Source organism: Ailuropoda melanoleuca, chromosome 5, assembly GCF_002007445.2.
Source record: "Ailuropoda melanoleuca isolate Jingjing chromosome 5, ASM200744v2, whole genome shotgun sequence".
Classification (NCBI taxonomy): Eukaryota; Metazoa; Chordata; class Mammalia; order Carnivora; family Ursidae; genus Ailuropoda; species Ailuropoda melanoleuca.
This window is the reverse complement of record NC_048222.1, coordinates 2,291,509-2,362,621: the sequence shown is the minus strand read 5'-3', so window position 1 is coordinate 2,362,621 and position 71,113 is coordinate 2,291,509. Positions and strand designations below refer to the sequence as shown.

General features: G+C 43.1%; 2 protein-coding genes and 1 long non-coding RNA gene across 13 annotated transcripts in view; 2 read left to right on the top strand and 1 right to left on the bottom strand.

The window, feature by feature from the left end:
- Positions 1–12,799: 12,799 nt before the first annotated feature.
- Positions 12,800–40,044, bottom strand: SLC17A2 (solute carrier family 17 member 2). Of its 6 annotated transcripts, none has more exons than XR_004625341.1 (13): positions 38,841–38,969; positions 34,489–34,596; positions 32,754–32,965; positions 30,615–30,848; positions 30,442–30,529; positions 27,423–27,509; positions 25,811–25,929; positions 25,528–25,689; positions 24,924–25,056; positions 24,688–24,835; positions 23,792–23,877; positions 19,887–22,366; positions 12,800–15,837 (listed from the first exon to the last, which is right to left on the bottom strand). XR_004625341.1 is itself a non-coding variant. In XM_034660234.1 (13 exons), the coding sequence occupies exons 3-13, from the start codon at positions 34,514–34,516 to the stop codon at positions 22,146–22,148; spliced, it is 1,518 nt and encodes a 505-aa protein (XP_034516125.1). In that variant the 5' UTR covers positions 34,517–34,596; positions 35,987–36,136; positions 38,841–38,949; the 3' UTR covers positions 19,039–22,145. The 6 variants fall into 6 exon arrangements, 5 of the variants coding, with proteins under 5 accessions (XP_034516125.1, XP_034516124.1, XP_011234692.1 ...); XM_034660234.1 differs by lacking the exon at positions 12,800–15,837 and adding an exon at positions 35,987–36,136 and having other exon boundaries at positions 19,039–22,366; positions 38,841–38,949; XM_034660233.1 differs by lacking the exons at positions 12,800–15,837; positions 38,841–38,969 and adding an exon at positions 39,927–40,044 and having other exon boundaries at positions 19,039–22,366.
- Positions 40,045–51,937: 11,893 nt separating this feature from the next.
- On the top strand, positions 51,938–67,979 carry TRIM38 (tripartite motif containing 38). The gene is made up of 7 exons (XM_034660231.1): positions 51,938–52,076; positions 53,323–53,862; positions 55,769–55,864; positions 57,806–58,036; positions 59,043–59,065; positions 59,162–59,274; positions 66,278–67,979. The coding sequence occupies exons 2-7, from the start codon at positions 53,458–53,460 to the stop codon at positions 66,799–66,801; spliced, it is 1,392 nt and encodes a 463-aa protein (XP_034516122.1). The 5' UTR covers positions 51,938–52,076; positions 53,323–53,457; the 3' UTR covers positions 66,802–67,979.
- A 2,632-nt stretch (positions 67,980–70,611) lies between these two features.
- The window catches only part of LOC105241717, a 28,149-nt gene continuing 27,647 nt past the window's right edge, over positions 70,612–71,113 (top strand). For 3 of the 6 annotated variants that reach the window (XR_004625338.1, XR_004625339.1, XR_004625336.1), the window contains exons 1-2: positions 70,612–70,891; positions 71,088–71,113. The exon at positions 71,088–71,113 is cut by the window's right edge and continues 99 nt beyond it. This is a non-coding gene — a long non-coding RNA (uncharacterized LOC105241717). The remainder of the gene's footprint in view (positions 70,892–71,087) is intronic. The other 3 variants (XR_004625340.1, XR_002144472.2, XR_004625337.1) reach the window with 1 other exon arrangement.

The window sequence follows — 71,113 nt, the reverse complement described above, 5'->3', positions numbered from 1 at the left end:
AATATCAGCGTGGCAGGCCCCTCCCCCAGAAGACAGGCTGAAAAATCAAGAAACCCACATCCCTAAGGTCCCTATAAAACAAGTGCACACTGCCTGGGTCCTGGTCAATAAAGTGGGCTTTGGGCAACCCCACAACCCCTCCTCGTCAAAATGACGAGGAGGAGAAATCCCCCCCAGCAAAGAAAAGATAATGAGTCTGTGGCCTCTGCCACAGAACTGGTGGATATGGATATAACCAAATTATCAGAAATGGAGTTCAGAGTAACAATGGTCAAGATGATGTACAGACTTGAAAAAATATTAACGAAAATATTAAAGAGAATATAGAATCTTTAAGGGCGGAAATGAGAGTGAATCTGGCAGAAATTAAAAATGCTATGAATCAAATGCACTCCAAACTAGATGCCCTGAAGGCCAGGGTAACTGAGGCAGAAGAACGAATTAGTGAATTGGAGGACGGGATGGTAGAAGAGAAAGTTAAAACAGAAACTTGGCTCAAAAAAATCCAACCTCAAGAATGTAGGTTACGTACGGGAGATTACTGACTCAGTGAAACGTTCCAGTGTCAGAATCATCGGCATCCCCGAGGGGGCGGAGAAAGAGAGAGGTCTAGAAGAGATATTTGAACAAATGGTAGCTGAAAATTTCCCTAATTTAGCAAAGGAAACAAGCATTTGTGTCCAAGAGGCAGAGAGGACCCCTCCCAAGGTCAACCACGGCAAACTTACACCACGTCATGTCATAGTGCAATTCGCAAACATCAGATCCAAGGATACAGTATTGAAAGTGGCCAGGGCGAAGAGATTTCTCACGTACAGAGGCAAAAATATCAGAATAATGTCAGACCTATCTACACAGACCTGGAAAGAGAGGAAGGGTTGGCAGGGTATTTTCAAAGCTCTATCCGAGAAGAACATGCAGCCAAGGATCCTTTATCCAGCAGGGCTGTCATTCAGAATTGATGGAGAGATAAAGACCTTCCAGGATTGGCAGAAATTGACCGAATTCGTAATCACAAAACCAGCCCTACAGGAGATATTAAGGGGGATTCTATAAAAGTAAAAAGGCCCCAAGAGTGATACAGAACAGAAATTTACAATCAGAAAGCTGGGATAGCAATTCTCACATCAGACAGATTAGATTTAATATCTTTCAATAATCACTCTCAATGTGAATGGCCTAAATGCTCCCATAAAATGCCACAGGGTTGCAGATTGGATAAAAAGATATGACCCGTCCATATGCTGTCTACAAGAGACTCATCTTGAACCTAAAGATACATCCAGACGAAAGTGAAGGGATGGAAAACTATTTTTCATGCCAATGGACCTCAAAAGAAAGCTGGGATAGCAATTCTCACATCAGACAGATTAGATTTAAAACTAAAGACTGTAGTGAGAGATACAGAAGGACACTATATTATTCTTAAAGGATGTATCCAACAAGTGGATATGACAATTATAAATATCTATACCCCCAACAGGGGAGCAGCTAGATACACAAGCCAACTCTTAACCAGAATAAAGAGACATATAGATAATAATACGTTAAAAAAAATTTAAAAAAAAAAAAAAAAAAAAAAAAGAATTGTTGAATATTGTTAAATATCATATACCAGAAAGTAATATAACTGAAAGTTAACCATACTGGAATTTTTTTAAAAATTAATTAAAAAAAGAATGTTTTTCACCAAATATTTCTGCTGTTATTCATTTATCTAATTTAAATATTTATACTAATACTCATCTACTTGGGGAGGACACTAGTTTTTCCATTAACTTTGCTGTTCTATCTTTAAGGATGTTGAATTGTACTTGCTTGATGATTTTTGTTGATGGTGTTGAGTTAGCAAATGGATGAATCTATTTCCACACCCTAAGTGTGAATTACTACTTACCATGTGGGTTAATGGGCTTCCTGATTCCTAGATCCTGTCTTGGGGGAGGTGGGTAGAGATTGGATGTGCCCCTGGGCCTCATGTGTGAAACACTGGCATTTTGAATCTTATCTGAAACATTTTTGTTTATTAGCCCTTCGTGACCATGTCAGTCATTTAAAGTATAGCTAGATTTCAAATCTTGGAGAAAAATGCAAAGGATAGTTTCCCTCTATCTCCTTTTTCTTTTGTTCCTTTGCTGTCTGCTACTTTGTGAAGATGAGGAGTTTGCCTCAGGCTTGACTTGGCTTCTTTTAGGTTCCAAGATTTATATTAAAGTTTCTGTGTGGGGGGACCTGGGTGGCACAGCGGTTAAGCGTCTGCCTTTGGCTCAGGGCATGATCCTGGCGTTATGGGATCGAGCCCCACATCGGGCTCTTCCGCTATGAGCCTGCTTCTTCCTCTCCCACTCCCCCTGCTTGTGTTCCCTCTCTCGCTGGCTGTCTCTATCTCTGTCGAATAAATAAATAAGATCTTTAAAAAAAATAAATAAAGTTTCTGTGTGGTTCAATCCCTTTTGATCTTTCCCTCTCCTGGTCAGATACTCACTTCTTTTCAGTGCTGAATCAGGATGAGAAGCAAGGTCATTGACCACCTATTGTTGCTACAGAAGAGGATTGGGGGCCAAACTCATGCACCGGCCTGCACTGCAAGGCTAAGTTTTGATTGTATTCAATTAGTTGTGGCCTCTAGTTGTCGGACACCTGTGCTTCGAAGTGATGGGAATCCAACTGAAATGGTTTTGGAAGAAAAGAAAAAGAGAAGGTGGAGATTGAGACAGGCCACAGACAGTAGGGAGGGCAGCAGGAAGGAGCCCAGCTCGGGACACAGCAGACTGTATCGAAATCTCTCCCAACCAAACGAAATGAAACAAAACACAACAAACTCATTTTTGCTGCCTTTTTACATTTCCACTTCCTTTTCTTAATCTTCTCCAAGAGGCAACAGACATGTCTGCAGGCCATTCTGGAATCTCACTCTTCATAGCCATAAAAAGAAAGACCAAGCAGCTGTGGTCAAGCTCCAGGTCGGAAATCCCAAGAAAGAGTTGGATTTGCTCCACCCAGGGGACCGTACCGCCATTTGACCCAAAGCATCAAGTACTCTGATTGGCTGTTCCCATCATCCCAAGGCTGTTCAATGTCACTACTTTCTGATAAAATTAATTTAGTGCCTCATGAACAGCATGTTTGGGTGTTTTGTTTTGTTTTAAATAATCCAAAAGGATAAAATAGAATGGAATGAGTCAGAGTGCATCCTACTTAGTAAGAGTAAAGATTGTTGGTGGAATTTTGATTCTGAAACACATACATATATCTACAGAATGAACCTGGATATTAGTATTTCATCACAGTGTAAAAATGTCTATTACTTACTGTAGGTCAAAAGGGTAGAAACACATTGTATATGTTTTTATTTTTATTATAATGCCTCTGCTTTATTAAATCTCCCAGATTTAATGCTTTTATATGGCCTTTCAAAAAGGACAGCCTGGACTAGATCTTGAAAGTTCTCATCACAAGAAAAAAAATTTTTTTTGTAACTTTGTATGAGGGCAGGTGGTAACTAGACTTATTGTGATGATTACTTTACAATGCATACAAATATTGAACCATTATGTTGTAAACCTTAAACCAATATAATGTTATACGTCAAGTATACTTTAATTAAAAAAAAAACACCTTGTGAATTCATTTAAATTCAATTTATTCATATAAACATAATAAAATAGTTTTAGAACAAAAAAAAAGTCCAGCCTAAAAAATTATTGCTTAACAGGGGCACCTGTGTGGCTCAGTCAGTTAAGCATCGGACTCATGATTTCAGCTCAAGTGATGATCTCAGGGTCATGAGATCAAGCCCCATGTCAGGCTCTGCACTGGGCGTGGAGCCTGCTTAAGATTCTCTCTCCCTCTGCCCTCCCTGCTCACACTCTCTCTCTAATAAAAAAATAAATAAAATAAAATAAAAATAATTGCTTAACCACATACTTACTTCATTATACTGCACTTCACAGATATCGCGCCTTTTACAACTGGAAGGTTTGTGGCGACCCTGCGTGGCGCGAGTCTATCACTGCTATTTTTTCAACAGCATTTGCTCACTTGGCGTCTTTGCCACATTTTGGTAAGTTTTGCAGTATTTCAAACTTTTTCATTATATATGTTTGTTACGGTGATCTGAGATTGAGGGTGACCGCTCACTGAAAGCTCAGATGATGATCAGCATTATTCACCAATAGAGTATTTTTTAAATTAAGGTGTGTACATTGTGTTTTTACTGTAATGCTATTGTACGCCTCATAGACTACAGTATAGTGTGAACACAACTTTTTTATGCGCTGGGAAAACAAAAATTAATTTGATTCCCTTATTGTGATATTCACTTTACTATGGTGGTCTGGCACTGAACCCACAATATCTCCTATAATTTCTTTTCATTACCCTAAGGATTCATGGCAAGACATACCCATTTCTCCCCTTGACTCCAGTTTGCACTCCTCCCTCCAGGTCAGGATGTTGAAGCAGGGACGCTAGCATCTCTTCCAAGGCCATGTGCATCATCACTTCCTTGTGCAATGGGTCTCTGAGTGGATCACCGGTGCACCTCCCACCTGGCATAGTACCACAGGTGGCTGCCATTACCTCCAGGCCATTCACAAGGCCGTAAGTTTCCTACGGCCTGGAGAGCTGGCCAAGAAGGCAGCGGGGGGGCACCAATGCCGTCAACAAGTACACCAGCTGCAAATGAGATCCTTTTATCAGAACTTGAATATCATAAACCAAAGACATTTTTTAGAGCCTTCTTATTTTTAAAATTTAAAGTTCTAGTTAATGCCTTTTTCGCTAATAATTCATTGGTTTTGATTTACACAGTCAACTAGTAAATGAACACAATTTTTTCTCAGCTTTAACACTTTCTTTATGAGTAAATAGGTTGTTTGCAGTTTTTTGTTTCCAGGGTTGTATAGTAAGTACTACACACATGTGCTCTAATGTACCACTTAGGAAATGATAGTTTCCATCCTTTACTTTTTGATTACAGCCTTTAAATATCATTTTGTGCCATCTTTACAGCTTTTCTTCAATGTTAACTACCATCTTCATAATGTTCATAATCCTTTATGGTATCTCGGTTTAGGCTGTTTCCTAATATGCTAGCCCAACTATATACATTTTTCAAAATTTTCCAATTTACTGAGGTTTTCACTTGGTCCTGGAGACACTGGGGCCTTGGCCCAGGTGTCATGTTTTCCAAGATCATTCTCCTCCCCCAGGTCAAAGAATTCTTGCTCAATCTAAGGGTGGCCCAGTCTCTGCCAACCATTGATTGTAGGTGGGTGGGTGGATATATGACCCACACGAGGCCAGCAGCGTTCCTCACAGACTTCCATTAGGGACGTCAGTCTCTTTCAAACACTTCTCAAAGTGCTCTTGGTAGAGTTTGCACTCAGCTACTAGTGTGTAACTTCCTGGTTGCCTTTTCGCTCCTGGGTGGTTCATGCCAAGTATTAATACTATCCAATCAGAGTGAATATCAAGCAGCTCATTTACATGTAGTCATTCTTTGCTTTTCATCCAATCAGAGATTGGGTTGCACCAACACCTCATTTGAATACAGCAACTGTAAGTAGATCCCACTTGGTATCAAATGTCGTCACTCTCTTTACTCAAAGCAGTGGGAGGCTGGATTTATGATGCTTGGGTCTTTATTTGAGGATTTCAGTATCTCTATAAATGACTCCAAGAGAGATTTTTTGTTGTCTCTAAAAAGGACTCTAAGAAAACTTTCACCAAAACTCAGAAGATTTGCAGGAGAGATATTCTAAAGACAAATAATTGTTCATCTAGTTTAATAACATCTTGAAACAGGCGCACCCCAACATGGGCATTTCATCCAATGCCATGTGTGTTGAGAACTATTTTGTCAGAGATATCTTCAAGCACACTGTAGGGGATGCTTCCCACCTGGTTCATTAGAACAGGTATTGGAACAATTTTCTGTGCGCCTGCTCCTGCCTATGGAGTTGACTAAGCAGGCTATATCTGAGGACATCAAGGCCATTACCAAGTACCCCAGCTCTATACAAATGAGCTGCTGTTAAGAGGACTTGAACGACTTAAGACAAAGTTTCTTTTCAGAGCCATCAACATTTTCAATTCATAGCAATCAAACTGTTTGTATTTCTTTTTTTTTTTTTTTTAGATTTTACTTATTTATTTATTTGAGAGAGAGAGCGAGCAAGCACTGAGCTGGGAGGAGAGGGAGAAGCAGGATCCCCATGAGGAGAAAGCCTGACGCGGCACTTGATCCCAGGAACCGGGGACCATGACCTGAGCCTAAGGCAGATGCTTAACAGACTGAGCCACCCAGGGGCCCCTGCCCCTGTGTTTGTATTTCTAATACAAATACCTTTGATGTTCCCTCTTTGTGCACTGTCCAGGATCCTGTGAAGTTGACAAATTTAGTAAAACTTTTATCCTTTCTGCTTTTTTTTAAAAAGACTTTTACTTATTTATTAACTTACTTTGAAAGTAATCTCGACACCCAGCATGGGGCTCAAACTCACAACCGCTGAGGCCAAGAGTCAGAGGCTCTACTGACTGAACCAAACTATTCTTTCTATTTTAAAATTTCTATTATCTTACCTGGTGTAAAATTAACTTATCTAGTTTAAATATAATAAAGGATTTTCCCATCGCATTTTCTTACCACTTCTCTATGTGGGGATGCTATTGTATTGTCATATTGTATTTGACCGCTTCGCTGAATCCTGTCGTTTCAGGCTGTCAGGTTTTCCTCGAGGGTTTTCCAGGTAGCAAGCTGTCGAGCACTCAGGTGGGCTCTAAGCAGCAGCACAGTGGTCCTTCCAGGCACGCTCGCCACATTTTCGTATATTTGGTCAGGAGGAAGACAATAAGCCCAAATGGATTTAAACAGTTCATTGCTGATACAGATACCAGAAGCAAGATCAACATGGTGTCACCTTCCTGTTTTCCTAGTTTCACAGGATGACAGGGACCTGGGAGGCCCAGATGGAAAATGACACAAGTGTGGTGGGTTGGTCTGTCATTGAAGACCGAACTAAACTGTGGCCCAGCAGCTTTATAACCTGCATCTGTTCCCAAGGGTAGAGATAGGAACTCGGATGGCTCCCTGGGAGCTGAGAGGCAGGTGAGAAGAAACCGCGTCACTGAAGCCTCCCACAGCTTAGCTAACGTCCACATAGACCCGGGGGGCTGATGAGAAATGGCCTGACACCTTCCTCGTGGATGCCTCTTGGCATGTGCCAGGGAGAACTACAGGGCACTCTGCCGAGACGGGTCAGGGTGCGACTGAGCCCGGCCTGAGCCCCACCTGTGTGACCCACCTGGGGACGTGCTGAGTCACCGGCGTGCCGACGGCACAGGCATTCCTCTACACCGACTGTGGGATTGTTTTGCCTTACCGCTGTCGGTAGTGAAATGTCTTCTCAAAGGGCATCGTCTAGCCACACACACGGCTAGCAGACACATGAAAAACTGTTCCACGACGCTGGCCATCAGGGAAATAAAAATCAAAGCCACACTGAGATACCACCTCACGCCAGTTAGAATGGCAAAAGTTAACAAGACAGGAGACAACAAGTGTTGGCAAGGATGTGGGGAAAGGGGATCCCTCTTACACTGGGAATGCAAGCTGGAACAGCCGCTCTGGAAAACAGTGTGGAGGTTCCTCGAGAAGTTAAAAATAGAGCCACCCTGTGACCCAGAAATTGCACTACTAGGTATTCGCCCCAAAGATACAGATGTGGTGAAAAGAAGGGGCACGTGCACCCCAATGTTCATAGCAGCAATGTCCACAATAGCCAAACTGTGGAAGGAGCTGAGATGTCCTTCAATAGATGAATGGATAAAGACGATGTGGTTCATACATCCAATGGAATATTACTCAGCCATCAGAAAGGATGAATATCTACCATTTGCATCGACATGGATGGAACTGGAGGGGATTATGCTAAGTGAAATAAGTCAACTGGAGAAAGACAATTATCACATGGTTTCATTCATATGTGGAACATAAGGAATAGCACAGAAGACCATAGCGGAATGGAGGGAAAACTGAATGGGAAGAAATCAGAGAGGGAAACAAATCATTAAGGACTCTGAACTCTGGGAACCAAACTGAGAGTTACAGAAGGGAGGGGGGCGGGGAGATGGTAACCGGGTGATGGTATTAAGGAGGACACGTGTGGTGATGAGCACTGGGTGTTACTGCAACTAATGAATCACTGGACACTACATCGGAGACTGACGATGTGCTGTATGCTGCTAACTGAGCATGATAATAAAGTGCATTGTCTAATAGTCGGGTACGATGATTGAAATAGTAATACTAGTGGATTTGAGTTTCTCAAGTATAATACACAGACTTATTTGACATATGTTACTAACAGACTTTAATTAAAATTAAATATAAAATATTAGCCACTACCCACTTAGCAACTACTAAATGACATGTGATTCTTTTCTTCTTTAATTAGTATCATGAAATACATTTATTATTTTAACCATCAGCAACAAGAGGAGTCAAACCAATGGAATGATATCACGAAATTGCTTTTGAAAAAGGCAAAAACACTTTGTTTTGAAAAGAGGCAAAACTCTTCTCGATCTAGAATTCTATATACAGCTAAACCATAATTTAAGAATGCATGTGAGATAAAGGCTGCCATTTTTGACGACTCACAGAAGGGTGTTTAACTTAACGTATAGTAAGAGAAAACAGCAAGACTATTGTCACCGGTCAGATTTCAAAAATCTAAGAGTCCGGTAACGCACTATTGGTAAGAATGTAGGGAAATAAGGAGGGCCTTGGAAGTAGTAGTCATGACCGATTTTAGGAAAATAGTCGGAAAATAAGGAAGGCTTGAGGAGCAAATCACCCATTTCATGCCCTTAGCTGGATTCACAGCTACAGAGGCAAGTATGGGAGAGCTGTGCCCACAAAAATGGAATTCGGAATGCTCTGGTGTGTCTCCAAGCTCTTTAACAAGACTGGCCCTATTGGTCTTTAACCATAAACTTGTCTCTTAATTTTTTTATGTTATTTTGACAATGAGCAAAAATCCATCCTTGCCTGGATTTTAAGCTCCCTCTCCACCTCTCCCTTATTCTCCGTGTATCCTCCGGCGACATAGAGAGATTAAGAACAAAGTTCATCTCATAAGGAGGAGGATGGACAGGATTGCAGGCCAAGATCACTTCACTGGCTCCTGTGCTGGGGGGTGGTTTTCACAGTGTCAAGGGAAAGGTTGGGGCTCCTATGTCAGGCGTCTGTGGATGCACCATGAAGAAAGCCCTGTTGGACCAGCTTCAGGACAGAAGGCAGCTGGGGTGGAAGAGCAGACAGGACAGAAAGGACAACGGATGAATGAGCACAGCTCCGTGGACCACATGCCTAGAAGTCAGGATTTGTACCCTATTGGCTCCCGTTTCCTCTCACATGTCTCTGCCTCTCTTCTGCCCTCTCCCTCTTTCTCCTTTTCCTCTCTCCTCTCCCTCCTCCTCTCTCTTCTTGCCTCACAACCCCAAGCTCTCATTTCTGCTGTCTTCTTACGTATCACTTTCTGTCCAGGCTCCAGATCAGAGAGTCTTATGAAGCTCTCTTATTGGCCCAGCTCTGGTTGCATCCCCAACTCTTGGACCTAATACCAGGGCTGGGGCATTAGGTAGAGTTCTCCCATTAGCTGAGCCAGTCTGATATGTGCCTGTGGTCACCTGGAGTGTTCTGGCTAGCTGTTACCATAGACCCAGAGTATTGCAAAGCATGAATCTTGACACACCAGTGAAATCAACTTGTGTGGCTATGAAGAACCTTCTTGAAAAATGAAATATAATAGGATAGACCAAGGCTTTATTCAATAGAATTGAAAATCTCAGAGTATATCTCATGGAATAAAGGTAACTGTTTTATAAATAGTTTTTGGGGGGGGTGCCTGGGTGGGGCAGTTGGTTAAGCATCTGATTCTTTCTTTCTTTCTTTCTTTCTTTCTTTCTTTCTTTCTTTCTTTCTTTCTCTTTCTCTTCTCTTCTCTTCTCTTCTCTTCTCTTCTCTTCTCTTCTCTTCTCTTTTTTCTTTTCTTTCTTTCTTTGACAGAGAGAGAGAGACAGCCAGCGAGAGAGGGAACACAGCAGGGGGAGTGGGAGAGGGAGAAGCAGGCTCCCAGCGGAGAAGCCTGATGTGGGGCTAGATCCCAGAACACAGGGATCACACCCTGAGCCGAAGGCATAAGCTTAACAACTGAGCCACCCAGGCGCCCCTAAGCATCTGATTCTTGATTTCGGCTCAGGTCATGATCTCAGGGTGGTGAGACAGAGCCCCGCATGGGGCTCAGCATGGAATCTGCTTAAGATTCTCTCTCTCTGCCTCTCTCCCCACAAAATAAATAAATAAATCCTTAAAAAATATGTATTTTTGTTTCAATTATGTTTGTGTTTATGAGTCTGTCTTGATGGAAATAAAATACTATATATCTTTCTGTGTGATATTGTCAGAAAAGTTTTAAAAACTCCTCTGCTGCACATAGTTTTTATATTTCATTTATGTTAATAGTTTCCCACATCTAATGCACTTACTTATATTGCTCACAATAAATGGTACCATTTTTTATTTAGTCTTTCAAAAAGGTTATGTTATCAAATGATTGCTCGGTCATGTAACCTCTGCTTTTACTGCAGGCGCTGGTGGAATGCATACATATACTAGTTTCTCCATCTGTTTTTAATTTTTAAACTTTGTTTTCATTTTGTTCCTTACCAAATTCACGTGTCTATATGCCCATTTCCACATTCTGTCTCTTTATTCTACCACCTACCTCAATTTACTTTATCATTAAAGTATGGGAAAAACCAATATACTTTTCTCATCAATGGCTCACACCTGTTCTCTGAGAAATTCAGCTTCAAGAACTTTAATTTGGCATGCCTGCAATAGAGATAGCCCAAATCACAAAAATGTTTCAAAATTGGTCTTTTATTTGTCTTGCTGGAATATGTCTAAGCAAGGATGTTTCTCTCCTATATGGCAGTTTGTAAGAAACTCTGGGTGTATTTATGAGGTTGCATTGAAAGAATATTTAATTTATCTTAGTCACACATTGTATCGCTTCTTATTATTTCTGAAATCCATAGGCAAGGTGAAATTGATAGTGTTTTAGAACTTCTCTTGACTGTTAGTAGATCTGAAATAGTCACGTTATCTATATTTTTCCCGCTTTGAGATATAGCTGACATGCAACATGGTGTGAGTTTAAGGTCCACAACATGATGACTTGATATACACATATATTGTGAGATTATTACCACAAAAAGATCAGTTGACATATTCATCACCTCACATAATGATCATCGTGTGTGTGTGGCAGGAACATTTAAGATCTACTCTTTTAGAGACTTCAAGTCTATACAACAGTATTGTTAACTGTAGTCACCATGCTGTGCATTAGATCTCCAGAACTCATTCATCTCATAACTGGGAGTTTTAACCCTTCAACCAATATCTCCTTTCTCCCACACCCCCAGCCTCTGGCCACCACCAATCTACTCTCTCTCTATGAATTTGATTTTTAAGATTCCACATACAAGTGATATTATACAGTTCTTGTCTTTTTGGATAAATCTCAATTGTACATGATCAATATCCTGTAATCGCCACTCCTATGTGGCTCGCAGATACGTGTAATGTTCCGAATATAAATTATATTTCAACAAAAATTATTTTAAGTGAGATAGTTGCTACTAACTCTTCTCTAAGCACTTGTCAGCTCTAAAATCCAGAATTTTTGAGTACTGAATATTACATATTTTGAAACGAAAGCTCAATTGTAAATATAATTTATTATTTTGAACATGTAACACTTTCACATGGTTTGACATTCAAACCTACAAAAAAGCTAATAAAAAGCAAGCAGACAAAATAAAAACAAACAAATTCTGCTTAGTCATGTTCTCCAGTCCTTCATTTCCTTCTTGAAAAAACCAGAGTAATGTCTCCTTGTAACTTTCACAGACAATTTAAAGTATTCTTTTTTCTTGGGATGCCTGGGTGGCACAGCGGTTAGGCGTCTGCCTTCGGCTCAGGGCGTGATCCCGGCGTTATGGGATCGAGCCCCACATCAGGCTCTTCTGCTATGAGCCTGCTTCTTCCTCTCCCACTCCCCCTGCTTGTGTTCCCTGTCTCGCTGGCTGTCTCTATCTCTGTCGAATAAATAAATAAAATCTTTAAAAATAAATAAATAAATAAAAATAAAAAATAAAAGTATTCTTTTTTCCTTTTAATAGAAAGGATGGTATGCTATCTCTTTTTCAGTAAATTAATATACATATATATTTTTTCTTTTTATTGCTATTTCAAATAAATTTGGGAAACAGAAAAAATTGCCCAATATTCATTGTCCTAACACTCCAAAAAATGTCAATTATATGTATTTTCCTTGTTGGCTTTTTTACCCCACTTGTTTCTTTATTTGGTTGGAAATCACAGTGCAGAAAATATTTAAGGCAAGTACTTTAAGATGTTTCCTTTTCTCTTTTATTACAAAATTTTGAGAGCACAAGAGATTCTTGAAATGTTCATAGTTGGTCACCATTCAAAATATCGTTATCCCACAACCATTGGTGTCAGGCTATTTGTTAAGAACAGAGAAGAAAAACATGGCAGGCACCCTCTAGGAGATCACCTTCAGACAGAACAAATGAAGGTGCAGAACTTTAAAAAAGGGACACCTGGGTGGCTCAGTCATTAAGCATCTGCCTTTGGCCCAGGGCCTGATACCAGGATCCTGGGATCTAGCCCTGCGTTGGGCTCCCTGATCCGCTGGGAGCCTGCTTCTTCCTCTCCCACTCCCCCTGCTTGTGTTCCCTCTCTCGCTGGCTGTCTCTCTCTCTGTCAAATAAATAAATAAAATCTTAAAAAAAAAACTTTAAAATAAGATGTGACAAGACTATCTAGGGTGACTGATTTACCTGGCATCCTAGGGCAGGGGGTGTTTGCTAAGAGTTTTCCAGGTGGGAAAGCACGTGCAATGAGAAATAAATATGAAAGACCGGGTGGCTTGGGAACCAGGGAGTATATACTGTGACTAGTGGAGAGGCCTGGGGTTTGATCCCTACAAAGAACTAAGGTTTGCAGGTGCTTCTGGACACGAGATGATGGCAAGCAAGGAAAATAGAAGTGTAGGGAAAGGGGGATAGTCAGAAGCCAATAAGACATGGGGAGAGGGAAAGAGAGCTGCAGTATCTCAGGGGGTAGATGGCAATGCTGAAATCAGAGTATAAAAAGGACAATGGCAGACGCTATGAAACCCTTCCACGGGGCAATGGGGCGATGACCCTGGAATTGCTGAGCCAGCAGCAGTGATATGTTCAGTGCCAAATTATATAATGGAAAACAAATCAAATATTGCTGGAGAAAAGCCCAGACCCAGAGAAGAGAGTTTTCAATAGTAAAGCAGACAGAAGAACCCACTCAGCTTACCAGGGTGCCGAGGTCCCCCTTCAGTGCTCCAGGAACTCTGGAAAGCGGGCCGTGGGGAATCCAGGCATAGAGCCTGTTCACCTCATAGTGTAGTCAGGCAACTGCCCACTGGGAGCAGTCCCTTCTAAATGCGGCAGCTGGGTTTAGTTAGGGCTTTCGATAAACTGATCAACTGGGGACTTACTGATTTTAGGACAGAAATGGAGCCATCAGCAAGGTGAGTGGGAGTTAGCCTTAGGCTGCCGCCCAGATACTCCTCGTGTTCATACCTGGAGAGCGCGCCGGCTCTGGTTACTTGGTGCCCCATTGTGTTTTGGAAGCCTTTAATTAATCAGTCTGATTAGCCTTTATTTGAAGTCAAATGCTAAATAATATCCTTCTGTCTTGTAAGTGGAACCATTTTAACTAAAGCATGGTTTAGCTTTGAATCAAATTGTCTCCTAGCTGTTTGCTATTCTTCTATAAGTTCCCTTGAAACACTGGGCACACACTAAGAAGGCTCTCAGCACCCTGCCCGAGAAGCTATTAACTTCCATAATGGTGTCAACTTATGTGTTTCTCAAAATCATGGCTATCTTCAATTTCTGAAAAGCATCATTTCGCATCTTCCAAGATTTCCTGATCATTAAGATCCCATCAAATTGCCTGTATTCTAAATCTTACTACATGATATCTTTTCTGTCTCTGTGGCCTCATTATATAATGGGGTATTAATGCTCCCTCACCACTGGATTGATTGTTGTGATGATTAACCGGCCTATAATAAGCATGCCACAAATGTTGGCTCTATTATATTATTATTTTTATTATTCATCTTCTTCTCATACATGCTGGTTCTTTTGCCTGGAACACACTCATTATTTTTCTTTATGGAGTAATGCTTGCTAACTTGCAGAGCTCGGCTCTAGTCAAGTCAGTGTCACTTTCTTGATGAGGTCTTTCATGGCCACATGGTGTTCTCTCCAATCTTTCCTGTCCTTCTATACTGCATTCCCAGTGCTCTTCCTAATTGTAATATGGGACTGATGATGGAGTTTATCATTTAACATCTGCCCAGTTGCTTTTCCTCCAAAGCCCATTTCCCTGTTTCCCTTTCCCTCTTTAGCACTTTACCCAAATGTCTCCTTTTCAGTGAGTCCTTCTTCCCTGCTTAATTTTTCTCCTTAATGTCTATCACCCCCGCTCAATATTAACTTACTAACTGCCTTGCTTGCTTTCTTTGGACAGGGACTGTATCTGTTTGCTCACCACCCTGGCCAGGCATGGGGTATATATGTTTGGAATGAGAGTATTAGTCCCCATCTAAGATGTCAACTTCCATGATGAGGACAACACTGGCATCACTTGTCACTGTGCCTCCAATACCTCACCCAGACACACATAGAAATTGCTCAAAGCATATATAAATGAAGAACAAAAAAGATAATCCCATCCAGAGGCCAGGCTACAAGGCAACCAATCTTTTTCTGAAAGGACATGGAGAGCATCAACCTTAAGACGAAAGGCTAATCTTGAGAAGGAACTATTAAATTACTGTTGAAAAGAATTCATAAAGATTGATGATAATTGACTTTGAAGAAATATATGAATAGTGATGATATTTGCATGAAAGGAAGAGTTTCTCAATTTCATTATAACTTACTTACAGATGATTTTCTAGGTCACTAATCTGAACCTGTTTGACACAGTCTAGTTCTTCCTTGTATCTGTGCGTGAAGCCAAAGACCCGTTTCTGTCCAGCCTTGGAGTGGCAGCATCTGCATGTTCCACACAACGACATGGTTAGACAGGCATTCCTCAGGACCGCTTCCAAGAATCCCAACAAAATATATAGCTCCAAATGCCAAACTGGCTTTTTCAAGCTCCTGGGTGATAACAGGGTCGTCAGCGAGGGTATTGTGCACCCATTTCAATGATGCTCAGCCCCTCTGCTTCCCTGAGACTTCTATGTCTGCGGCACCCATTTCTCTGCTGGGTTCCTGGGAGCCGGGGGTAGAAGTGGAGCTGGGGCCTTGGACCGTTGGGGATGATTCACCCTTAAAACTAGAGGGCACTTTCTGGAACTGAAGAGTCACATAACAACGGGGAGAGGGTACTCCCCTGCTTTCAGAAAAGTGACTAGACATGACCACTTGGGAAGCGGTTTCAACACAAACCGGAAGCCATTACGTTCTGGTTGGGGATGTCCATGCACTCAGCAACCTCTGCATACTCATTAATATGAATTAATCATCACACAAACTGACATCGCTTGGGGGAAAGCTCAGGTCCTAAGAACTGCAGTGGCATCCAGAGCGGCCGCAGGAGGTTCTGAAGGTGAAGCCACCTTCGCTTTATTCTGGCAAACAGCTGTCTCAGATAGAAGTGGCTCTCTTCCACAATAACTAAAAAGGAAACAACATAGATTTCATATAAACCTAGTCCCAAGACTTCTCACCCCTTCTTTCTAGTATCATAACTTTATTTTGGGGAATTATCTCTTTCCCATTGTGTGAGAACATATTGTGATGGTGAATCATGTGTTCTGACCTCCCGCTGGGAGCTGAAGAGGTCAGCTGAGACTCTGCCCATCAGATCGTCAGGCGCCATTAAAGCCAAAGAGCGAGAACTTGACCTAAATTCCACCAATTAAATCCTCTCCTGAGACCTTACATATTGAGGAGAGGAACTGGAGAGCGGAGAGTGGAGAACTCAACACCATCCATGTCAGCAATGGGGCAGACTGCTGTAGCTACCTTTCTTCGGGTTTCACTTTGATCCTCGGAACAGCCCCATTTCAGTTTCACTGAATAAATCCACGGTAGCATAAATGATCCAGTTGGTTTCTATAATTACAACCCCCAAATCCTCAGTAACACAAACATTTTTTTTTTAAATTTTCAATATGAAAAAAAGGAAATCAATACCATGGACTTCAGAGAATAGACACATTTTTTTGAGATTTTCTCAAAGTAAAAGTAAATTCCTAAAACTTTGTGATAGGACTCAAAACAAATATATATTCTATGGAAGCAAGTTATAAAAATCAGAATATGACATTGCACTGAGATGAAAAGGGGGTGCGGCCTATGAAAGAGAGATGCTAGTTAATAATGCTGTGGAAATGTTTAAAGAAAACCAGGAATAGTAAATATCAGAATGGATACTGCTTAAAAATAGACCATTTATAGAGAGAAGCAGTCTTCAAACTCTTTCGATTGTGTACCGCATAAAAGAATTTTGAAAAATTTAGCTACACCCTTGAACACTTTTAACTTGACATCTAACACTGTCTATCAAAAACATGAATGAGTTGTTTTATAAATAAAAGAAAACATTGAACATTTTATAAGATGAAATAAGAGGAGAAATGATGACAATTAGAGTAAATATTTCATGACATGATTTGATTTTAATAGAGGCTTGAACCGCTTTCTTGTAAAATTTATACCAAATTTAGAAGTAATCGCATAACTTTTTTATCTGAGAATTTTATCAAATATATCTTGAAACTGGGAAAATATCCCAGCTTCATTTCTAAGAACTGGTTCCCTAACCAGACCTGTTGCTCTGAATTCAGAAAGTTTCAACCCTGGTCAAACTTCACCTATAATAAAAACACATAAAATGGGCAAGGAAAGCCAGGAAAACCAAGAGCTAGGTGAATGTATTAATCATTAACAGGTAATCCCCTACCTGATACTTGGAATTATCCCTTTGTTGACAACCGAGAGATATTTACACTCCACGCATTGGCTCACAATAAGGTGTGGAAGCCTCTCTTTTTTTTAAAATGGGAAGAGGAATAGTGTGAATGTAGGCATATTTTCAGCAACTTTAAGAAATAATTTGGGGGGCGCCTGGGTGGCACAGCGGTTAAGCGTCTGCCTTCGGCTCAGGGCGTGATCCCGGCGTTGCGGGATCGAGCCCCACATCAGGCTCCTCTGCTATGAGCCTGTTTCTTCCTCTCCCACTCCCCCTTGCTTGTGTTCCCTCTCTCGCTGGCTGTCTCTATCTCTGTCGAATAAATAAATAAAATCTTAAAAAAAAAAAAAAGAAATAATTTGGAACTTACAGAAGTTGGAGAAGAGCTTGGGAAATGTGTCAGTGTGCTTCTAGCTCAGAGAAATCCAGGGAGAAAGCAAAGTAAAAGATTCAAGGATGAAGTCAGCAGAAAGTGGAAGGTAGATTACAAGGTTCTAGCATATAGATACATAGATAAGGGATTCTTAACAAATAAAGAAGAACCATTAATTTTTAAAAAATGAAGGAAATTCTAAGACCACTAGCTGAAAAGCAAATTACTCATGATATTCAAGGCAACATCAAATTGAAAGTGATTCACGCCTTGGACATCTTGGTGAAAGTATGGAGTTTCAGGGAAAAGAGAGAACCCTATCACACCTACCTGCATACACCTGTTCTACAAAAATTAGTTGGCTGATCAGACTACCTCATTGCAGTAGATACCAGGAGAGACTCGCAGGAGGTCAATACTGATTGGAAATTTTTGTGAAACAAAACTTTTCCTGGCTAACTTAATATTTTAATGTTTTAAGACTCCATAATGATAGTGTGGCATATTAAGAAAGATACTCTCTGCTATTCTGGAACTCAGAGGATTATCCAAGTACTTTTCCAAAATAATCTCCATGGGAATATTTTGAGAAAAAGAATGGGGAGGAAGGTGGACATTAAAAAAAAAAAAGGTCAGTGGCCAGAACTAGACTAAGGAAAAAGTGAGAGGTGCCCGGGATGGGATGGAATGCTCACTCTCCTGGGCTAATTCTGTGCTTGCCCAAGCCTGAGAAAGCATGTCTCCTTAAATGTTGCATCTTGGGCAACCTGGCCTGCCTCACCCTAGGGAAACTTGAATTACATCCAAATCACAGTGACAGTTACAATACCTAACAGAATGTAATTCTGGTATGGAAAGGACTTAATGCAACACTAGTACAGTAACTACCACAAGTTAGAGCACATATTCAGGGAACAGTAATGAAACCAAGGGCACTGTACTTGGGTGGCATGTCTGGGTGTCTCAGAGGCCAGTTTCCTCATCATATACAGTAAGAGTCGGCAGGTGCTTGTTTTACTCCGTGGGTTATTACCTTAAGAAATAAAGCATTAAGAAAACAATGAATCTGGGGGCTTAACACAGAAAATGCAATCTTCCTACAAAGGCAGACTTAGAGGAAAAGTCCTTGGAGGCTTAAGTTCTCTCCATAATTAAATAAAAGTAAATGAAAATAAATGAACTAAGTATCCAAAACAAAACTTAGGAGAAGTAAAATGAAAGGAAATAGGAAGTAAGACTGATGAAAGATAAAGCTAACAGATTCTAAAATAAAAAGACAACTCTCTTTGAGGGGCCTGGGTGGCTCAGTCGGTTAAGCATCCCACCCTTGATTTTGGCTCAGGTCATGATCTCGGGGTCATGAGATCAAGCCCCATGTCAGGCTCTGCACTCAACACGAAGTCCGCCTGAGATTCTCTCTCACCCTCTCCTTCTGCCCCTTCCACCGTAAATAATAAACCTTAAAAAAAAAAAGACAACTATCTTTAAAATAAATAAATCACTAAGTGGTCTGATGAAGAAGCAGAAAGAAAGCACGCACACCTCATGTCAGAGTCTCAAAAGAAGCTCACACCTCAGATACAGAAAAAAATGAATATGTTATTAAAAAGATAATTTGATCAAAAATTTCAATATCTTACAAATGTGTTTTCAATTATGCATAAGATGAATGAACCTCCAAGACAACATAAATGGTTAAACGTGATGGAAGAATATACAGAACCCTTCACAGGCCCGTAACCATGGAGGACGTTGAGGGAGTTGTCCGAAGAGTCTCTTCGCGGCGGCTTTTCCCCACATGGTTTCTACAAGCAACGCTTTCGAGCCCTCAGATAATAAAAGCAACGACACAATTTCCATTCTAATTTTTTTTTCAGATTATCGGGCACTAGAGAGTTTCTCATTCTTTTCTCGACATCAGCATAAGCTTCATATCCAGACACGACGCGTGTGCATTCAGAGCCCATGTCACCTACCAATAGGGCAGCCAAAGTCCTAAATAAACTATTAGTGAATCAAATCTGATGGTATCAAAAGAAAACTCAAGGTACAGTTTGCTCAACATGAAGAAATGTATTAATGTATTTCATACTATTTAAGTCAAAAGAGAAAAAGCAGATCATATCATTGTTAGATGTTGATCAACAATTTGACAAAAGTGAATTAATTCGCATGACTTAATGTTAGAAAAAGCTCTTTAGGGAAGGGGGGGCTAGAGATGGTTCCAATCAGCTCACAGTTGCACCTATTCTGAAGCCCCTGGAAAATGTACACGGAGAATTCAAACCATGAGATGGGGAACAGTCACTACAAAGTCCCTGACCCAGAGATGTCGTCTGCTCGGAAAACCTGGACGTGCAGGACCATTGTTCTTACCTCCGAGGCAACGGATGCTTCCAGAACCATGCGTGGGAAGCCTGAGCTCATTCATGTTGCTGTTTGGGAACTTAGACTGTGATCCAAACCTGACAGCATCGATCGTCCGGCTGCCTTCCCTTCTGCTCCGGTGCTGGAGGGCCCCGTGGAAGAGGAGGAGGGGGATGGCCAGGGAGAACAGGAAAGTGGCTCCTTCCTGCCCGCTTCACTTATCAGACCTAAGCCCAGGACGGAAGAGAGGCTTTGAGATAAATGAAACATTGGATTTGTTTTAAATAAATGTTTTACTTTTTACCTACATAAATGTACACTTTCCACAAAGTAAAAGCACCGTGTATGACCAGCACCCAGGTCGTGGGAGATACCAATGCCCGGGGGCCTCCATTTCATCCCCCATCAGGTAACTGCTTCCATCCCTATGGAGGGGAAGCCCTATCTGGATGTTTAAGAGGATAAACTAGTTTTGTCTGTTTTTAAAACCTTTACTTCAGCGTTTATCTATGAGAACCATCCGTGCCGTGGCATACTGTGGTCCTTACTCCCCTTGCTGTGTGAATAGACCTTTATTGATTCACTCATTCTTCTCTTGGCAGACGGTTGGGTTGGTTCCTGTTGGGCTACTCTGAACACTGTTGCACCTCTTGTTCTGAGCGTGGAGGGATGTTTCTAAGTGAGGTGTCTGTCATTGGAATGCCTACATTTGGCTTGAGGGGATGTGGCCAAGCAGATTCCAGAGGTTCTAAATCGCACTCATGTGCAGTGGGCTCCAGACCCTTGCCAATTTGTTCCATGTTTTCTCTCACTGTCTCCATCCATTCTGTTGAAGTGCAGCGTGGCGCTATCTTGCAGTGTTTTCAATTTTCATTTGTCTAATGTCTAGCCAAGTTGACCACCTTTTATATCTTTAGGCCACTTAGAATTTCTCTTTCATGAAGTCTCTGTTCGAGACCTTGGCCCATGTTGGGTTGTCTGCCATTTTTTATTCATTTTTTCCTATATTTAATTTGCCCATCCATTTTACGACTCTTCTCTTTTTCTCTTCGTTTTGTTTTCTACAAAGTCCCCTTCTTCTCTGTATTGTAAATATGCAGAGCACAGAGCCAGAGCGTTCTTGTCTTAGCGTCATCCTCAGAGCCTTGCCATCTGCTTTCTTTGAAACACCTCCTCAAAAGTAACTTGATTCACGTTAGGAGAGTCTCATCATCTGCTAGGTTAGCCCAAGGTCCATCCCTGTGGTTCTGTGGGGTTTTTAAAATGGCAGGAATTTGTCTTCTAGAACAGTTGCAGCAAAACTGGCATCAGCTCTGTGTATGAGTCAGCTCTCACAGCCTAGAGGATGTGTTTTAAAGGTTGGAACCACAATTAATTCCTGTTGGAGACAATGATGACTATTTGAGTCCTGGGAAAATAGGAAGGTCAAATGATCTTTTTCAATCCCAAAAAAGAAATGTCTGTGGTATGTGAGGTCATTCTGTGCTTTCTTCCATCTTGTTATACCTTCAGTATTCTCCTTATAAGTCATCATTTCACTTGAAAGCATCTCTGTTGCCTCCCTTCAATTTTCATTAAATGGTCCAAACTAGCCCTCTGTACCTTCTGGAAGAGCCCATCTTGCCTCCCCTTGAGCCTGTCTTTTCTCTCCCTTGATTTTTAGTTAACCTCATTCATTTAATCTCTTCCTGGTCATTTCCTGGTCATAAATTCCCTGGAATCTAGCTAAGGATAAGTAGATATCTGTTTCACCTGATGGAAATAATCCTGATCTAAATAATTGAAAATGGTCTATTTAACTTTAGCACATGAATTTTAATAGAATTTAGCCACATAAATAAACATCCACGTTTCACACAACGTATACAAATAATAAAAAAGTTAATTCTGTGGATTACAGCCTTAAATTTCTGTTCCATGCTGAGCTCTATAATGTATGACTAGGGCTCCTAGCAGGTCTTCTCTGTGTCCATAATCACCCCCATGAAGGTACTTGAGCAGTGATTATTTTCACATAGATTTTTATTCACCCAGTACTTTCCAAAGAGGAAACTTCAAAGACAACAGACATTGACGTTTCCAGTGCGTCCAGCAGCTGTCGACCCTGGCTGCATGCTAGAAACCCTGCCGCATGTCTAACCACCTGTGGCACCCAGGCTCTCCCACAGACCAGTTCATTCAGAGTCTCTGCGGTTGGCTGTGTCATCTGTGTGGTTTAGGGACTCCCCAGGAGGTCCAACACGCAGCCAGAGTTGAGGACCGCTAAGCCTACGGCCAAGAACATGTAGAAAGGATGACAATACGTGTGACGTAAAAAACGTCAGCACTGCGTTTCGGTTCATGGTTCAATATCCTCAGAGGCGGGTGAGGGTCTTCTCTCTGGCCCAGTCCTGGATTTCTACTTGTCCAAATGTGATGTAAAAAAGCATGCCAAACATGTTGACGGCAGCGGACAGGAAGAAGACATTCCTCCATCCAGACACAGAATCCTGGAGGCAGAAAACACAGAATTATCAGTCTCATGGCCCCTTCCCCACCAGCTCTAGAAATCCGCCATTCTGTGTATTGCAACAGTGATCTCAAAGTATGGCGGGAGCGGTCCACGATGGCCACTTGACACCTTCAGTTATCGAAGAAGGTTTTATGTAATTGTTGGAGACAGAATGACTCGAAAATGAACATTGGGTTCTGGGTCGAGATGGCTTTTTCTTTGAACCAAAATGAAAGAACCTACACTAATGTCTTTCTAGGAATCTGGATTTCAACATTCACAAAAATATCACGTTACTCATTTAAAATTATGCCTAAAGTGACGTTTTTAAGATCTCATCATTGTGCTCTCTCCGTTTAGTTTTGGTTTTGGTTGTTGACATCAGTGCCAACGCCCCTTAGATGGGCATCTCAGTACAACGTGAGTTGTATTTGCTGGAATAATCCTCCTCGCCCAGCCCTGGTAAGTCATAGTTCATTTCTGGCATTAGAGTCACAGCGGATTCCTAGCAATTTGGTCGAAAATGAACCTGGAAACCAGATCACATACAGAGGTGTTAAAAATGAAACAAAACTTTTTTGTAAGTTGGGCTCCCTGGGTGGCTCAGTTGGTTAAGCGTCCAACTCTTGATTTCAGCTCAGGTCGTGCGTGATCTCAGAGACATGAGATTGAGCCTTGCATTGGGCTCCATGCTGGGCGTTGAGCCCGTGTAAGATTCTCTCCCTCCCCCTCTTCCCCTGCACTCCCTCCCCTGCCCCGTTCTCTCTCTCACAAAAAAATAAAACTTTTTTGTAAGTTGACTCTTACTATCTTGCCATCCCAGCCTGGCTCTGCTTTTTCTTCTGTCCTCCCAGCCCGTACTTCACACTGAGCGAGCCTCGTGGTGCGAGCTCCCAGCCAAGCTTTTACCATCACTTCACCTCCCTTTACTTACACTGGCCTTGGGACCCTTTATGCTTCCGTTTTGTAATTGTTTCTAATTAGAATTAATCTGAACAGACTTTTCGTAATCTTTCCCTTCTGCTCCTCTGTCTTTATCTCTTACCATTCCTTGACATTCTGTGGATTACAGCCTTAAATTTCTGTCCCATGCTGAGCTACTCTGGTCCTAACCCTGAACTGTTTCATGCTTTTGTTCCTCCGGGAGCTCATCTGTGCTGTTTTCTCTACCTGAACTACTCATTTTCATCCATCTAACATCCATTCATTTTTAGAAGTTCAGCTCACATTTTTCTTTCCCTGGGAAATCTGACCGAACAGACCGCCATTTCGAGTCCCTGTGAATAGAGGGGCTGCGTTGACATCCATGCTTGCTGTCTCTGTCAGATCGCACAGTCCTGGAGAGCAGAGCCCTGCTGTGAGTCCCTGGGGCCTCTAACAATACCTGCCACTTGCAGATGTTCAAGAAGCTGGCCGACCTTACTGATAAGGAATCCGGTGGCAGTGGAGGAGATGATTCCTGCGATGAGCCCAAATCCCCTTGAGATTCCCATGAGGAAGCTCGCATACCTGCGGGTCGATGATTTACAGATGATCTGATGTACAAAGCTGTCTGGGGCTTTTCAGCAACTCAGCTTTAATGCAGTTCAATTATAATAGCAAAGCCATTTTGCCTAATGCAGTGTTTTGTTTACCTAAAGACATTTGGGATCATGTCTGTTTGCCAACCCTGAAATCACCTCTCTGCCAAATCAATAACCAGCGGCCACTTCAGTCTCTGGGGAGCCCAGGATCCACCTTCCACCCCTAGCTCGGGGCCGCTCAGCAAGGCAGGCAGTGTATGCAGTGCCCAGGACAGCACTCTGGACAAACTGCCTAGGTCCAAAGCCTGGCTCTGCCTTTGTGTGACCTTAGGCCTGTCACTTCACCTTGTCATGACTCAGTCTTCTCCCCTTTAGAGTGAGGGTAAGAATCAGACCTACGTCATGCAGCTGTGAAGATTAGATGTGTTGATATGTGTCTGTCAAGTAGGGCTTGGACTGTGGCAAGCGCATATGCATGTGGGAGCTGATATCATCAACACTCTGGAAGCTTTTCCAAAACGCACATGTGTGGGCCCTTTCCCAGAGCACACAGTTCCAATTCTGGTGGGGAGGCTTGGAAAGCTTTTCATCTAAATGATTACTGGCAGATATTGGGAACTATTGTTCCAAAAATGCCATAATAGGTCATGGCCATGTACTGACGTTTCTAGTTATTTGTCATTATTATACTATCATTTTGTGCATGTCACAACATGGAGGGGTTGCAAGAAGAAGGCTGAGGCCTAAGGTCTCCGAAAGGGCCTGGGTGAGGGTAACAAGCAGGTAAAGGTCTTACTTGGGGGCGACATCTAAGGTGTTGATGATGAACCCCGAATCACACAGGTTGCTGGTCCCAGGAATAAGTATCAGCAAAATAATGGTTGTCACGTAGCTGGAAGCCACGAAGGGCAAGGCGACGGCACATAGTGATGGAAGGAGGAGCCCTGGGAAATGCAATGCACGATCAGGACCCCTCTCAGACCATGTGTGGGAAAAGGGATTACTTAACCAAGCCCACGCACCTATCCTTACCTAGAGATGAAAAGAGTTTTCGTACGGTGATTAATCTGAGAAGATTCCTGGACAGAAGGAAATCTGCCAACTGGCCTCCTAGAATCGTACAACTCGAAGCAGCAATGAAAGGCAGGGAGGACAGAACCCCACTCTGAAAGAAGGAAACGTGTATAGAGAGTGTAGACATGCAGATGGCCTCATTGTTTATCAGCTCCCCAGGGAACTGTGAGCCCCCCCCCCCCTTCCCTGGACATTCTGAGTTGTTTTTAGGAAATTAGCATCCTTTTCCACAGAAGAAGAACACTGCCTCAGGTAAGAGGGCCTGTTCCACGGCATTCCACTGGTCTCTGGAGAAAAGTAATATTAATCTCTAAGGAACGTTGAAGAACCAGTTGGTGCAGCAGCGTTGCTCAGTGGTTGTGCAATCCAAGGCACATCAGCTGACCTCTACATGTCCCCAGGTCCAGGCCTGGACAATAGGAATCATTACATGCCTCTCTCAAGGTCATTGTGAAGGTTAAGTGAGTAGGTTATGTGCAAAGCCAAAGTGCAGTAGGCAGCATGGAGCTATTTCTCCTTATTGCCATTATCACTTTCGTAGACGTACCGGGAGGATACTTACATCTCTGATGTTAACGTGGAGCACAGAGCTGATGTACGTCGGCAGGTATGTTATGATTATGGTGCATAACCAGAAATGGCTGAAAAACCCCATGAAAATGGCCCAAAGTGGCAGGCATCTGACCATAGCCTTTATGGGGACAGATCTTCTGGGAGAACTGGACTGAAAGGAAATATCTCATCAATGTGGGGTTCAAACAGGCCTGAGGGTGCCCCTCCTGTGAGCCCCACACCCCACCCTGGAGACCTCCGCATGGTCCACAGGTAGAAGGGATGCACTGTACCTGTTGAGCCAGTGAGGACACGATGTATTCCTTTTCCCGGGCGCTTATGCATGGGTGACGCACGGGGTCATCATAAATCACCGTGAACCACAGGAGACAGCAGACACAGCCGATGCCACCTGGGAAGCCAGGACCCCGTTAATTTTCAGGAAGATCTATGTGCTGGGGGAAGGCAGTTTCCTCTGAATGACAACATCCCCCACAAAACACACATATTAATTCATGTTTATTCCACCATAAGGAAATAAACTTGTCCGATTCTTTATTTCAGTTCTTTTACAAATCTCCGTTTTTTAAATAAAAGATTTATTTATTTATTTGAGAGAGAGAAAGAGAGAGAGACAGCATGAGCAGGAGGGGCAGAGGGAGAGAGAATCTCAAGCAGACTCCTTGCTGAGCACAGAGCCCAAAGCGGGGCTCCATCCCAGGACCCGAGATCATGGCCTGAGCCAAAACCAAGAGTCAGACACGTAACTGACTGCACCTCCCAGGTGCCCCTATAAATCTCCTTTTAAAAGCTCTCCAGATACCACCTCTCAAATTTAGAGTGCCATTTGTCAATGTCAGAGCCCTCTGGAGAGAACGTGATCAGGAACGTACCATCGCATAGCTGGTTAATTACTCTTAGGACTCCAGTCCACTGGTCATAGTGTTATGTGTCATTAGCAGCAATTTCTTATTACACACATTATTGTCTTATTTTGGAAGATCTGAGTAGTCAGGATTGAAGAACATAGTAGTCATACATACATGAAACCACCTGCCAGAAAATCTGTGTGGCAAGGCAAAATTTCCAGCACATTTGCAAAAGACAGTGTTATTTGTATTCAAACAATACATTCATTATGGATTTCCAGAAGAAATATTTCTTGACAGTACCTGATTAACACGTGTGAACCAAAATGACCTGGGATTGACATCATTAATGAGAGAGCCATACAAGCCAGAATCATGCTGACTGACATCATTTGGTTATAACAATAGAACAGAAATAGGTCTCATTGCTGAGATCTGTCATTTGAAGAAAGTTAAAGACTGCATCTAACAGGACAAGCCCTGGAAGTCTCCCTACGGAAGAATGCATTTATTTTTTTTTTAAAGTAGGCTCCACAACCAACATGGAGCTCAGAGCGCAACTCAAACTCATGACCATGAGATCAAGACCTGAGCCAAGAACCAAAGTCAGACAATGAACCGACTGAGCCCCTCAGGCGCCCTGGGAAGGGTGCATTTAAATCGAGCTTTGCAAGATTTGCCTGGTAGAGCATAGGTTAAGGGCATCTTGGCAGAAATAGTAATTACAATAAAATATGAAGACGCGTTTAAAGTGTGTTCCACCAACTTTTGGTGACACAGACATTTTAACCACAAGGCAACTAGACCTGGCATTTCAGATGTGGCGCTGGAGGTCCTCTAGAAGACGCCTGGGGGGGGAGGGGAAGGCTGCACTCCCGATTGCTCAGAAGTCAGCACCACACGGGGAGGCACCTGGAGTAAGGGAGCCACTGCTCTTCCACGTTCTCTCTCATCTGGGAGTGGGTGACAGGCAACGTGGGCATCCAACCAAACGGCTGGCAGACGGGGGCTGTGGATTGAAGGGAAAGTGACTCACCGAAGACGTAGAAGATAAACGGCCAGCCCAAGGCCTGCGAGATTAGCCCCCCCACGCAGAGGATGATGAAGGAGCCAAACGCTGCCCCTGAAGACAAGAGGGACAAAAAGGGCATGTATGAAAACAGCAAAGGGCTGAGATCGAGTGGCCTCCCTGGACATTGTCCCAACAGAGACGAGGCAGACGTAGAATTACTGAGTGAGGACAGCCTCTCGTCCTGCTCACAGATCTCCTGCAATAACGGCATGTGAAGAACTCAGAACTGATAAATAATAACGGTGCGCCTCCTGACGTTCCAACAGCCCCTTGACACCAGTGAGCCCAGTACAAACCCCTTAGTTTGTCGTAGAAACTCTCTGCAATCACAGCCCACCAGGATTTCCTGAGAATCACAGTTGCATTCTGGCCGGGTGCAATATGAGCTTGAGGACAGGAAAGGAAAAGTCTTACACAGATTAATAAGATCCAGTCCCTGACCTCAAGGAGCCTTCAGTCCAGCTGGAGAGAAAAGCATGAGCAAAATTCACTATTAAAAATATAATATAGTGTAGCTCTTGGAGTCTGAATGTATTTAACAGAGACCCACAAGAAGAAATGCATTTTACATGGCAACATGATACGTACACAAATACACACACATCCATAAACCTCAAACCAAAGTTTCATGAATCAATACTTAGACTCACCACGCGCAATGCACTCCAACATTTTAGTTTATTTTATATCCTTTTCCTTTCCTTTCCTTTCCTTTCCTTTCCTTTCCTTTCCTTTCCTTTCCTTTCCTTTCCTTCTTTCCTTTCCTTTCCTTTCCTTTCCTTTCCTTTCCTTTCCTTTCCTTTCCTTTCCTTTCCTTTCCTTTCCTTTCCTTCCCTTCCCTTCCCTTCCCTTCCCTTCCCTTCCCTTCCCTTCCCTTCCCTTCCCTTCCTTTCCATTCTGTTCAGTTTTGTTTTTAAATACTGGCTTTGACCCACTGCATTGATTTTATGACCTCCAAATGGGTCCTGATCTGCACTTTGGGGGGATAAAAGGACGTGGACTACAAGCACAATCGTCAGCTACTATATGCACTGGATGCGTGTGCTGTACTGTGCGCTCACAAGAGGAGCGTGTCAAAGCTGACCGTGAGACTTACAAAAGTTCACATGAGATAAGCAGTGAAATGGATGGATTTTGGGTAAAACAAGCTAGGAGTAAAGGACCTTCCAGGAAAATGGGCCAGTAGAGCAGAGCCAGAGAGAAGTTAAGGGCAGATTGTAGGGGGCGTGACATGAGCCTTGCCTACGGAGGGATGCTGAGTGGAATAGCAGTGGTGGGACCATATGGCAGCCAATCGTTGTATCCACACAGTCAGGAGATCAGTTTTTATCTGCAATCTTGGAGAACACATTGAAGTCCAAGCAAGGGAGCGAAAATGCCTTATCTGTGTTTTAAGGAGATAACTTGGCTTCCATGGGAAGAGAAGTCTGCAGGAACAAAGCTGGAGGAGAGAGATGACTAGCTGAGAGTGACGTGGTTTTGGAATATCAGTGAGGTTCGGTGGGGTGAGATCTGGAGTCGATGACCAAGAAAGAATTCTTGAGACGTCTTTGGTGCAAAATGGTGGTTTACTAAAGCACGGGTACAGGACCCATGGGCAGAAAGAGCTGCTGTCCCGGGGTTGTGCAGGGTGGCTGATTATGTCCTATGGGGTTAGGGGAGGTAAGGAAAAGGGGGGTTTTCAAAAGAACTTTCAAATGCTAACGAGGACCTACAAGATACGGAGGCTTTGCCATAGTCAAGTTAAGGTTGTTTTTCCCTCTAGCAAGGCATTAACATTAAGACAGTTGGGAGCTTCCTGGAGAAATATCACATGTCTCCCACCCAGGAGTGGTGGGGGTGAGGGGAGGTCACAGGGTGTCAGATTGTGCTTTGTCCTCAGCCAGCCTTCTGCTCCCTCATCAAGAACATTTATAGATAGGGAAGACAGGACAACTGTAGTGGAAGGAGCCAGAACGCAGGAGGGTTGCTTGGGAGTAAAAATCATCTGTAGGTGCAGCCGTACATTGGAACTGGGAGTGAGAGGCTTGAGGGAACCTCGCTTCTGTTCTGCAAGCATCCACTTCCAGTGCTACCAGCCAGGCCAATGGCATTGATAAGGTCATTGAGTCCTTGGTGGGATCTGATCACACACCCTTGGAGGCAGACGGCAGGGAGATTGAGAGCATGGGCTCTGGGGCCAAACTGCCTTGGCTCAGAGCTCAGCTCTACCACCTATGGCTATTGGTATTTGGACAATTTATTTAATTTCTGTATATGTTAATGCCTTCTTTTGTAGAATGAGAGTTTAAAAAATACTTAATTATCAGAGAGTTGCTGTGAAGATTAGCTCAGGAGAGTAAAGGGCTCAGAAATCACGTGGGCTCTTTAAACTCAACTTTCCAGACTGATTTCTCTCCTTACTACTGTGAAATCTGATAGTCTTAATTCTCATGTGTGTATCTTTGCTAAAACAGTGTTTATACACTATTGGGTAAGTATATAAGTTTACTTGATCTTTTTTTTTAAGACTTTATTTGAGAAAGAGAGAGTGAGAGAGAGTGCGGGAACATGAGAGGGGGAGGAGCAGAGGGAGAGGGAGAAGCAGACTCCCCGCTGAGCAGGGAGCCCTTCAGGGGGCTTGATGCCAGGACCCTGAGATCATGACCTGAGTCGAAGGCAGACACTTAACTGACTGAGCCACCCAGGGAGGTGTCCCTAGGTTTACTTGATCTTTATGCATTTGTGCCAATTCAAGTTCTAAACATTTTCTGAAGTGCTTTCCTGACTACCGTAGCTCACAGTGGTCTCCTGCTTCTGAGCCTTACTGGCTTTGCAGCACTGACGTATCTTTCTTCCTGTCACAGGTGTTACATAACTGTCTCACATTGCCAGATTTCTTGGTAGCACTTTCTCCCTCTCCCCCAAAACATCCCATGCAGAGAAAGGAAGATGTGTTGGGGCAAAACAGATTACAACCTGTAATCCATATGCTCATCCTTACCTGAGCCCGCAATGCTGGTGAGCTTGCTTCGTTCAAGTGGGGGAGCCCACTTGGCCCAAATTGTAAACTGACCTGTCCATGCCATTCCCTGAAATGAAAATCATTGAGACCTTTGATCTCAAGTAGAATTCAGGCACCTGTATCCCATTCAGAGTGAGAAAGTAGCTGGATACCTGGGCCATGCCCTGGACTGTCCGAATCACAATAACCAAAATCACTCCGAAGTCAGCGGCCAATGGCGTAAAGAGGGTGAGGAGGGAGGAGATCAGCAAACCAGCACCCAGCATCTGTTTTGCTCCAAATATCCCTGCTAAGTATCCACTTGGGATCAGAGTCACTATTATCCCATAGCTGATGGAGCTAAAGATGATACTCTGAGTTTCTGGGCTCCATTCATATACAGAGGCCTGGTGGGGGATGGGGGGGAAGAAAGAAGATCATTTGCTAAGGAGTTGTGTCATGAAAAGCTACTTTAAAACCAGTGCTGCTTGGGGTTGATGGGATTCTAGCATAAAAATCCACTTTTCTATATTTGTTTTGTTTTTTTAAAAGATTTTATTTATTTATTTTGTAATTTTTTAATTTAAATTCAATTAAACTAAAAGATAACGTATTATTAGTTTCAGAGATAGTACAGTGATTCATCAGTTGTATTTTTTACCTAACAAATATCCCACTTCTCCCAAACAAACAACCAATTATACCCCTAATCTGCTCCTTTCAAAGGGGGAGTAAAAACAAGAAATAAAGAAGGAAAGAGATAAATAAATGAGTACATGATAGGAAGATGAAAATGAAAAAAAGCCATTGAGAGATATTTCATCTGAGAAAGGGCTTCCTTTAACTATTTGCTTCCGGAAAAAGTTGGGTGACATGTTGACTCTCATTTCAACAATTAGAAAAACACAACTTTACTGAACTCTCATCAAAACCAGTCCTTAAAATCAAGTTTAGGAATTACGGTCTGCCTTGGCCGAGATGACTTCCTAAAACACATACTGCATATTAATAAGGTCACCTTCCTCTCATGATGTAAGCCAATAAATAATTTTTGGTAGCCTACTAGATATGTGGCATCATGTTATAAATTGAAGTAAAGAAGCAAAAAAATACATATAAAATATGAACTATTTTTAACCATTTTATGATAACTATAAATAATGCAAGATATATGATTCAGGTCAGAATTCAAGTTTGAGCATAAACATCAGTAAAATGGGGACTTTGAAAAGAGGGAAGAAAAATTTGCAAAGGTCCCAGGAAGGAAGCAATACTTGAACCATCCTTTGAAGAATGACGATGATTTGCACAAAGAGAAATCGGAAAATTCATCTTTATTGAAGAGCAAAAGTGAACTTGTAGCATTTGAAATGATATCAAATGATGAGAAACTAACCAGGACTCTGATTTGCTCAGAGCCTGGGCCACTGACAGCAGATCTGAGTGTGCTGAGAAGTGGGGCCGGATTTTGGAGGAACACAGCACGTCAAGAGAAATTTGGCGACCTGAAGGTATTCTGAATCTTGAGCACGAGAATGTGAATGTGTAGAATGAATGACGGAGAAAAGACTGGAGGCAGAGAGGTCATTATAAATAAGCTGGGTCCAAGGTAATAAAATCATGAAATACAAGGGCGACATTAGGAATGCACAGTAAATAGTAGTTTAAAGGAAAACTTTAAAAATAGGGTATAATCATGATTTTCATACAATATTGTGATAAAGATTTTATTTAACTCATTGATTAGTGAGGGAATTAGTAAGATGTTACAACTGGTCCAAAGAGAATTCAAAGACCCATAAGTAGGAAGTAATGCTGAATTAGATTTTAAATATATGGCAAAATTGGCTTATTCCACTGAGGGGCAAGCTGAGGAGAGTATCAATTGATTTTCCACAGGACAAATTTCATTTCCAGAGCCATGGGCAAAAATCCCTTGCATTACTATTTGTTATATAGAACTTACAGAGCTGCAGAATGGCCCCAAGACAATGAAAGGTGCAGAGATCTACGTAGAATCTGGCAGAAGGATGTGCTCTGTGCCAAGTTTTTCATGGAAGACACCTCGTATTCTGTTCCTTTGTGGAAGTTTTCACAATTTTTTCTATAGTCCCCCCACCTTGTAATAATAACAAACTCAATCAAGTATTATTTTTATCACAGAGGTAAGCAATATCTCAAAAACAAAGTTCCAGTCTTTTTTTCAGTTGGTCATTGAAAATTCATGCTTTTGTACTTCACAGAATCAAGATTCTTCCTTTCAAACTGGGTTTTCCCTCTCACCAAAGAGCATCGTTCTCCATGATACTTACCCCTGTATTGAATTCCTTCATGGATCTGCTGGGGTTGTTGAGGGTGTCTGCAAGAGGTCCTTCTGTGGAGGCATTGGGCAGACCGTGCTGCTGAGTGCTGTTCACCATGGCAATGATTGCAATGCTCAGACTCACACGCTGGGTTATCATGGTGAAGTTTGAGAAGTGCATGATGAGAGCCAGTCCATAGCGTAACGAACAGAAGTCTGGACCTAGAGGGCAATATGGAAGTACGCAATGAGCATCCTGACTGAGGCCACCATCTTTCCACTTCTCCTGTGGCTAAACCTGAAAAAAACATCAGAGACCTCACTCAGCCCCACATTCTTTTTTTCACCGAAATAGCTATGCTACATGCAACATTCCTTTGTCATATCCTTTAGTTGGCTGCAAGAGAATCAATCTGGGATCTTACAGTCAAGTAAAGCAAATGTGGCCTTTTCTCCCAAAGGTGTGGGAAGCAAATGGTAATTATAGGAAAACCTAAGTGAAGGCATTTATGTCACATTGTCCCAAAATAAAGTGAATGGGGCACATGGTGGCAGGGCCAGTGACAAAACCCAAGTCACCCAGCTGCAAGTCAGAGGTCCTGTCTGTTCTGCATATTCATTCACTGTAAAGCTTAGAAGTTTATACTTAGAGAACCACTGTTGAAGGAAGCTCACCAAACCTCAAGGATTCTCTTAAATATTTGAGAGAAAGAGTGCATAAATGAGCCCCTCCACTGATTCCTTAGTGTGATGTTCCCTTGGAAACATTTTTGTTATGTGCCATTAGACCCTGACTGCATTTGTGTTCTGCTTTTAAAAAACTAACGTGGAGAACCATTTGTACTGGGTTTGTGGGTGATACAGTGCTGGACGAGTATTAAATATGTTATAAGAACAACATATTTTCTTTAAAGACTTTTTTATTTATTTGAGAGGGAGAGAGAGAGAGAGAGCAGGGCATAGGGCAGAGGGAGAGGGAGAGGGAGAGAGAGAATCCTCAAGCAGACTCCCTGCTGAGCATGGAACCCAATGTGGGGCTCGATCTCAGGACCCTGAGATCATGACCTGCGCTGAAATCAAGAGTCAGCTGCCTAACAGACTGAGCCACCCAGGTGTGTCCAAGAAGAACCCATTTTTTTAAAAGTCCCCACAAGGTGAAACAATAGACCAACGTTGCAAAGCTTCCCAAGTGAATGATGGGTTCGAGTTTTTCTGTGATTTGGAGAACTAGAACTAAAGAGAAACAGAGAGAGAGGACCCGTGAACAAACAGATAAAAATACAATGAAAGAAGTAATTTTTAGGCTGAATAGGCTCAACGATAAGATTATTTGCCTGCAAAAGAATTATTTCCATGCTACTGGAGGATTCCAAGCTAAGGAGATAGCCAGCCCTTGGCAATAACACTACAGCAGGAATTCATACAGAGGTTATTCAAAATGACTTTCCCAAGACTTATTCCATTCCTTATGTCCCAGTATTTATTGGTCATTTGGTTTGATTTCTGGTAAGTAACTCGGTGGGGCTCTCTAAACAAAATAACGACAGGTAACAGGATGAGGGCCTGGAGCTGGTCCAATGTTATACTGAGTCTTTGAGTCATTATAATGGGTGACATGATTTAAAAAAAAAAAAAAAGAAGAAGAAAAAACAAAACTAGAAGGAGAAAGCAAGGAAAAGAACAACCCTGGAGACGAGTGCCCACTCTTCCATAAAGGAGCCTGTGAACAAGAGGAGAGGGCTTACCTTTCCCAGCAGAAGGCTTCTTGTCCATTTGGCTTCTCTGGGAAGTGGTGGCCCAGTCTGTGGACTTTCCCTCTGCCCCGAATCTCTTTCACCACGACTGATTTTTATCTATGGGATAAACAACAGTCCAAAACACAAGACACAAGTAACTTTTCATGTGAATGTGGCCTTCTCTCAGCATCAAAGTTTTGATCCAACTCAGCGATGCGATTTACATTTTGCAGGATGCTCTTGTTAGGCTAACAGAGGACTCGGTATTTATAAGAAAATCGGGCTATATGACTCAGAACTAGTCTTTTAAATTCTGCAACTATCCCTTCCTTCCTCTGTTCAGTAAGAATCAGCCTCTTTCCGAGTGCCACAAGAATTAAATGAGAAAATTGCAACCACAGAGAGCTGTGCAAAGGCGAGGGGTACTGTGGCTTGAGGTGAGTCAGAGGACAGAAAAGTTAAATAAGCTCAGGAGTTGAGGAGAAAGTTCCAGAACACCCTTTCTTGCCTTCTGACCGTGTTTCTGTCCCTTCTGAACAGCCAGAACAACGCTGCCCTGGGTCTTCTCTGAACAGGAAGGGTGACATTGCGGAACACTTATGTGTATTACATTTGAGGCTCAGAGATGTTTGTTGTTGTCTTTGCAGCACACAATTTGGACACTTTATTGGACTGAAAAGTTCTTCAGACCATCTGTAAAACCACACTGAGTGGGGCTTTCTACTACAATTACAAACAAATCCAGTCGTTTTGACAGGAAAAAAGAATTCATGATCCCCAAGTGGACATGTTTAATTTGAAATTTGTATACCGGTCAAACTCTCTTTGCGGATACATAACACTTATTTCTTTTAGGAGCAATCCTTTATCCTCAGAATACTGTCAATTTCGCAGCCATCCCTAAACCAAAGTGTCCATGACTTTACAAATACATGTATCATGCTTATAGTTCATCACTGAAAACTTTGCATTCTTTCTGCACATCAATTTTATGAGAATTATCTGCACCCTTAGGGACATTCATATTCTATGACTTTAGGATAGAGACTCATAAGGAATGATAAGACGAAGAGTTTTGTCCAAAAAATTCTTTGCAGCAGTAGTTATTACAGCATAATATTGGAGACAAATTAACCTAACCAAAAGGTTTTTAGTGAGTCAATTTTAATAGATTCTTATGATGGACTTTATTAAAATAATGTCCCCAAGATATTGACAGGGAATAAGAAAAAGAAGCCAATTCACCCAAGTGCCAGCCGGGGCTAATTCTGGGTTAGAAAACATGGTGGTCACACTATTCTTTATGATTTTCCAGATCCATCTAGTGATTTTTTTTTTTTTTTTACAAATCGTGGATGCTCATTTTATACCCAGAGGAAGCTAATTTGAAAGAATGATAATTAGGCTTCATTAATATAGACAGGATAGCCTTCTGCTTGCCAAATTCTCTAGAATTCTAAGAGTAAGACCTCCCCCTTTAAGGTTTGAAATTTTCTCATTTGTTTACCTGGACCTAAATAGATGCCCAGTGGCTAAACAAGACAAGGTCAGCACCAGGAAACATGTTGGCTTTTTCCTGCTGTGGAAGGCTTTCGAGTCTTGCTAACATCTGGATGATACCAGGAGCCCCGTTCAGTGCTTTTCTCTCAGATCCTAGCTGAAGCACAGTGAAAAGGACACCGAGTTTACCTGGAGTTTGGACCACTTTCTAGCTGATTTCCCTTGTTAGGTACGGTCCCCAGACTTGCCTAAAAGGAACTTCTTCACCATACAGGCAACTACTATCGTTCGTTCTCCACTGAAAGCTTTCCCACCCACCTCGCCAATCAGTCTGAACTCTAGAGCTGAAAGGCACACAGAGATCCTCTGACCCAATTGCTCATTTTACCGGCGAGAACACTGGTGTGCCAGAAGTCTGAGAGGTTGACACCCAGTCACACAGTTTACGGGGAGCCAGCACCAGCTCCCCGAGGGCCAGACTGTTGCTTATTCTGTTAACACTACCCCCCCTTTATGTTCATATTTTAAGCTCAGCTTAGGACACAATAGAGTAGCTTCCTTTTGAGGTATTCTACAGGGGAATTTATATGGCTTTAAATGGTTTAATCATTTATTCCAGAAGGAAATTTGAAGATGAAAATACCTGCAAGTGGAGCTTTGAATATTTAAGAGAATAAAAATGACTAGTTTATCTTACCTTTTTTTGTTTTTGTTGTTAGTGGAATTATATCACAAACCTGTCACTTCGGCTGTCCTTCCCCTTCCACCTGTTGCCATCCCTACCTTAGTTTTCACCATTGCACATACTGTTTTGAATTTTGTCTCAACAGCCGACTCCACTTGTTAATTTCCTGTTTCCTTTGCATGAGACAAAGAGAGAAACTGGGCAGACATCCCAAACTACTCTAAACTAGGGTCTCTCGGTAATGTAATAATGAAAACTATTTTCCCAAAATAATCACAGAAGCATATGAAATGATGGGGTCGGAGCCTTGTCATGACTGATATGCACTCGGAGATAGTGGGTTGAGTCTTAGTCCAGTTGTAAACACTATTAAGGACCTTCCCATTCAGGGATGACACTTCTAAAAACCAGTAAATCCTAGCACCAAAGCTGTAAGTAAATATAGAAAAACTGAATGGACAGTGAATGAAAATTCTACCTTTTAAAAATAATTTGATGATACAGTATAGAATTGTAGATAAAAAAAATAATAAAGTAGACAACATGGTTTATGCAGAAGCAAAAGAGTAGTATTTTTTCCTGTTTTTCTCAGTCTGGAACCCACTACTTTGTTATAGTCGTCTTTTTATTGCTCTTAGATTTCTGCTAGTCCTCAGCCTATCTTGCATCATCTCTGTTAGTCGAGTCCCCCAGTTTACTCAGAGTAAATGTTGCATGTGGGTGAAGAGTATGAACCCGCAGTTCAAAGGGCGTCCAGGGACTAAGCCCTTCTGTGCCGTTTACAATCCCAGTAAACCAGAGCAGCTTTCATAAGCTACCAGAGCTTTAATTGAACAGGAAATAGAATAAAACAGGAAATATGGGGGTGCTATTACTTCACAGGACAGTTGTGAGTGGAAAAAAAAGGTATGAGGCGTGTTTTCTAAATGTAAAATATGCTTGGTAAACCGTGACTGATCCAACAGCAGCAATAATAATCATCGGTCACGGGATTGGCCCTCGGGCCCTCTCGGATGAGTAAGTACGGATTTAGGGCAAATAAAACACATTTCTGTAGAAGTGCTTTTGATTGGTTGTTAAATTGGTTTTAAACATTTCCTTTTCAAAGAGGGTTCTTCTGAACTAGAAGCCACGAGATGGGAGAAGAAGGGACGCATCTTGCTACAAACATCAGAGAATATGGGAAGAAGCAATGTCTTCTGAGTTAGTAAAACTGAGGCCCCTTTTTATAACCTGTCTACCCTTCTGAAGGTAGTGCTGAAATAAAACTCGTTATTCCAATATGTCATGTATGTCATGCTATCAATTTATGTACAGATTTAATCATGAGAAAAGAAAAAGAAAAAAGACTTGTATCAAGCACCAATAGTGGGAGGTCCTAGTAAGCAGGGTTAAGGCCCAAATCAAGTGCAGTTCGGTCACCGCCTTGGGGGACTCCCAGCTCGGCTCACCGGGAGATCCACAGGAGTGGTTGTGCACCTTTGCTCCAAGTGACAATGTCAGGCTTATCTTCCAGGCCTGTGCGAGCCCAGCTGTGCTTGGGACTAGGGACCTTCTCCGGCAGATGGGGAGAAGGCGGCTTTACCGAGCTGTCACCTAGGGCTTCCCGCCAGAGCACCGTAATCACAGTCTCTCTGGGCACCTCTGCTGAGCTGTCCGATGAGGGCGACTAACCAGGTGAGCTCTGCAAGCATACGTGTTCTTGCCTTTAATCTTATTCACAACTTCGTGTTCTCCTTTTCTTGAGGGACAATTTCAAATATACATAGAAATCTGAAAAGACTCATTTGGCACAGTCCCCAACCCCAAAACCTGGTTAGTTCTGGTCCAGTGTTTTATCCCACAGTGAAACCCACCCAATTCATCGAGGCATCACAGCTAATACGGAATCCTCAGAGAAGGGATCATTGCCCAGTGTCCATTGGCACTGGAGGGCTCTCAAGCCTTGTTCGATTGAATCGATTGAATTGATCTAATTGATTGAATCAATTGAACGGATTGCATGCTTTAGAAAGTCTCTTCTTCATTCTGGAAGCAGAAACCATTCCCAGGCGGGACTCCTGAGGCTGCTGGTAACAGTTTTCCTCTGACTTCCCCTCAAACTGTTCCCTCCCTTTAATGGATTTCTGTCTCATTAGTAATTATCCTCCAACCCAAAAAGAAGAAAAGCACTTACCTTCACCATTAAACCAGTATTTTAAGCCCTAGACTATAAGGCTCCCTGAAGAAGTTTCCATCCTTTCTGCCCTTTCAAATAACTCCACAGAGTTTCACAGGGATAAATAATGAGCCACGTGGCAGTCAGACAGCATCAGGTCTGGCCCTACATTTTCAGAGCAGAGCGCCTGGGTTTGACTCTGCTGCTTAATTTTTAACTTCATTTTCAAGTTCTCACTGATAAAATGAGTATCTCAAAAGTTGACATCATGTTTTTCTGCTTTGAACTGTGCATACAACCAAAAAAGTCAACAAGCATTTTTCCTGAAAGGAAGGTGGCATGGTGTAGATGAAAGACCAAGGCTCCTGGGATGGGAGAGACAAGGTGAAACCCACCTTCACTTCCCACTGTTTTCTGTGGCCTTGGCCAAGTCACTTAACCTCTGTGAATTTCATTAGTAAAGCAAGGATTTTAACACCCAACTCATGGGGTTATTATGCAAATTAAATGAAATACTTACACTAACTGGTAGTCGGTCTTCAATAAATGAGGTGTTTCCACTAAGAGGTTCTGCTAAGTGGTCTAGACTTTCCTTAAGCTTTTGTGCCCACATTCTAATAAACTTGGGCTAATCCGAGAGCCTTTCATGGAGCTACTCTGTGTTAGGGAACATCATCGAACACATGTGGCCACGGACTGACCCATGAGCTAGGCATAGGCACTCAGGGGCTCCTCGGCCTCTCCCCTGTCCTGGGAACGTGGGTCCCGCTTGCCTTTTCTGCTCCCAGAGGCTGCTCCAAGGACATCACTTTGAGATGCGGATGTGGTGTTGAGAACACCTGTAGGATATGTGACTGAGCCCAGTTAGGGCCTTTTTATAAACTTTTAAAATCTGGAAGGTGGGTGTGGAGAGCCACTGCTGCCCCCCATGATTAGGGTCATTCCCTTTGCTATTACTAAAACGCCACCTGCCCACCGGGAGGCCGTCTGCGTCTTCAGTCTCTCCCTGTCCTCTGAGACCAGGGGCCAGTTTCCGATTACACTCAGGATGCTCCCAAGAGGGGGGCAAACCAACCCCCGGTACCCTTCCCTCCTATTTCTTACCTGAGCATTTCATACTCCAATCTCTGCTTGACTCCTGATTCTTGGATTAAGTCTTGTTTAGGAATTTTATTTTTTGGTCTGTGGTTGCTACTGGATATTTCCAGCTTGACTCTTGACCCTTACAGAATGAGGTGGGGGCCCGCCCTCTCTCGCTGTCTTAGCTTCAAACCGCCTTCACAGAGCTTCCCTGTGGGCTCGGCCTCACCACACTCCCCCAGAGAGCCTCCTGGAGCCAGCACCCTCGTTCAGCTACTCCATTTCTTTGTATGAGCTTCCTGTCACTGCTGTAATAAATTAACACAAACTTAGTCACTTCAAACAACACATATTTACTCTCGCAGTTCTGGAGGTCAAACGTCCAAAATGGGTTTCACTGGGCCGAAAAACAAGGGTCTGCAGGGCCACACTCTCCCTGGAGGCTTTAGGGGAGAATCCGTTTCCTTACCTTTTCCAGCTTCTAGACGTCACCAGCTTTCCTTGGCTCACAGCCCCTTCCTACATTTTTAAATCTTTCTCCCTAACTCGGACCCTCCTGCCTCCCTCTTTATAAGGACCCTTGTACTTATCCTGGGCTCACTTGGAAAATCCAGGAGAGTCTTCCGATCTCAAAATCCCTAACTTGATCACACATGGAACATGCCCTTTGCCACAGAAACTAACATATTCACAGGCTCCAGGGACTAGGATATGGAAGTCTTTGAGCAGCATTATTCAGTCCACTTTTAAATCACGGAGGAGTAGAAGGGAGAATTGAAATGATAGTTCCTTCCTCCCTTTAATGAAAATTCTGGTGATTGAGTTATTGTAAAGTTATCGAGTACCTGATCAGTCAATGAAAATAGTTAAAAAGATGACAAATGAGATGATTTTTTTTTGTCTAGTCTGCTGAAGGTGTGATATTTTCTAATTTGCTTGAAGGCACAGCATGGCTTGGCAGTAGTCCTGGTAAAAAAAATAGCCAAGGGGCACCTGGATGGCTCAGTGGGTTAAGTATCTGCCTTTGGCTCAGGTCATGATCCCAGGGTTCTGGGATCAAGCCCCACAAAAAGCCCTACATGAGCCCTGCATCGAGCCCCACATCGGGCTCCTTGCTCAGAGGGGAACCTGCTTCTCCCTCTCCCTCTGCCAGCTGCTCCCCCCGCTTGTGCTCTCCCTTTCTGTCAAATAAATAAACAAAATCTTAAAAAGGAAAGAAAAGAAAAGAAAAAAGAAAAGAAAAAGTAGCCAGGAACAGATTCCCCCAAAATAGGAGTAAATATACTAAAGGAAAATCCACAGTGTCCAATGCCAAAAGTAAAATTCAAACTATATTCTTCAAGCTGCATATTTTGCTGAAATAGTGTAATCGTATAGTTGAGTTTTGCAATCTCCCCTGAAGGGATCCCATGTGTTTTAAAAATTGCTATATTCACGGTTCCTGGCACAGTATTTGTTCTATAGTATGTGTTCATTAAACATTAATTTATGGGTGGATGAATTCTTGAGTCACACCAACAAGAATCAAGACTTCTTCTGGTCCAAGCCCTTCATCCTCCATCACAATTTTCATGGAACAAAGTGTTGTTAAATCAACTCCGGGAGCTATGTACGAGGAGAACAAGTATCTGTAACTTATGTGTATATCAAGAGTAATGTAGCAGAAAAGATCAGAGGTCCTTCGAAAGTTAGGTCTTTCTGGCCTGGTATTAGCTGTTTCCAATCAGAGCAGTTTAATGCCACACTCTTTTTGAGAATGTACTGTGTTCCAGACATGGTGCTAGCTTCTGAGAACACCGATTTGTTTAAACCTGACCCATGACTGCACAGAGGTCAGAGTCCACTGAGAGAGCCTATACACAGACAGACAACTGGGGTGAAAAGTGAAGAAAACAAACAAGACACTCATGAATAGAGATACCAGGAGAGAGCAGCTGAGGACCCCGCCAACACAGGGGTGTCAGGGGAAGGCTTCCAGGAGGAGGCATGGCTGTGGTCAGTCTTCCCAGGAGGTGTGGGTGAGTCAGTGACATAGGGGAAGGACCTTCCGGAAAGAGCCAAGGCACAAAGGCGTGGTGTGGGGAATTGCAATCATTCAACTCGACCAGGGATTAAAGTGCAAAGGCACGAAGGAGATTTGGAGAACTGACTGCAAACATGGGAAAGATTTTTTTCTTTTAATCAATTGCTTTCCCCAGTAGTAGAAATAACTGGCCAGGAACTGAAATAGAAAGGCGTATTTAATGTTCTCTAGCAACAAAAACTGGAAAATTTTTCAGAATCGTTTGAACAGGAAAAGTGTGACTCAAAGAAAGAAAACAGTAAAATGTTATTAAAAGACCTAAAACAAGACCTGGCTAAGTGGAACTATGTACTAAATTGCTGGTGGGGGCGCTTAATGTCATAAAAATGTTGATCCTCTTGGAATTAATAAATATATTCAGTTAAAATCCAACTCAAAAAAGGAAAACTGGGTCGGGGTGGCTAGGTCGGTGAAACGTCTGCCTTCGGCTCAGATCATGGTCCCCGGGTCCTGGTATTGAGTCCTGCGTCGGGCTCTTTGCTCATGGGGAGCCTGCTTCTCCCTCTCCTCCCAGCTCAGTGCTCTCTCTCACTATTTCTCTCTCTCAAATAAATAAATAAATAAATAAATAAATTAATTAATAAAATCTTTAAAAAAAAAAAGGCAAACTGGAAAGAGCCTAAAGCCCATCAGTGGGAGACTAACTGAACAGATTGCAATACGTCTTTATACAAAAAAAGAGTGAGCAACAGTTTAAAAGAATGAGTTGCATCTGTACCATTTGACTTGGATGCTTTTGTAGAATGTCATAGAATTTAAGTGAGTGAAACAGATGCAGAGGACCCCAGTTTTTAAAAAATGTTTACACACAAAACCCGGCATCTATGTATCTTTGTTTGTATGAGATTCTGTGAGTCAGACTTGGCTGTTAACTTTGGTTATCTGGTTCGGGTAACTAAGGAGTTGGTAAAAAAAACTATGAAACTACACAAAAAGGTGACTACAAAAAAATCAGCATTTACAGCCTATGCCTATAGAACTGTGTGTGTGTGTGTGTGCATAAATACAGGTGTGCATGTATGTGTGTGTGTGCGTGTATATATATAGGTATAGGCATGTGTCTATGTATACATGTACACACACACACACACACATAGACGGAAAGAGAGAGAGTCGCAGACAGTATAATATGTAAGACAATTAGCTCCGTGGAAAGGGAGAAACCTGACTTTCTTACTTAGGTTTTTCCTATATTGTTTAAAGTTTTATACAAAGAGCGTTTATTTATTCTGTAATCAAAAAAAGAAAAAGCCCATTTTGATTTTAGGAAAACCTGAAGCACCCGGATCATACACTCCAAGTCAGGGAATGGTGGGAAATCTGGGGGAGAAATCAGCAAGAACAGGTCACAAAGGCCTTTTATGCAGTATTCGGGAGCACGAATTTTATCTTGTGGTTCCTACACTTCCTCAACCCTCAACACAAAAGTATGTGGACACAGAAATAGGAATGCACCGGACAGCGCAGCCAATGAAAATGGTTAAAAAGAAGACAAATGAGGACTTTTTTTTTTTTTTGCCTAATCTGCCCAGAAGGCAGGAAAAACACAAAACATTTTTTCTGAAGTGCTAATTTTATGCAATACTTTGAGGAACATGTTTTTATTTGTTTTATTTATTTTATTATTTTTTTAAAAGATTTTATTTATTTATTTATTTGTCAGAGAGAGAGAGAGAGAGCAGGAGCAGGGGAAGCTGCAGGCAGAGGGGGAAGCAGGCTCCCGCTGAGCAAGGAGCCCGATGCGTTCCAGGGACTCAGTCCCAGGACTCTGGGATCACAACCTGAGCTGAAGGCAGACACTTAACCGACTGAGCCACCCAGGCGCCCCTTTTTATTTGTTTTAAACAGTTTCGGTCAAATGTAAAATTTGCATGAATTCTACGAGGAAAAATATAGAGACATGAAAAAAAATCCATGCCAGCCTTTCTTCTGTTACACACGCAGATCCACTCTGTGGTTAAATATCATCCAGTGAAAAGAACAAGGCGGCTGGAAATGATTACAACGTTTGAAGCTAGTGTGGGGCATGATGAGGTTTATACTCTCAGGAAGTTCAGTCCGGCGGTTATGTCTGATGAATGACAGCACGTACATCCCCAACGGAAAAGTACTACTGAGTGAGGAACTTCGAGCGGGAGAAAGAGAATGAAAGCGGACTTCTGTTTCCGAGCAGGAGGCAGAGGCGGGTACCGGGTACGCGGGGCTGAGCGCGGACAAGGAGCGGGCCTCAGGAGCTTCGCGTTACGTCGTTCCACGTCACTTCCTTAAGTGACCGTCCGAGAACTCACTCCAATTCTGGCTGCAAAATGACACTGAAGTGGAAAGAAGTTGATAAATGGAGAGGCCTCCAGATCAAGGTCCTCAAGGATTTGAGCAGTCACCAGCATCAGCCTCAAGTCCACGAAGAAGATATCCCCAGGTGTTCTTCAAGTAAATAAAGATGAATTGTTTCTATAAGGCCATAGGCCTTTGGTGGGGTCTTGACACCTCGAACGTGGGGTGCACCATATGGAAAAGACAGATCTACCCCGTTGTCCCGGGAGTAAAGGGACAAAACCTGCAACCTTTCCCTAAACCTGCAACCTAATCACAGCCTTTAAGACCTAAAGCCCCAGATGGCAAGAAGAGACAAAGAGGGATCCACCCAAGGGCAGCAAGAAAAGAGCAGCTTTTGCTAGAGTTTCAAGATAAAGAAAGACTCTTAAAAGCTACCATGGAAAGCTAACATATTATCTATGAAAGGAACAATTTTTTTCCAAACAACAGATGGGACAGTGGAGGAACAGCTCAATAATAAAGTAGAATTGGGCAAAAGAGAGGCATAAATCACCTGTGTTTGTTCTGCTCAGGACCTGTGGTGTACTTATGATCTGAGAAATCCATGTCCTTGATTCTAAAAAGTCTGACTACTATCTCTCCAAATACTTCTGTTCTGCTCTTCTGGATTGACCTCTTATAGGTCTACCTGACCCCTTGTCCATCTTTGACTCTTAACTGCATCTTGTCTTTCTGTTCTGTTCTGCATTCTGAGCAATTTCTTCAAAATTTTCTTCCACTGCCCTAAGGCAGCACATCTGAAATTTAACGTGCCTATGAATTACCTGGTGAATTTATGAAAATGTAAAGTATCTCTGTGGGTCTGGGGCGGGCCTGAAGTTTTGTGTTTCTCTGAAGCTTCCAGAACGATGCTGATCCTGAAGCTATTAGCCCACTGCTACTTTGTGTAGAAATGCTCTTATACTCTCTTCCACTATATTTTGTCTGTAATTCAGTCTGGGGATAATATTTAGTCTAAGATTTATTTCAGCAATAAGGTTTCTTCTTTCAAGGCCTATATTTTTTCTAGTATTTCTAAACTTTTAAAATAGTCAATTTTTTCTTATTTAATTTTGACCTATTTCAGTTTCATAATTTCCTGGTGTTTTTTTTGTTTTGTTTTTAAAGATTTTATGTATTTATTTGACAGAGAGACAGCCAGCGAGAGAGGGAACACAGCACGGGGAGTGGGAGAGGAAGAAGCAGGCTCCCAGCCGGACAGGGAACCCGACGTGGGGCTCGATCACACCCTGAGCCGAAGGCAGATGCTTAACAACTGAGCCAGCCAGGCGCCACACCTTCCTGGTGTTTTTAAGTAGAAGTGAATCTTTCATTTATTTCCTTGAGCATCCCAAACACAGTTATCTTTGTCTGACTTTAAAATTATTTTCATCTGGAGTAAGTTCGTATGCCATTTGTTGAGTTTGATCACTGTCTTTTGGGTTCATGAATTTTGAAATTTCGGTGTGCAGACCAAATTTTGGTGTTATTACTTGTCTGTCTCTGAATATCTCTCCTCTTTCTTCTCTCTCTCCCTCAAGGCTAACCTTGCTCTGTCTAGGACTTTTTTGTGTTGCCTTCACCTGCATTTTAAGGTTCACATTCCAGAACCACCCAGGTCTTATCCTATCATTCGAGGTCTCCCACCTTGCGATGACATTCCGGCCATCACAAATCTGGTCTCTGATCCTGCAGGCAGCTTGACTGAGATGCTAGTTGCCAGCGTTAGTCTATTTGCCTCCCTACCTCTTCAGGACTACATCTTGCTAAGGCCCAGAGCCCTGGACATACAGGACTACAGATTGGTCTGCAGTCTCCTTCATGATGTGATAGACCGAGTCAAAGATGCCTCCATGATCCCTGTCTCCTCAAGTCCATGTCTGTGTTTGTGTCCTTGAGTATGCATGTGACCTGTGATTTGCTTCTAACCAATGGAATATGACAAAGGATGTAATTTCCACGATTATATTGTATTATGTTATATTAGCCTCTGTCTTGTTAACAGATTTGCCTCCCTGTCTCTCCTTCGCAGGCTCTGAGGAAGCCAGTGATTGTATTTAGGAACCCCCACATGACGACACTGCAGGCAACCTCTCCCAAGAAATTTAAACTCTCAGTTCTGCAGCTGTAAGGAACTGGTTTTGGCAATGACCTGAGTGAGCTTGGACGTGCCTATTTCCCCCGTTGTGCTTCCGATGAGACCTCAGAGTCAGTCAATATCTAGATTGCAGTCAGGTGAGGCCCTGAAGCAGAGAACCCAGCTAAGCCATGCCTCAATTTCAGATTTACAGATGCTGGGTAAAAATAAATATTTTAAAGCCCGTTTTAAAGGTTCAACAAATTGCTTGAAGTCAGTAGGACAATTTTGAAAACTCTAACATTTAGGTCATCAGAGCCTCTCAAGTACAGGAGAAATAGCACAGAGTGGGAAAAAAAATATTTGAACCAATATTGAGTGAAAACATCTCAAATACATTGAAAGACATAGATGTACAGGGTCAAGATAATCAGAAAACTCCAAACAGGATAAAACAAAACAAAAAAATCCATGCTCAGGATGGACTGGAAGTACAGCAGGTGGGTCTGGAAGTTCTCCTCTCAGTTGCAGAAAGAGAAAAAGATCAAAAATAAGACAACAAAACAAACAAGCCATCACAACACAAAGCCATTGGGGTAGAGGGAGGTGTAGACCAGACCAGGGGAGTGATAGTGGGATTTGATTGATGGTGAGATTCAGAGGGGGCTGTGTGTGAGAGAGAGACAGAGCCCTAGTCCCGAAGGGAAGAACCAAGCAGCCTGTCTCGTCCTTAGGATCCCTTCATCTCACAGCCTAGAAGGCACGGAGTCCCTACTGAACCTGGACCCTGGTGATATGGGTCAAAGGTCATAGGACTTGTGGTTTTTAAAAAATTATTTTGAAGCAATTTCAAACTTTTAGAAAAATTGCAAGATAAATGCAAAGAATTCTCCTATACCCTTGACCTAGGTTCAGCAATTGTTAATATCATGCCACATTTGCTTTCTCTCCACCCACGTATCTATTTATAGATCTGTGTCTCTCTATATATAATTGCTGAAAAACTTGAGGTTAAATTACAGATATCATCCTCTATGCTTAAATATTTTATCTTTAAATTTGAATTTCACTAGCTGTCTTTTATTATTATTATTATTATTATTATTATTATTATTTGTCAGAGAGAGAAAAAGAGCACAAGTGGGGGGAGCATCACGCAGAGGGAGAAGCAGGCTCCCCGCTGAGCAAGGAGCCCTTGGGATCATGACCTGAGCTGAAGGTAGATGCTTAACTGACTGAGCCACCCAGGCATCCCATCACTAGCTGTCTTAATGATGTCTCTCTTAACACCCCACCCCCCAAATCTGGGATCACACATTGCATTTAGTTGTCATGTTTCTTTAGTGTCTTTTACTATGGAATAGTTCCTCAGCCTCTTACTCTTTCACGACTATGAGTTCTTAAAGGGTGCAGCCTAGGTGTTTTGTAGATTCACTGAACTTTTATTTATTTATTTATTTTTTTAAAAGAATTTTTATTTTATTTTTTTATTATTATTTTTTTAAGATTTTATTTATTTATTTGACAGAGAGAGAGAGACAGCCAGCGAGAGAGGGAACACAAGCAGGGGAGTGGGAGAGGAAGAAGCAGGCTCATAGCGGAGGAGCCTGATGTGGGGCTCCATCCCAGAACGCCGGGATCAGCCCTGAGCCGAAGGCAGACGCTTAACCGCTGTGCCACCCAGGCGCCCCATGAACTTTTAAACCTTACTGCAAAGTGCCCTTGGGGTCCAAAGATGTCTTGGCAGCAGAGTTCAAAACAGGTGCAAGATCATAGGAGCCAGAGAAAAGGGTCTGATCCAAGGGCTATGGCCTTCTCCTCCCTGCACTGCTGTATCAGGCATAGAGCCGAGGACAGGGCAGCACCTCCATGACCCTGAATGGTGTTGAAGATGTTGAGGAGTCTTAGGGGTAAGAGACTCGTGGAAAGGAAGGCTGGTCTGAGATTGAATTTAGCTGTACTAAGAGTTGGGGGACGGTTTTGTCCATCTTGGGGTAGAATCCCCCTCAGGGCAGCTTCTGTATGCAGGTAATGGGGTCCCTGAGACCTGAATTTAGACTGTCTGGGCCCCTTCAAAGGGAGAGGATTTGGTGGGGAAGGGGAAGAGCCTAGCTTGGAATGAGCAAACCAAGCAGATTCATTCTCCACCTTCCCCCAGCACCCCAGCTCAGTGGTGATTATGAATTTCCCCTCCGTGTAAACATCCTATAAGGTAATGTGCAGGGAAGGGGGAGGAAGGAGATATGAGTTCTGCTAGTTGCCTGCTAGTTGCCACACTATGTTGGTCCTGGATTTATTTGAAACTGATCCTCCTCGTGGGCTCCTTGCTCTTGGTTCTGGAAGGTCACTGCATTCACAGACCGTGGAATACTTCTAATGACTCTTGACCTTTTCACATACAGACTTTCTGTAATTCCTGGCCCCCTCCTTCCCCTGGTGAACTTTCACTTCTCCTTCAGAATATAACTCAGAGTTATCAATTGTGCAAAAGTATCCAGATTCTGCCAGGACTTACATGCTTCTTTATTTTTTTTCTCAGCTTCAATGCTCTTTTTATTCCCTTGTATAGCATGTAGGATATAATTTTTTTTTACATATTTTAGCTTTCTGGAAACTTTCATAGGAAATAAATTATCTCTAATATAATTGGTATATCCCCAGGGTCCAGCCTAGTGTCTGCCATAGAAAAGCTATTCAATAAATGCTTATTGTGTGAATAAATACATTTAAAAATGACTGTTTGGGTGTAAATGCCATTGTTAGCCATTTGAAGTCATCCATAAGAGCAGATTAAATTTATAATTGTTTTTAATATTGATCAAAGAAGTAGTTGTGCTTTCTTAAAGGCAAAACCATATGGACAGAAGACACCAAAAATGCAAGAGTGCCACCTATTGATCAACATGTCAGCAAAGAGGGCACGAAGGTGCCATGGAAAATACATGCAGTTTCAATAACATTCCCCTTACGTAGGTTATATAAAATGTGAAAGAAAAATGGAAACAAAATTAAGAGATGTTGCTATGATATTTCCGTGGAAAATATTTTCTAATAGTTCATGCAAAATGTAATAATTTTATTTTTTGTAATGATAGTTTAAAATGCAATAACAATATATCAAGAAACATTATATTTAGTGATAAATTATTAAAAGCTTTTCCACTTCTGCCCTCCCCCCTGGATTAAGAATGAAACTAGAATGCCAATTCTCACAGCTTATGTTCAATATTGTCTGGGAGATGCCAGCCAGTATAGTACGGGAAGAAAAGTAAAGGTTAATGTTAAATGTTAATGGTCTAAATACTCAAATTAAAAAGCAAAGATTGTTAGAATCCATTAAAAAAAAGAAGAACATGTGTTTGCTAGACGAGAACCATCTGAAATATAAAAAGACAGATAAGTTTAAAATAAATGCATAGAAAAAAATGTACTATGTAACCAGTAAGCATAAAAAGACCGGAGTGACTATATTAATAACAGAGTTGAAGACAGAGAGTATTTCCAGCGATAAAATAATATTTTGTATTGGTAAAAGGGTCAGTTCATCAGGATGATATAACAATCATAAATATGTCTGAGCTTAACAACAGAGCTCCACGGTACATGGAGTAAAAAATGGAAAGAATTCAAGGGAAAATAAACAACTCTACAATCACAGCTGGGGATTTTAATACCCTTCTTTCAGTAATGATGGATTAACTAGATAAAATATCAGTAAAGACATAGGAAATCTGAAAAAACCCTATCCACCACCTGGAACAAATTGATATTTATAAAACATTATACTGAATATCTGCACCCAAGTTCTTTTCAAGTACACATGGTTATATTCATTATGATAGGCCATATTCTGCACCATAATACAAGTTAATAAACTTCAAGGGATTTATTTTTTTCTTTTAATATTTATTTATTTATTTGAGAGAGACAGCGAGGAGAAAGCACAAGCAGGAGGGGCAGGGAGAGGAAGAGAGAATCTCGGGCTAAGCGTAGAGCCTGATATGGGGCTCAATCTCACAACCCTGAAATCACGACCTAAACCAAAACCAAGAGCCAGTTGCTTACAATAGAGCACTGTAAGAGGGATCAGGAATGGGGAGGGGTGCAACTATAAATAGTGATCAGAATAAGCCTCGTTGAGAAGGGATACCTAAAGGAGTTGAGGGAAGGAACTCCGAGGTTGCATGAAGGACAACCATTCCCCAAAGTGGCAACACTCAGAGTGCATGCCTTTTAAAGGAGACTCCAGTCCCTTTTCTGCATTCCTGCATCCCAGACTCACAAGGTTAAGCTTAGCCTCACTTATTGGAGGAAATGCATTTCCCCATGCGGCAGCTCCTATCCGGCTCGCTCTAGGCCCGCATTTGGGGGACCTATCTCTGAAGGCTCATCTGTATCCCCCTTCTCTGCTAAGACTGCAGCTCTCTGCATGAACTAGTCCATCCTTCATGCAACAGGAACACAGAGGCAAGTTGGGCAGCTGTTGCAAGACAGGCCCTGTCATGAGGCTGTTGCTTTTCTCTTGCTGTTATTCGTAGTGGTGGCAGTTGGTTTTCTTTTTGGCATTCATTGGCTTCCTTTTCCTAATCCTTTGACAGGACAAGTTTGGGATGAGCTCTGCCTGGGTTCAGAGTCACACCCATGACAGTGAAAGTCCTGGGAATCTGCAAGGATGCATCACCGAATGAGGGGTTCGGGGCCTCATTCTCTGTCTTCTGTCCGTGTGCTGGTTGCCTCAGGAGTAGCTCTGTCCTGTGCTGGGCCCAGGGCCTGCCACCACCCGACGTGCCAGCAGGGCGCGATGAGCCCCTGGGTGGCAAAATGGCAGAAGTCTCCGCGAGCAGCCCAGAGAGCACAGTGCTTAAGCGAGAGCCCTGTCTGGGAAGGGAAGAGAGGATCGCGTTCCACAGTTGGGACCGGCAGGACCTTGGCTGGGCGAGTTCCCCGGCCCCAGAGCTGGGCTCCATCGCGCGGGCACCGTGACGGCCGCAGCTGAGGCCGCTCGCGGCGGGGCCAGCGCGGGCTCGGGTTTGCAGTCCTGGGCCGCTGCCTGCGGCCGTGGGGGAAGCCCAGCGTTTCCGCGGAGGAGGGAAAGGAGCCACAGCGGGGGACAGAGAAGTGGGGCTGGCGTGGGCAGACTTCGGGACACCCCGAACTCTGCTCCTGCCCCCCTTCTCCGAACCACGCCGTTCAGCAGTCAGAGAAGCGCACGCCACCTAGAAACAGCCCAGCACAGACGTCGGCCCCGAGGGCGACGAGCTCAACGGGGGCTGGTGGCAAAAGTGGAAAGGTCTTGACTCTCTGCGGGCTTCCGGTTTGGGGACACTCTCTGCTAAGGTCACAAAGGGTTGACGGGGTTATTCATGTGTCCCGTCTCATCACTGCTGTGAAAGAAGGGTATTTCTCCCGCCGTCTCCCCTTCCCTCCGACGAGCTGAGCGCGAAGCGGGCGCCTCCGCCCAGACTTCGCGGTGCTTCCTCCGCGAGCTCGCGGGCGCCTCCTCCCGGGACCCAGCGGGCGCCTCCCCCGGGCCCTCGCGCGCCGCCCACCGCAGTTTCGCTTCCGAGTTTGGGGTCGGCGACACGGCCCGGCCGGCCTCGGGAAGCGGCGGCGTCGGCAGCAAGCGTGCGGGTCCGCGGCGGCGGAGGGCGGTGCGCAAGGCGTCGTCGCGGAGGCCTGAGATGCACGCGCGGCGAGGGTGAGTGTGCGGGTCCGTGCGCGGACGCCCGCGCCGCCGGAACCCTGCCGACCGGCCGGGCTGCTGTTCCGCTTCCTCTGGCCGCGGAGTCCGGGCCGGGCCTGGGGAGCCGCGGGCTGGCGGTGAGGGAGGGCGCACGCCCCGCACGCCGGGCCTCCCGAGGGGAGCGCCGCACCCCCGCGCGGGGGAGCGCCGTGTGCGCCCGGGGAGAAGCCACCTGCCAGGGAAGAGAGGGCTCTCAGGCCGCAGCCCTGTTTTTATGTTTGGCGCTGTCAGTGCAAAGGAGAGGTCACTCTCTGAGCTGCTCCTGGCACCTCGGCGCCCCTGCCCGCCCAGGCGCAGGCGTGGGGTCGGGGGACAGGGCGAAGTTCCTCAAGCAGCTTCCTGCCTCAGCGGGTGCCTCTGGTCAGGCCTGCCTCCCTGTCACCGGTCGTCGGGTCCTCGCCGCTGGACGCCAGGAGGCCCAGCCCGCGGGACGCCCCCGAGGCGCGGCCTCCCCCCTCTGCTTCCCGCCTCCCCCACATCCTGGCTCCTGCAAACCCCGGGTGCTCCTTCACCCCGAGAGCCACGCCCTGGCCTGGAGGAGCGCCGGTCCCCTCGCTTGTTCTGCGGGAACTCTGTTCCCAGGGACAACCCTTCTTTTTCCAGCTCTTTCCAGATCTTTCCCTCAGTCTGGGAGGACGACAGCAAAGACAACATTGGTTCTTCTGGTTGCTTTATTTACTTTCATTATCATCCGGGTTGGGGCTCCGTTGAGACTTTATTAAGCTGGCGTCTTTTGCTCCCTGTGGGGTGGGAGTGGGGGCGGAGAGAGCTGGCAGTGGGGTTCCGGCAGAGTCAAATTTGATGATCTCCGCGGAATCCTTCATGGGCCACCCAGTCGCGAAGACACAGTTCTGGTACAAAGGATTCTTGATGTTTATTAGAGTAGGAAAGAGTTTCACACTCCCTCCCCTGAGTTCTCTTCCTTCTACCACTTGGTGAGGAAGCCTTCCTTGTTCTGTCAGTGCTTGGTCTGAGAAAACTTTCCGCAGCCATGGAGTGTTGGACATGGGCTGTCATGTGGCCACCAGTGAGCGCAGCTATGAAGCAATTGAAATATGGCTAGAGAGATGGAGAAACTGAATTTTAAGTTTTATTTAATTTTAATTAAATATAAGAGGCCACTTGTGATCGTCACTACCATTTTCCACAACACAGCCTCATTTTATGTACCATCTAAATCCCAATCCTTTTCTTTCTCTAGAGAGAAGACTCCGAGGCCAGTGGAGGCCTGTGGAGGCCAGTGCATGGCACGGAGGCTCAGGTGAGGTGTATTTCCATACCTGTGGATTTTCACCTCTGCCTCTAGATCCGGCATTGGAACTTGTCAGGAAAAGCCATGGCCTCAGCCACCAAGAAGATGAAGGAGGAAGCCACGTGTGCCATCTGCCTGTTCCTAATGACTGAGCCTGTGAGCATCAGCTGTGGACACAGCTACTGCAAACTCTGCATCAGGAACTTCCTTGAGAACCTGGGCCCTGCGGAAACACAGTCAAATGTGTTCTCCTGTCCCCAGTGCCGGGCTCCATTTCAGCTGGCCAGCCTCCGGCCCAACAAGCAGCTGGGAAGTCTCATTGAAGCCATCAAGGAGATGGAGCACGAGATGTCATGTGAGGAGCACGGAGAGCGCCTCCATCTATTCTGCGAAGACGAGAGCCAGCTCATCTGCTGGCGCTGTGAGCGGTCGCCGCGGCACACAGGGCACCGCACAGCTCTCATCGAGGAAGTATGCCAAGACTACAAGGTGAGCGGGTGGGTTGGAAGGCTGGGCAAGTACCGGTCCCTTGCTGCTCCTTGGGGACTGAGGTTCTTTAGCCTATAACCTGAGAAAATGGTCCTGAAATACAGCTGTCATCATGTCACCCTTCATGTCATGTCTTTCATGATATGAGAAATAGCTTATCACGGGTTCTCATTGAGTCAAGTCCCAACTGTCCATCCTGACCTTCAACAGATTGGTCACACCCTTGTCCCTCCCCATTCTTGCTACGATGAACATCTCCCTGCTCCAGAATGCAATATGCTCAAACCCAGACCTGCATGTTTTATTGCTTCGCAGCATGAAACCACAATGTGCAAGACCATATGATACACTCTGAAAACACAGGAGATAAAGATATACCAGCTTTTAGGTATCCTACGGTCTAGTGGGGGAAGACAAATCAGCAAAAGAGACTGCCCGGAATCAACTGGTTGGCTGGTGGTGAGGAGGGTCACCAAGGGGTGGGGAGTGGCGTCTGAGGAGCCTTCTCAGAAGTGACTCCTGAAGAACACATAACAATAACCATAGATAGAGGCATGGAGAAAAGCGAGGGCATTCCAGACAGAGCAGACCATATGTGCAAGGGCATAGCCAGGGCAGGGGATATAGGGAAAGGCAGGTGATGGCCTGGGAAAGGAGGTTGGCCCGGAACGGTGGTATCAACTCAGAGTCTAAATCCTAGCCCAGAGTAGTACTGGCCACTGGGGGGTTTTATTTGCAGATTGAAGGATCGGGGTGACATTGAAAAGGGCATTCTGGCCTTTTACTGAAAGTAAAAGGAGTTTCAAGGAGTAAAATTCAGCTTATTCCTATAAGAAGGGGGAAAGGGGCAGTTTCAACAAGATTCAGGAAGGGGAGCTAAAGGATTTGAAAATGATTGTTTATGGAGGATGAAGTGGAGGGAAAGGCTTGGGGCAACTCCTGTTTCTCACTCAGAAGCAGTAAAGGAAGGCAGCCCTTTGCTGTAGGGAATGAAGAAAAGGGTACAGTCCTGCTACCTTATTCTTTCTCTAACCTGCCTAATGTCCCCAGTGTGGGACTCCTTATTCCTGCCCCCATGAGGTCGAGGTGGGCTTGTAGTAAGGTTCTGGGTCCCCTGGATAGCAAGGGCAATACAGTCCTTGTCTGACAAGTTTCACAGAGCCTTTTCTTGAGAGATACTCAGGAATTAATGAGTATACTTTTTGGGTTTGCGGAAGACAGGAGCTGATCCTTTTAGCATTGGTCACAACTAGCAATTCAGGTCAGCTGAAAATTGCTTTCCATCGAAATGCGAGAAACTATTTTGAAAAACAACCTAAAAGCTTGATATAGATACAAAATCATTTTAGATTGGCTTCATGAATTATCATTCTTCAAAGAGACCAGAGCTCCCCTCCTCCATTAACCATTTCTAGTAACTTTAGCTGACACCCTGATCTTTCCTTCCCGACTCCCCATAACGCATTCAATGTTCCGTGTGTATCACTCTGGTGTTGGTTATGTTTGGTTCAACAGATTGTTTTATAGAATCTTCTTTTAGGTGATGATTAGCTTGTTCTGTGTGAAGTGTTTCCCTGGCAAGACTGTAGCAGTTGAGATTGGAATCACAGCTGATTTCAGCCGTTCAAGAACCATCTATCAGTGGGAACCAGTTATAGCACCTTGGGCTCTTTAACTCCTTCCTAAGCACAGAAATGATGTGAAAAATCCTACTGACTGCTCGGTGCTGCCTGGGAATCAAATGTGTGATTGCACATTCAGCCCTCAGTGTGCTTCCTAAACTACGGGCACGGCTCCGCTTATATTCAGTGATATTCTGATAGTCTTGGAGGGCTGGGGTTCCCCTAACAGGCCTAATGAAGACTTACTAATTGATGACACTTTATTCACCCAATTTTTCCTTCAGGAAAAGCTTCAGAATGCTGTGACAAATCTGAGGCAACTGGAAGAGGAATGTATGAACCTGAAGGTGTTCACCGCGAAGCAGATAAGCGAATGGAATGTAAGAACTTGCGTTTATTGATCTCAAGCTATTTTCCATCCTAGACTGTAGGCATAGGAAATGATTGGCAAAACACAGTGATAATTTATTTTTACTAAACCAGACCAAATGAAACCAGAGGAAACCCCAAAACGAAACCATTATTTGTTTTTTGCCCCTAGTTGTCTACATCTGTGAGAACGTATTTCCGATCCCTTCAACTTTTCAGTAGTAATTGGCAGGATTCCTGATGCCTCAGGAGAAGCAGAATTGGTATGTCTATTTAAGTTAGAGCCGTCCTTGACTAGCTTTCCAATCTTGAATACCTCAGAGTCCCTTCCTGGTCTGAAGGCCTCACCTTTATTGCTTCGGCGCACTCACCACAGCCTCCCAGGTTCAGAAATCAATCTCTGTGAACATTAAGGAAACAGGAGCACTCCAGGTTGAGATTCATGTTCCTCAAGCTCATGAGGCTGGTAAAAGAAGTCTGTTTGATTTATAAGGAGGGTCATAACTGCGGCAAAAACCTATACGCTTAAACTGCAGACGCAGAGTCTCTAAGATGATCCGTGTGGCTGACGAGCTCCCCGTGATCAGAGGTGCGTTCCTTTATGGAAATATTTGTGTAATCCATCAACCTGTAGCCAAATCTCTCAGGCTGGTGGACCATTTTGCCTCTCTCAGGGGTCTCTTCCATCCTCTGCCCTGATCCTTGGTGTGTGGATGCTAAACTCTCAGAGGACTCTCTCACTTCCCTCTTTTCTGGGATCGTGGGCCGTGGGCAGGGTCTTGATTATAGCTAATATATACAGAAACCCCATCCATGACCCTTCTAGCACATCCTCTCAGTCGTCAAAACACTGTCTGAATTGGGGAAGCACTAGCGCAAATTGCAATTCTGTATCTCTCCAAATGAAAGCTGGGCCCCGAAAGATGTATCACTTGGCTTCTGTCAGTCTTACATATAAGGATGATTACTTGGACTCCGGGCTAGTGGTGAATATTTCTCAGTTAGCTATGATGAAAGCCTGCCACCCAGACCTCCCCCTGCTGAGACCATGGGCTTCCCTACTAGCCTGGTTGTCCTAGAGTCCAGTCTTGGTGATGTTTATTACAAGCTTTTGCTTCAAGAAATTTCCTCGGGCTCAGAAATACTTCCTTACGTCCCACACAAAAACTAAACTTTTTTTCTGTGTAACTGATAGAGTGTTTGACCTCAGCCCTAGTTGCATGATTAAATTATCTGGCACTACTGCCCCTCCTTCCTCCTGGATCTTGGCTGAAGAAGGCAATCAATCAGGTGACTGTAGAGAATCATGGCAACTCCTGCACATCTGAGTGCCAGCCTCCTAGGCATGACTCTGTAGCAGAGATTTTGTGACATTCTTCCAGCTCCGATGACTCAGTAGCTGAGAAAACTTTCTTCTGTGTATGTTAAAATACACATAACATAAAATTTACCATTTTAGTCATTTGTAAATACAGTTCATTGGCATTAAGTACTTTCTCATTGTTGTACAACCATCACCACATCTATTAGTGAGAACTAATAGTGGGAACTAATCTCAGAACTTTTTCATCATCCCAAACTGAAACTCTGTACCCATTAAACACTAACTCCCCATTCCTTTCTCCTCTCAGCTTCTGGTAACCACTATTTCACTTTCTGTCTCTATGAATCTGACTAGCATAGGAACCGCATATAAGTGGAATCATATGATATTTGTCCTTTTGTTTCTGGCTTATTTCACTTAGCATAATGTCTTCAAGATTCATCCGTGTGATAGCATACATCAGAATTTCATTCCTTTTTACTAACATAATATAATAATAAAAAAAAGAATTTCATTCCTTTTTAAGTCTTAATAGTATTCCATTACCTATATACCACATTTTATCAATTCATTCATTGATGGACATTTGGCTTGTTTCTACCTTCTGAGCATACTTTCTTGACTCTAGGAGAAGATAGAGATTCAGAAACAAAAAATCCAGTCTGACTTTAAGAATCTTCAGAGCTTCCTGCAAGAAGAGAAGAAGTACCATCTATGGAGACTGGAGAAAGAGAAAGAGCAGACTCTAAAGAGACTGAGAGCTGATGAGGCCACTCTGGAACAGAAGAGCCAGGAACTCAAGAGTCACATCTTGGAACTAGAGGAGAAATGTCAGGGCTCAGCCCAGAAGTTGCTGCAGGTGGGGCTGTGCGCTCGGGGGAAGGAACTCTTGGGCTGCTATTAAGAGAAGAAGGGTGAGGGAACATGGGCAGATTGGTGAGGACTCCCTACCTCACTCAAAAGTGGCACATTGCTATGGGGACTTTAAAGAAATGTTTCTTTTAGATACACCTCAGTAGAGAGCCTTCACTAGTCTATAGTGAATCTATTTACCTGAATCGTGAAAATATAGCCCTTCTGGTGGATGTGGTGGGGTCCTTGGCTAAATGGAATCATGGGGTAACTTTTGCTACCATTTGCCTCTGTTCCATGTGCACAGAACCCTGACTGTCAAACTGCCTCCTGAAATACTCCACCAGGTGACTGGTTGGTGATAAAATCGAGCAGCCAACTTGAGTGACAGTCTTCTCCTTAATTTGCTTGTTGAGCCCTCCACAGCTCTTATGGGGCCTTCTTTCAGCTGTATGAAAGATCCAGCGCATTAAGATAAACTGTGGCTGGAGCTATTAATTCTAGTTTCCACTAATAGGACTCGGGTAACACCGTACGTGTGAGACTACAGCATGAGGGCTGTGCCATCACGTGGTACCTGCTACCACCGTCTTAGTGGCCCATTCTCAGGGGCTATGCGTGGATTCACCACTAAGGACCTTAGTGACAGGTGGTCTTTAATATGGGCTCACTGTGAAAGGATTAGGTCACTGAAAGCTAGTCTTGCCAGGGGAAGCATGGGCAAAGCTCCTAGGCCTCTTCCCTAAGCATCCCACAGGCTGTGACTGCAGACACCACAGCTTTCCACAGATCTTGGCAAGAAAGAGAACAGACTCAGAGGTTGATAAATGTCCTGCCATGCCGAATATACCAGGCGGCTGGGGTGGGAATGATTCTGAGTATCCATCAATATCTAAAGCTACAGTCACTCTCTTAACTTCTTTGGAAGGAACATTTATAGAGAACAGCCCCATGTGCCAAGCCTCATGAAATACTAATGTTTCCACTTACTTTTTGTCTTCGTTTTTCTGTAGGATGTGAAAGACACTTTGCGCAGGTAAGTCCTACATGAATGCACGAGGGAAGGGGTACGGGTATATAAAGGTGAATGGAATGTATCACTGAAGAAGTCCTTGGCCTCTGCTTGTTCTAGGAGTTGGGCTATGACGTTGGAAAGACAAGAGGCCCACTCTTTGGAGCTTCATACTGTGTGCAATGTTTCTGAGCTTTATTTTGATGTGAAGAAAATGTTAAGGAGCTATCAAGGTATGTGAAGAATCCTTGAATGCTATGGATGGAAGGAAGGGACCTTAAGTCATAACGACATTCACCACCTGTCCCTGGGCCGGCTCCCAGCCAGAGAGGTCGTTTAGTGATTTTCGTTGGCCCTGTCTTGCCCTCCCTTGTTAGCATGCTGTAGACAAGGACACAGCGTACTGGTTATCTGTGCAGACCCTTCACATTCCTGATCCCCCATTTATTAGCTGTGTTACCCCAGCCAAATAACTTCCTCAGTTTCCCCAGCTAAAAAATGAAGGTATGAACAATTCCCACTTCATTGGGTTGTCATGAAAAGTCAATGTGTCAACGTGTGTGAAGTGCTTACTGCAATGTGTCTGGGACATAGTGTTTGGTCAAGATTTTAATCAAATCTCAGAGCAATGTAAGAAAGATCAGTGAGTATTATGGACTTTGATTCAAATGGTTTCAGGACCTTGACCCAGACAACACAGATGGTAAATACTAGAACCGTAATGAAAACCGAATTTTACCAATTCCAAAGCCTGAGCTTCCTGCTTCATTGATTCTCTTAATCAGGGCTTTCTATATTCCCACAATCTGTTATTTATAATTATAAAATTTAAAAAGATCTGAAAGTTCTTAAAAATTTGTTTGGCTACAAAATCAGACCTAACCTAAAATGATTTGGTGACTGTATTCTCTCTTCCAGTAAACAAAGTCAGCAGCTTAAAACAACACACACATATTATCTCACAAGTTTTGTGGGTCAGACATCTGGGCACAGCTTAGTTGGTCCTTTGCTTAGTGTCTCACAAAGCTGCATATTAAGGTGTTGGCCAGGCTGGGTTTGCATCTGAAGACTAGACAGGGGAAGAATTCTCTTAGAAGAATTCTCTTCTAAGCTCACTCAGGTCGTTGGCAGAATTTATTTCTTTATGATTATAGGGCATAGGGTCCTGGCTTTTTGTGAGCTGTTGGCAGGAGGCTGGCCTCAGCTTCTAGAAGGCACCCCTCAACCTCCTGTACATGGACTTCTCGACATGGCCAATTACTTCTTCGAAGTAAGCTCAGGAGAGTGTCTCTAGAGCATGTCTTCTAGTAAGATGGAGTCCCATATAATGAAATGTAATCTTAGGAGTCACATCCCATCATTTTTGCCATATTCTATTGGTCAGAGGCGATCACAGGCCCTGCCCACACTCAATTGGAAGGACTTGCATAAGAGCAAGAACACCAGAAGGCAGGGACTATGGAAGGCCAAACCAAATAGAACAATACATTAAAAAAAATCATTTGCCGTGATCAAGTGGGCATTCCTGGGATGCAAGGGTGGTTCAATATTGGCAAATCAACAATGTGATACATCACAACAACAAGAGGAAGGCTAAAAACCATATGATCATTTCAATAGATGCAGAAAAAACATTTGACGAATTATAACATCAATTCTTGATAAAAACCCTCAACAAAGTATGTTTAGAGGGAACTTACCTCAACATAATAAAGGCCATATATGAAAAACCCACCACTAATGTACTACTCAATGGTGAAAAACAGAACTTTACCCCTCAGGTCAGGAGCAAGACAAGGGTGCCCACTCTCACCACAGTTATTCAGCATGTTACTGGAAGTCCTAGCCCTAGCAATCAAACAAGAGAAATAAATAAAAGGCATATAAATTGATAAGGAAGAAGTAAGACTTTCACTATTTGTAGATGACACGATGCCTTATATGGAAAACCCTAAAGATACCACCAAAAAACTACTAGAACTACTAGAACTAAATTTAGTAAAGACGCAGGACACAAAATCAATATACAGAAGTCTGTTGCATTTCTATACACTAATAACAAAGTAGCAGAGAAATTAAGGAAACAATCCCATTTACAATTGCACCAAAAATAATAAAATACCTAGGAATAAACTTAATCAGGTAGTGAAAAACCTGTACTCTGAAAACTATAAAACGTTGATGAAAGAAACTGAAGACAGTACTAACAAATGGAAACATATTTCAGGCTCATGGATTGGACCAAATATTGTTAAAAATGTCTGTACTACCCAAACAACCTACAGATCTAATGCAATCCTTTTACCAAAATTCCAACTGCATTTTTCACAGAAGTAGAACAACGACCAAAAAATTCTGAATCCAAAACCCATTTTGCCCCCGGGGGCTCAGATAAGGTTTATGGACCTGTATTTATTTTCCCCTCAAGTTAAAAACAACAAACAACAATGAGAACAACAACAAAAAAAGTAACTCTGTATCTGATCCTAGAAAGATTCAGGAAAGGAAAAAATAGGACTCCATGCAAATCACATCCAGATTTCACTGAGCTGATTGGTCTACTCTTGGCTTTTACAGAAGGATTACAACATTGTGCAAGTCAATCTCTTTCTAAAATGGGCCCATCTTTTAACTAGATAATTCCCTTTCTTTTTTAGAACCCTCATTATTAAAACTTTTCTTACTTCAAACGTAATACAAATAAATTATAATCAGTTGAATGATAGAGATAGATATGAAGAAAAATTCAAGGTTTCTCCCACCCCTCTCCAATCCTCCTTCTCGAGGTAACAAGCTCTATGTTTTTCTCTGTTGTTGTTGCTGTTGTTGTTGTTTAACAAACATTTAGTGTATAGAATATCACTCATCATGTTTTAAAGCTAACATTCCACGAATATATCATAATTACACGTAACCATATCCCCACCATTGGAGCTTCAGGCTTCTTCCAGCACTTGGGTATTGCAACACTGATGCAAGAACTGCCTGAGCCATGCAACCTTCCATCCTCCTGTTTCCATACCTGTAGAACATATACCCAGCACTGGGGTTGCTGGGCTTGTTAATCTTAATGCATATCACGCGTGCCAGTGTGGCAACATACAGTCTCGCCAGCACCGAGAAAAGCCACTTACATATACAGAACATTCTTTCCATGGCAGATGAGGAAAGCTTCACATGTGTTACCTGTTTTATACCAGTCCTCTCTGTAGGAAGCATTTTTCACTTTATAGATGAAGAAACTAAGACACAGAGAGGCAACCAGTAAGTGGTAACGCAGGCAGCATCTCTCTTAAGAACACACTCTCTTAATCACTCTGCAATGTGGCAAAAAAAAAATGAATCTGTTGTGTTTTTTTAATCCATTGTTTTATGGAGTGGGCACTGAAGTTTACACATAGTTGGTTTTGTTTGTTGCTGGGGCACACCATGCCACTGTGACCATTCTCTTCCATGTGTCCTTGTGTGTTGTGAACGGTTTCCTCTGAGGATATACCTTGAATTGAAAATGCTGCTGTGTAGGGATGCACATCTTAATTTGACCAAATACTGCAGATCGTGAAATTCTATCTGTTTATATCCTGCCAACAACACTGTTCCGTATGTCCTTGAGTCTTTGCTTATAATTTATAATTTTTGACAATCTGATGGATCTGAAATGGTACCTAATTGTGGACTTGATTTGTGTTCTATGATTTCACTAGAGAGGTTGAGCCTCTTGTAAGTCCATTAGCCTTTTAGTCTTCTTCTGTGATCTACCCATGATTTGCACTGATTGAAGCATTTTTCTATTGGGTTCTTTCTCTTATTGAATCATGGGAGTTTCTTATAGCTACTATCTCTGGTGTATGTATGGCCTTTTACATTTTCATTCTATCTTTTAATATATAGGGTTTCAAGACACGTTTTCCTTCAAAGTCTGTGGCTATTGTTTCCAAAGACATCTGTCATCGTCAATGGGCATTGAATTTATCAATGAGTTAGTTGTATGAATTGATAGGATCATGTGGTTTCTGTCCTTCAATCTGTTAATGTGATTATGATAATTTATTCTCTAATGTTAAACCATTCTCAGAAAAAAGCTAAATTTTGATATATATACAGTATATATAACATATGGGCTTGATAGCCAAATATGAATTTGTCATGAAGATCACTACTGTGCTGCACTTATGTTGTTACAGAAAGGTTAGTTGCACAGAGCAGTGAAACAAATAGGCCGGTGGGCAAAGAGGAATCCTGACATTAGAAAGTAAAGAAAGTTTAGCTGTTGCCTACACCCTGATAGCATGATGACTGTGATGAAGTGCTGATGGAGACAGCTGCTAGGAATGTCAGGAGAGGCTGCTTACACATCAGACCTCCTCACATATAAAGTGAGTCATATGTTTTCCCGGTAAGTGTGCCTCTGCAAACACCTTCCTTCCTCATTACTATAACTAAAACTAATACTCTGCCAGCTCTGTTGATGACAACATTGTATGTTGGCTCCTCACCTTGACTCCTTGACTCTGTCTAGTTGGTAATAAAAACATCCCAGTCTTTTCATACAATTATACACACAAACAGAATATTAAATATCTAACAATATATATTAAAACATTTGACATATAATATATGGAGATTATATTTTTGATGTAATATATTATATATTCTGTGTGACATATAGTATATGATATATATCAGATGACTATTTAAATAATGTAATTATATAATTAATATATATAATTAACAATATAACATATTATAAAATATATAATATGTATGATAAACACATTAAATACACAAAGTATACATTTATACATATATAAAATGTAAATTAAGTATATATATAAAATATATATATACATGTAAAATTTGACTTATTATTTATATTATTTTGTTTAGGATTTTTGTGTCTATGTCTGTAAGTTACAGGGCTCTGTAATTCCCTATTCTTTGGAAGATTTGATATGAGATTGTCATTATCTATTCCTTGAGTGGTAAAATTTCTTTAAAAACTGACAAGGTCCCTTTTTATCTGGTGTATGTGCATGTTTTATTATCTGTGGGTAAATTTTAAATTCCTAATTATATTTTTTAATGTTAGGTCTGTTCATGTTTTCTTTTTTCTTTTGAATGAGTTTTACTAAGAACTGTTTTTCTAGAAGGTTATTCCTGTTGTTGATGTTTTCAACATTATTAGTAGCATAAAGTTTATCATAAATTTTCAATTTTTAAATTTCTATATTCATGCAAGTTTTGTCTTCCTTTTTTCTCCTTTGATGAATCTTCTTAGAGGTATGTCTATTGTATTAATCTTTTCCTGAAAGCTACTGTTGGCTTTTCCTTCTCCATTGCATTCTAATTTTCTTTCATTTCATTGGTTTATTGTTTACACATTATTTTCCTTTTTAAAAAAATCTGAGTTTCTCTGTTCTTTCTCTTTTTTTTTAAAGATCATTTTTTTATTTAGAAAGCATGTGAGTGGGGGGAGGGGCAGAGGGAGAGGGAAAGAGCATCTCAAGCAGACTCCCCGCTGAGTGTGGAGACCCATGTGGGGCTCAATCTCACGACTCTAAGATCATGACCAGAGCCTAAACCAAGAGTTGGACCCTCAACCGAATGAGCCACCCAAGTGCCCCATTCTCTGTTCTTTTTGTATTTTAAGCGGGCTTCTTAATTTCCAGCTTTTTTCTTTTTCTAAAATAAGCACTTAAAGGCTATAAATTTTCCCAAAAATTCCGCCTTAGCTTCATTGTATAATTTTTTATTTGTAGAATTTTATTATTACTCAAGTCTGTGTATCATCATATTATAATTTAGAAACATTTACATTTCCTAATATTGAGAATTGTTTTATTGATCTTTTTAAATTAGTTTCTAACCTAATTGTATTGAGGTGAGAGAACATGGTCTATGCAATATAGATTCATTGGAATTTGTTCAAACTTGCTTTCCGACTAGACTTTACTCAATTAATATATATTCCATCTATACTGGAGGAAAGTGCAAATTCTCTGTTTATTAATTGCTGAGCTTTACATATATTTATTAGATTGGGCTTGTTGGGTTGTTCAAATCTTCCATATCTTCCCTTTTTTGCCTGCTTGATCCATCAGTTATGGAAAAAAAGAATGTTAAAATATCTCATGATGATTGTGGAATTGTCAGTTTCTCCTCGTGATTCTGTAGTTTTTACTTTGTATATTTTGAGACTATATTATCAGTGCATGCTTGTTTGGAATTAGGATATCTTCCTAGTGAATTATATATTTTTCTTTGTTAGGTAACCCTTTTCATCCTTAATAATACTTTGACTTAATATCATTTGATATAATTATATAACTGTAACAGCTATATAACTATATTATCCATCCTTTAACTGTCAACCTACGTCTTTTTGTTGTATGTGTCACTTACAAGCAATATGAGGTAGAATTTTAAAAATTCAATTTGATATCTTCTTCAAGTGGTATTGCCAACCTGTAAGCATTATAATTTCTTAACTTGGGTGTTCCTGAATCATTAAGATAACATAAATTGAAACCCCAAACTTTTTTGAGTCAGGCTCATGATAAGAACTTAATAGAATTTAATAAAGGGGTTATCTACAAAGATGAGGATAAGGGTCATTAACAAGGAACAGTGAAGCAGCCAGGGCTAGGAATAGGAAGGCAGCCATCACCTCCCTGGGGCCTCAGTAGCAGGTGGAGGCATTGTAATTGTAGGAGAGTGTGACCAGAGGCGGAGGAAGGCAGACCCTCCAAGTGATAGGCAGTGGGGAGGGACTTGGGGTACTAAATACTCTGGACTCGGCTCCTTTTTGCTCTGTGGTCTCCTCTAGTACTTCCCATTGGCTCTGGAGAGAATAGTAACCATGTCAACTCCGGTTCGTTCTGGTCCTTGGCTCCTCTGAGTCTCTAAGATGGTGATGATGATGAAGATGATATTATTATTATTACTACCACTTCCTGGGCACTTACCATATTCCAGGAATTTTACTGAGCACTGAGCATACATTAACTCATTCAATTCTCCCACCATTCTTTGTGACATATATGACAATTCCTACTTCGTATGTAACAAATCTGAGTCTTGGAGAGTGACTTGCCTAAGCTGTCACAGCTAGTAAGAGACGATGCCTGGGTTTGAGCACAGGCTGGTTTTGTTTAAATTAAACTGTGCTCTTGGCAACAAAAAAATGTGCCTTATTTATTTATTTACTTACTTTACTTACTTACTTATTTTTTTCAGTCAATGTGACTCTGGATCCAGATACAGCTCACCGTGAGCTAATTCTGTCCGAGGATCGGAGACAAGTGATTCGTGGATTCCTCCAGGAGAATCTGGACAACTCTTCCAAGAGATTTAGTATCTTACCCTGTATTCTGGGCTGTGAGGGCTTCACTTCAGGAAGACATTACTTTGAGGTGGATGTGGGAGAAGGAACTGGGTGGGACTTAGGAGTCTGTCTGGACAACGTTCACAGGGACGTTGGTGTGATACAGAAGCCGCAGTCTGGATTTTGGGCCATTAGACTATGCAAAAAGAAAGGCTACTTAGCACTTACCTCTCCCATAACTTCCCTTTATCTGGGGGAGAAGCCCCTGGTTGTGGGGATTTTCCTGGACTGTGATGTTGGAGTTGTATCGTTTTACAACATGACCACTGGATCCCACATCTTTACCTTCCCAAAGGCCTCCTTCTCTGATACTCTCCGGCCCTATTTCCGGGTTTATCAACATTCTCCTTTGTTCCTGCCTTCCCCAGATGAGTAAGGAAACAAGTAAAATCTCCTTGGTTTAACTGGCATAGAAAATATAATGTCAGTCCTGTGAGGGCAGAAATTTGGTCTGTTTTCTTCACTTCTTGTACTTAGAACAGTGCTGGGCATTTAGTGCTACTTAATAAATCTGCTTCGAGTGAATGGAGAGAACAATTGCAAGAATACCACAGCTGGTCAGCCTGAGCCGGGGACAGCCAGACAGTAGCAATGATCATACATTGTCTTCTCCATCCCCCCTCAGTGGGTTCAGAGCCTTGATTTCCAAGAGTCTTTGGGTGACCTGCAGGTGACCCAGAGGTCAGGAGGTCTGAGTTCTCCCAGTTTGTTCGATGCCGTAGGAACTCATGGGTGGGGGGTGAGGGAAAGCTGCAATTGTCTCTGCCAGCTGCAAGAAAGAGCAGGAAAACCAACATAGTGACTCTTCTCAGCACTGACATTTGATCATTCATCCGAACCGTAGCCCTGGAGGATGCAGTGAGTGCAGGTGCCTCCCAGACCTAGGGACGCTACCTGGGCAGTAACGTGCAGTATGAACGAAGAGTTAACATCGCTTACAGTGATATGTTTCAAATGGGAAGGAGATTAAGAATAAAAACAAATTTTCTTGGGGGACTCAGTCCTAGAAAAGAAGTTAATATTTTCCAGACTGTACTAAGCCAGCTATTTTGAAATAGCTTAAGATCTCAGCAAATAGTTACCACTGGCATGATTGTTGGCAGACTTTGTTATGTTTCTTCTATGATCAAATAGACCTTAGCTATACCTGGGTCTGTTTTGAAGAGAACATTCCATCTCAAACCTAAATTATCATGGCTGAGTTGCCTAATGGCAAAATCATGGAGAAGTCAGCCAAGCTACAAACGACATAAATGTGTGATGTGATGTGTGTGATGCCTGGGGGTTTAGAAACTCTTAGATCCTAGGGATGGTGGAAATGTTGCTAGTAGGAAGCTGCCAAATTTATGGAGGTGCCATACCGGCCCTGGAGTCTCTGGATTTCCTGGACTTTCTACATTTTCTAGACTGTCTACATGGGAGAGACATGAACTTGCTTCAGCTGCTATCATTTCGGGTTTTCTATTCAGTGGAACTTAATTTAATCTTCCAGGGCACGGTGAGTTGCTGTACCTTAAAAAAAAAAAAAGTAGCCATAAAATCATCTACTCCTTCTATGTTTTGTTTCCATGTATTTAATTGGAATTCTGTCACTTTCTGAATTTAATTTGTAGCTATGAGTTTGTTTAGATTTTCATTCCCCTTCTTGAGTCAGGTCATTTTGCTTTTGAAAAGCAGTTTATCAAAGTTTTCAAATGTATTTGCACATAATTCTTCAAATTACTCTTAAAACCATTGTTTCCTGTATATGCTCTTTCAGGTTTCCATTTTATTTCTTGTTTTCTTTTTTAAAAACCTGTATTAGGGTAGCTAATGGTTTGTCTAATATCATAGCATTTCTTCCCCTTCAGAGCTAGCAGAACTTATTTTTTGTTCTATAATTTGCCTGCACCCCAGTTTCTCATTTTATCTTTATTATCCTTATGGTTTCCAAAGGTTTATTTTGTTAATTAAAAAAAATTTTTTTTAGTTGAATGTTTATCATCATTCTTTCTTGTTCAGCAATCTAAGTGTTTAAGGGTATAGACTTTTTTTTCTGAGCAGGGTACTCAGTTCTAGGAACTGCCAACATTAGGAGGCCATCCTCACCGGGCAAGACCACCTTCCAAGCCGTAGGATGGAGAAAGGGACATAGAAGTGAGGAAAGGGCCCGCGGGCAACAGCTAATTTTTATGCCCCTTCCTAAAACCTACCGTACGGCTTCCTGCTTGCACTGCATTAGCCAGAACCAACAGGCAGAGGCGGTATCCTGTACGTATTTACTCGGAAAAGAGGAGGGCCCCCTGGTGCCCCTTCCTCAGACCCTCTAGAAATGTCTCCCACTGCAGTTGCATGCAAGATCAGGTGCCTGTGGTGTCCGTGGTGCTGCAGCAGGGGACCAGAGACAGAGAACAGCAGGAAGGAGAGGACAGCGACTGAGGGAGCCAGAGGGGTGTAAATGATCAACCGACCTGGAGTCCGTGCTGAAGTAAAACCTCACTCCTCAGCATGCCCTAGAAGACAAATTCGGGCCCCACAGGCCTTGCCTTCCTGGATTAATAATCTACTTTTCCAGCCTCTGACCTTCCGTAAATAGTGGTCTTCTCTTTGGTCCTTGAGGGGGCCAAGGTTGTTTAACATCTATGTGTGGATTCCTTTGCAGTTGTTTTTATCAGGTTTCTGTAATAATAATAAAGTTTTCTTTCCTTTTTGAAACCAAAACGTGGCTCTTGTGAATCTTTTGTTCAGAACACACGCCCACCTATTAACACCAGCCTGAAGTGGGAGTCTGTACTTGTTCTCTGGGGCTCCCAGGGAAGGGAAAGAATTACCAGCATCTGGAATTGGAAATGCAGGAAACTCCTCAGGCCCTTCACCCCAAATTCTCTTCTTCACCAGGAATAAAGACAAAGATCCTTGTTCAGGAAGGTGTTTGACTATCATGTTAATGAGCATGTGGCCAAGAGAATCCGCTACACTCCTTGAGCTTATACTGAATTTGTCTGGACAAGTAAAAGTGATCCAACCTGTCTATTCTAGAATCAGGTGTTCTCATCACTCCAGTCCAGAGGCAGGGCCTGCAGTCTTCAGAGCTCATTCTCCTCTCCACCTGCCTTGCATCGCAGCCACCCGACCCTCTGTGTCTTTCTCCAGTGCCTAGTCTCTGTGAGGAGGACTGGACTGCTTTTGTTTGTTTTACATCTCGGTGCCAATCCGAAGTGCCTGCTTTAGTTTGTTGGACACCTGGATCCATTAAAGATCGTACGTGAAGCTTAAAAATGTTCACCTTTCTATGGTACAGCCAGATCTATGTCTGACTTCTGATTTTATTTATAAGTGGGTGACACCACCCTTCTGGGCTGTTTCCTCAAGTGTAACACTGGGGCAGTAATCCCAGGCTCAGGTACAAAGCACCAGGTATGTAACACAATAAATAGGCCTTTTCTGTTAATTGATGTAACATTTGCAAAGCACTTTCATATACATGACCTGCTGAACAGGACTTCTTGGGCCGCCATCATGTAATCTCTGTGGGATCCTGGGTAATTCAACCCCTTCTCCGGGCCTCCATCACTCCAGAAAAAAATTAGCCCAATCTCAACGATGACAAAGAAAAACATGCACTACTGTGGGACGCGGCCCAGATCAGGGGTACTTAACTTCGGCAGCCCGCTGTGGTTATCTGGAGAGCTTCTCACTAACACCCGAGGCCGGCTTGCCCCAGACAAACTAAAAGGGGATATGAGCGAGGGGAGCCCGGGCAGAAGGGTGACATCCCGAGCTTCTGCAGGGACACTGAAGGGACCTCTCCCCGGGAGCGTCACTTCTTTGGCCTTACCCAGATCCCCCCAGCCCATGAGCCTCAAGGATGACGGGGCACCCCCTTCTCTCCCGAGGCGGGTCCCGGGGGCGTTCAGGGTTCCACCCCCACCGGAGCCTCTCCTCTCGGGCACGGGCCGCCGGGAAGGGACCGAAGGCTGCGCGCCCCCAGGGGCTGCAGGGCTCGTGGGACCTCCCAGTCCACGCCGCGGACCCTCTGCGCAGACTCCACCACCGACCGGAGTGGGCGGGGGGGCATGGGCGGGGGGGCGGAGGCGACCTCGCGAGACCGGATCTGGCGTCACCGTCCACGGAACAGCGCCCTCCCTTCCGAGCCCAGCCCCGGAGCCCGGGAACGTTCTGGCGTCTTCGGCCGCAGGAGCCCCGCCCCCAGCGCCGGCCCCGCCCCCCCAGCCTCCAGAAGCGGTGCCTGCGCCGCAGCCCCGTCTCGTTTTCCCGAGTCTCTGATTGATCGTCCCCTCCCTTCGCGCAGATCCAGCGCCCTTCCACCTAGTAGGTCAGCACGCTGGGGAGCCCCACTGCTCCCCGCTGAGGATTTTCTCGTTTCCTTCTACGGGCGAGAGCCCTGGCAAAGGAGCTGATCGTGGTGGACTCGGCAGGCCAGGAGGATGGAGACCCCACGTCTGAGTCGGGCAGAAAGGAACGAGGTGAGTCCAGTAGATACCCCCACAGGGTGGGTGGTCCGGGAACCACCGACCCCTCCTAGCCTGGTGCTTGTGGGCTGTAGCTGCTGGGCTTTCCTCAGAGAGGCTTCAGATGGAAAAGTACACAAAAATAATGTAATGGAAACCTGCATCTCCAAACCCCAGATCTTTAGTGAACATTTGTCTGTGTTTGCTCCAGATTGTGTTGAGAGAAATGGGACAAGC

Bases quoted from the DNA above. Each gene is read 5' to 3' on its own strand.
- TRIM38 (XM_034660231.1), top strand. From the start codon at position 53,458: ATGGCCTCAGCCACCAAGAAGATGAAGGAGGAAGCCACGTGTGCCATC. The intron at 59,066-59,161 runs GTAAGTCCTACA...TGCTTGTTCTAG, and splicing joins GTGAAAGACACTTTGCGCAG to GAGTTGGGCTATGACGTTGG. The intron at 59,275-66,277 runs GTATGTGAAGAA...TATTTTTTTCAG, and splicing joins AATGTTAAGGAGCTATCAAG to TCAATGTGACTCTGGATCCA.
- SLC17A2 (XM_034660233.1), bottom strand. From the start codon at position 34,516: ATGGACAAGAAGCCTTCTGCTGGGAAAG. The intron at 32,966-34,488 runs GTAAGCCCTCTC...ATTGCCCTCTAG, and splicing joins GAAGCCTTCTGCTGGGAAAG to GTCCAGACTTCTGTTCGTTA. The intron at 30,530-30,614 runs GTATCCAGCTAC...TTTTCATTTCAG, and splicing joins CAGTCCAGGGCATGGCCCAG to GGAATGGCATGGACAGGTCA.